General features: G+C 35.6%; 6 protein-coding genes and 1 pseudogene across 6 annotated transcripts; 2 read left to right on the top strand and 5 right to left on the bottom strand.

The window, feature by feature from the left end:
* Nucleotides 1–10,756: 10,756 nt before the first annotated feature.
* Nucleotides 10,757–11,209, bottom strand: KRTAP15-1 (keratin associated protein 15-1). Its single transcript, XM_039857920.1, has one exon. It carries the CDS (start codon nt 11,207–11,209, stop codon nt 10,757–10,759), a length of 453 nt encoding a protein of 150 aa, XP_039713854.1.
* Nucleotides 11,210–24,907: 13,698 nt separating this feature from the next.
* LOC120598735 (keratin-associated protein 13-1-like) lies at nt 24,908–25,408 on the bottom strand. The gene has a single exon (XM_039857769.1). It carries the CDS (start codon nt 25,391–25,393, stop codon nt 24,908–24,910), a length of 486 nt encoding a protein of 161 aa, XP_039713703.1. The 5' UTR covers nt 25,394–25,408.
* A 6,957-nt stretch (nt 25,409–32,365) lies between these two features.
* On the top strand, nt 32,366–32,933 carry LOC120598762 (keratin-associated protein 13-1-like). Its single transcript, XM_039857801.1, has one exon. It carries the CDS (start codon nt 32,418–32,420, stop codon nt 32,931–32,933), a length of 516 nt encoding a protein of 171 aa, XP_039713735.1. The 5' UTR covers nt 32,366–32,417.
* Nucleotides 32,934–37,167: 4,234 nt separating this feature from the next.
* Nucleotides 37,168–37,286, top strand: LOC120599102 (uncharacterized; annotated as a pseudogene).
* Nucleotides 37,287–46,456: 9,170 nt separating this feature from the next.
* LOC120598853 (keratin-associated protein 13-1-like) lies at nt 46,457–47,008 on the bottom strand. Its single transcript, XM_039857919.1, has one exon. The coding sequence runs from the start codon at nt 46,982–46,984 to the stop codon at nt 46,457–46,459; it is 528 nt and encodes a 175-aa protein (XP_039713853.1). The 5' UTR covers nt 46,985–47,008.
* A 6,984-nt stretch (nt 47,009–53,992) lies between these two features.
* On the bottom strand, nt 53,993–54,535 carry LOC120598732 (keratin-associated protein 13-1-like). Its single transcript, XM_039857765.1, has one exon. The coding sequence runs from the start codon at nt 54,506–54,508 to the stop codon at nt 53,993–53,995; it is 516 nt and encodes a 171-aa protein (XP_039713699.1). The 5' UTR covers nt 54,509–54,535.
* A 5,407-nt stretch (nt 54,536–59,942) lies between these two features.
* Nucleotides 59,943–60,519, bottom strand: LOC120598852 (keratin-associated protein 13-1-like). Its single transcript, XM_039857918.1, has one exon. It carries the CDS (start codon nt 60,498–60,500, stop codon nt 59,943–59,945), a length of 558 nt encoding a protein of 185 aa, XP_039713852.1. The 5' UTR covers nt 60,501–60,519.
* Nucleotides 60,520–72,089: the final 11,570 nt, after the last annotated feature.

Genomic DNA, 72,089 nt, shown 5'->3' with positions numbered 1-72,089 from the left:
TCATATAGTGAAATATCTTACTTTCTTACTTCACTCACAGCTAGATTACTAGATAGCTATTAAACTTGATATGTTCCTATTATAATTTGCATTTCTTTTATGCTATATTTTATTTTGAAATGATAACTAAAATAATTTGCTAAAATGATTTAAATAGCTCATATTGGATACCAGATTGCTTCCTAGGCAGACAGTAAATGAACAGTGCAAGTACAATAAATCATTAGAACTCCCAACCCAGCAGTTGTTTATACAACATAAAGAGGCCCAAACCCAAATTCTCTCCATCAGTCTACTCCAAGACTCTGTTCAGAGATCTTAGAACAGCGCTATTTAATAAGCAAGGAAGTAGTTAAAGGAAAAAATTAACAAGCCATCTTCACTATCTTTATAGTACATATAAAGTATATATACACACATATATGTATATATATATATATATGAGAGAGAGAGAGAGAGAGAGAGAGAGAGAGAGAGAGAGAGAGAGAGAACACGATTGATTTAGTTTATCTGGAGAACCCTGATAGATATACTTGCCAAACAATTACTACAGTTTCCTAAGTCGAATCAAATCACCACTTAATACTACTTAATACTTAGGGTTATGACATGTGGTATGGTTAGAACTATAAATTTATTTCCTGAGTTTTGAGAGGAAGACAGACCGTACATTAAACATAACGTCTTTCTTTCTGGCACACCAGACACAAATGTGGAGAGGAAAAAAGAAAAAAAGAAGAGAAAGGACAAATCCTGAGTAAGACATGTAGAGGACAGGCAGGCTCATGCATAGTGACACAGTGACAGACCTGGGACCCAGAGGAGATCACATGGTAAATGAAATTCTAAGAATAGATGTGGCAGGGGTGATGGGCGGAGACCAAAAAGAGATAGATGAAAAGTCGGCAAAGATCAATCTCCTTTATAAAAATTATGCTCCTAGTTGATATAAATGTGTTGCAGAAAACATCATAAAGAAGTGCCTACCTTATTCCCCCTTTGGAAAGCTCTTAAATCAGCAGTGCAGGCAAGTGGAAAACACATAGACTCTCGAGTCTGCTAACGTAAGTTAAAATTCAACTTGTGCACTTAAAAGCTGTGATAACTTTGTGTATGTTATTACTTAAGCTCTCTAAACCATCTGTAAAATGAGGGTAATAATAGTATTTACCTCACAGGATGATTGTATTAAGTGAATTAATATATTTAAAGTTCATGCTACATAATAAGTATGAATAAACACTTATTATTCTTACCGTTATTATTGCCAAGGTGGAAGATACATTTGTCCCAGGGGCTCAGCTGAAGTGCTTATACCTTTAATAGAAGTTGGTTTTGAATATGGTAGACAGATCATGACATTTACTTAAAATATCTTTTTTAGAGAAAATGCCAGAGCAGTCATGTATAATTAGTGATCCAAAATAACCTTTTGAAATACAGTTGGGATATTACCTGATGTCATGGAGTGAGTTTATGGGAATCTCAACCAGAGTCAGATAAAAGCCAAAGCCTTGAGGATGGAAAAATTACCTCCAATAGGCACCAAGTTGATTAAAGGAATACTAAATTAAAACGTTAACATGTAGAAGGCCATCTGTTGCTGGAATCAAGGGAATATTAAAAGGTTTGGGGGCTCAGATGTCATCTGAGATGTAAAGGCTGCCGGCTTTACCATCCCCGCATATGAGGATATGTAAACTCACAGTGTAGAGAGTGATGGTGGAGCTCATGTAACTCAGCTTTTATTACCCGAATGAATTCATTCCTGCAATAGAGACTAGGCTGTGGTCATTGACAATCCAGGTTTCCACTGAATCTTTGTGGTGGGTATTGTAACCTCAATGGTTTAAGTGACCGTTCTTATTTTGGCCACAAAATAAGGACTTAAGACAGGGTGAAAATAATATTTTGGCTTCCATCTGGTCATGAAAATTACATTTTCTCAGCAATCAATTTAACACCCATTAATAAGATGCTAACTTTTTGCATTCATTGAGTTAACATCATTTTTGTCCCATCACTGGGAGCTATTTTGACATTTATAAACCAGGATCTCTCAAAATGACATTATTTCCCCCCCAAAATGACTTTAGTGAGTGACTATTTCAGTATTTAATTGTTGTAAAATAAATTTCAACTCTGATACCCTACAAATTATATCGAATTCTTCTAGTCTGCTTAATTTCTACCTCAGATGTATCATGTGGAAGAAGTTTTTATGAGAAAGAAGAAATAAATTCATGAGGTGCCGTCACCCTGGAGAGGAGGTGTGATAGAGTTATTCAAAGAACATAATTCTTCTGGTAGATTCTTTGTGTGAGTTATTTCACAGTTAAATTTTTTCTAATGAGAAAACTTGATTGCTTCGGCTAGTTCTTTGTGTGTTTTTATTCTGACTGGTAGGAAATATAGAACATGATATTTAAAATCAAAATAAGCAATGTATAACTAGGATTTAGAAATAGCATAAGATGCTGGTGAAAAACTAAGTCTATAGCAATTAAAACAAGTCAGCTCAAGCAAATAATCAAACAAGTTGATTTTGCAACATGTAGAGACTTTTTTTTTTTTTAATTTTTCTCTAATATTTTTGAAGCATTAAACATTCAGTGTATGGGCCAAAAAGTCAATAATTATGACAAACAACTTAGAAAAAGAAATGGCAACCTCATCTCAATAAAGATTTAACAGCAAAAATTATCAAAATTGTGGCATCATATACAACTTATTTAACCTATTTGATTGCACCAGTTCTTCAATTTAGAAAATCAGTTTAACTGCAGTTCATTTAACTTTGTGGTCATGCTTGTGCAGTAACTTTTTAACAATTGCTTGACCTTGATTCCAATATTCAGTTTATATCATTCATGATGACCATGTGAGGCATTATTTTTCTCTTTGTTGTTTTCACATAGCATAATGATTATGAATCTACATTGAATCTACTTATTGTTGCAAAAAAACAATGATTTCTGAACATTATGCTTCTTTCATGTTGATTGGACCTTCTAAATGATTAATGATTTATTATTTTTGGTAATAATAAATATTGTTCCCATAGATATCTGATTATAATGACCGGATAGATACAATCGTTTTTCAAAGCCAATTTAAATGATGTAGTTGATATAATAATCTTTTAACTCTAACAAAACATATCTCTTTGTTCCTTTTAGAAACAGCAATAGGTAGTCTATGGTGACTTTAGTTGTGATTATCTGTGGAGTTAACTTTTTTCAACTTTTATTCCAAAGAGTAGCATAGTGCAAACATCATATATCATTTACATGTCATGCTCATATTTTGTATACTACTCTCATAGTTCACCAAACCTTACTCTCTACATTTGTAAAATAAGGGTACTATCAACGTATTTTTACAATCCATGATCTTGTTTTTGTCATTACTACTGAGTAGTTTCTTTTTGAATAGTAAAATTTTATTTAGAAAATAAGACAAAGTACCTTTTAAAACAAGTCCTTTTAGTTTAGGACAAATGGCTAAGAAGTCTTATTACTACTAAAATTATTATTATATAGTACATATGTTTTTGTATTTTTTTATCTTAAGAGAATTTCCTTAAATGATGATTACCTGTCTCTATTAATTTTCTGATTGATAGGTAAAATCTGTAAGAAAAATATTACAACTTTCAAGACAAACATATGTCTCCAGCTTTATCTGAAGTACAAAGCCATAAAAAATCCTGTTCTTCAGTGTTTATTGAAGAATCTAGTAAGTATTTAAATTCATGACTTGCAATAATTTAGGTTAACTTTTATTTTTAAGACATTTTCCCCTTCATTAACTGATAAAAATAAAACCAATGAACATATGCTTTTTGATGTGTTTGAATTATAGTGCTTAGCAATTAGTTAGTCCAGCTAGCCTCAGATTTAATCATCTGAGACTACTTTATTTGAATTTGAAAATTAAAAAAAATGTTTACCATTTAAGACTGAATAATTTGCAACAACATAGATAAACCTGGAGAACATTATGCTAAGTAAAATAAGCCAGAGACGGAAAGACAGATATTACATGATGTCACTTATATGTGGAATCTAAAAATGTCAAGCTAATAGAAAGAGAGAACAGAATGGTTATCTGGGGCTAGGGACTGGGGGAAATGAGAAGATGTTGATCAAACGATATGAACTTTTAGTTGTAAGATGAATAAGTTCTGAAGACCTAATGCATAGCATAATGATTATGATTAATAATAATGTATTGTATATTTAAAATTTGCTAAGAGAGTAAATCTCAAGTGTTCTGACCATAAAAAAGTGAGATGATGAATATATTAGCTTGATTGTGGTAATAATTTCACAATATATATGTAAATTAAATCATCACACTGTATGCTTTAAATATATGCAATGTTTGTCAATCGTATATCAGTAAAGCTGTAAAAAATTTTACCATTTAAACATGCAATTTCACACTCAACGTTCATTCTCACCACATATATATGTGTACGGAAGGGAAAGCAAGAGAACCACTCCCTTCATTAAAGTTTTTGTTCCCTCCATCACAAGACAATAGTTGTCAAAAACACTCTTGGTCTTACCGACTTTCTTTGATTTGTTCCATTTCTTTCCTCATTATGTCTGCTTGAGGTCGCTTTATCTTATCACCTTTACCTAATTTCTCATTCTTTCTTCTAATATTTCAATTAGACATGGCTTTGAGTGAACAGACAAAAAAATTCCTTTCCAACGTCTTTACCTCTTTAAATTCTTCCTATAGTATGATAAATCCTTAAATTAATGAAAAATTATTTTAAAACACAGAATCAAACATTCTTTGACAAAGTAGAAACTACAAGTATCAAAAATACTTTTAACTATATATATGTCTAACCAATGTACTATATACTTGAAACTAATTTAAATAAATAAATTTTTAAAAATCTACCTTTTTGTAACTATCAAGTATATGTTTGCATTTGAACAAATGCATATGCGTGTTTATATTTGATTTTGAATTATGTGAGGAACATCCCTTGCTGGACATTTAACTGTGAAATTTATATTAACCTTTATTTGTATCAATATTAAGAGGAATATTAAGAGGAGTTTTGGACAGCTGAAAGGTTTTTGAAAATCAAAACCGAAAGCAGGAAAACACTTTTTATAGGAATTGATAAAGTATTAAAGTCACATGTTTCGGCTTGAGTATTCATCAGCTAGAGTCACTGAAATTATAAAGACATAATTTAAACACATCCTCTTTTTGCATTTTTTTCTTTGAGTCTCTGAAGGAAGAGAATTGAGTTTGCAGAAATCAAAATGGGGACTGTGGAGAAAAGAGGAGAAATGTTTTGAAAAACTGCTTTCATTCTTGTCATACAGATGGTGAGAAACAGTATCGCAGTAAGAAGAAATGTGCTAGTTTCTCATATGTACCTGCTCACCAGTAATTAATCACCACATTCATCTCTCATCTAGTCTTTAAAAACCAGCTTCTGGTAAGTTTCATAAACTCCCATTTATATGAGTGATGTTATGAAACCGCAAAATACCCCAACTAAGGCTTGGAAACTTGTATAAATTTCTATACCTAAGAAAAATCTTATATATCCCTGCTTGTTTTTATTTAGTGCGATTCTTCCTCGCTTTGCTGTTTCATTTATTTTAAATGACTTTATTGTGGAATGACTGAAATACAAAAAGCTGTACGTGTTTAATGTATTCAACCTGATGAGTTTGGAGATAAATATATATCCATGAAACCATCACCACAATGTATGCCAGAAACATATTCATCACTTCTAAAAGTTTCCTCCCATCCTCTTGATGATAATGATGATAACACTTAACATATGATCTACCCTCTTAGCAAATTTTTAAGTAAACAATACAGTACTGATAACTATAGCTCTGTGCCATATAACAGATCTTCAGGATTTACTCATCTTGCATAGCTAAAACTGTTTACTCTTTGATTAATACCTCATTTTCCACTCATCCAGTTCCTGGCATCCAGTTCATTCTACTCTCTGTTTCTATGAGTTTGACTTTGCCAGATTCATCATTTAAGTATATCATGTAATTTTTGTCGTTCTTTACCTGGCTTATTTCATATAGCATAATGTCTTCCAGTCTCATCAGTTTTGTCACAAATGGCAAGATTTCCTTTTTTTAAGACTAATATTCCTTTTTTTTTTGTATATACCAACTTTTTTTCATCCATTTATCCGTTGGACATTTAGGTTGCTTCTATGTCTTGGTCATTGTTAATAATGCTGAAGGAACGTGGAATGCAGGTGTCACTATTTCTATTCTGAGTGAAAAGTACTGCACCGATTTATAATCCCACCGACAATTCACGAGTGTTCCCTTTTCTCCACATCTTCGCCAACACTTGTTGTTTGTTGATTTATTGATGATAGCCATCTGACATGGATGAGGTGGTAGCTCATTGATTTTGTTCTCAATTATCTTTCAGTCCAAAGTATGCAATTTTATCTTATAAAAAGTTTCCAGAAAGCTAAGAGTTCTATAAACAACTAGTGACCTATGGCTGAACCATGGTTTAATAGAAATTTTGTTGCACTTTCTGGGAGAGAGATAGTGGGCTGTTATATAAAAAGAATAGAAAATTTGGAGGATAAATTCAAGCGGGAAGACATGGAATTAGCTGCTTTAATAACTCCCATGTGGATAATATTCACAGCAAATGTGTTCAATGTGTGAGCCTTGTATGATTAGTGGGTAACAATCTATTCGCAGATGATTTTTCGTACTTCTTTTAATAAGAAATAATAGAATGAAATGGCATAAGATGGGATGAGATAAATAAAAAAATTCAGAGTCACCTCACACATGCTAGGCTCTGAAGTAAAATATGTGCCTAGTATGGATCAGGGTACCACAGATTTGAAAGCATCTATTCTACAAGAGTATTCTCTGGCACCCATTGCCCTGACTACACAGTCAAGCCTGCTGCATCAGGGAGAGTGTGGGCATTCTAGTAGTAGAGCTGTTCTCTTTCATGGGCTCACGTACATAGAAGGAGGGATAATAAAATTCCTATGCAAAGTGCCCATTTTAATCTTACAGCACTTGAAAACAATTTTCTTCTTGAGCTAGATAGAGCCTATTTCTAATGCACTTAAGTAACATGGTTTTTTTCCCCTACTACTTTTAAAAAAAAAAACTTCCATGTAAGTTGTTTGAGAGTCCGAATTATGTCTTTTCATCTTTGTAAACCCAAGGCCAGCACAGTGACTGTCACACAGTTGACATTCAGTAAATATTTGTTAACTATCCACCAAAGAAACGTCCACGTTTTAGGACATGTAAATTAAAACTAGTAAAAATAGCAGTGGGAAGGACCTAACATTTGTCAGCTGCCTTCTATTATGTAAAAAGTTTTTTTTTTTTTAAATGTAATACCTCTTTTAATCCTTAGACTAATTCCACCAAATAGATTTTATCCAATTATAAAAATGAAGAAATTGAGGCTAGGAGTTAAGTCATCAAAGGTTACCAGCTTGTATGCCAGAAAAATCACCCCATGTAAGTAAATTTAAAAGAAAAAAATAGTTAAGTAAATTTCTCAAAAAGAATAAGTGGAAATTAAGAGATAAGATCTCAAGTCATCCTACCACAACCCAGCTCAGTGGATATTCAGAATCTTTTTTTCAATATTTCCTTCTTCCCTCCCTCCTCCCTCCCTCGCGTTTGATGGGATGCATTGATTCGATCTCGATCTGATCAGCCGATTTATGTGACGCTGATCTCGATGATTGAAATAAATATTCCTGCATATTTTAATACGCAGAGCAATACGTATGAAAGAACAAAATTAAAAAGTCCCATATTTTTAATTTTCTTGCTGGTTCTTTTTGTGTTTCCTCAATAATTATGTAAAACCGAATCACTTAAGTCAACATCATAATAGTTAGAAATCTCTAATGTTGTAGTTATGAGAATGTAATAGCCAATGAGCTTATTGAGAATGCATTGTATCTTACACAAGAAAGCTTGCTTTTTACTTAGATCTGCTGAATGAACACTCTTGTCTTTGTGTAAAGTGTCAAAATTTAGGTAGAACCTCTCTTTGCATGCAATATTGTCCAATTCTCCATACTATTTCTTTTATATCATCGCTCCTCAATTTTTACTCCACTTGCTCAAATAAATATTCTTAGATACTTTATCATGTATACTGTTATATCTATTTGGAATATTTTCAGCATGCATTTTACCTTTTACTGGGCTTTAAAAAATAAATCCATAGAAATTCAAATTGTTAATGGTACACATTCCTAATAACTGAATTCTACGAGATCTTTGAAAAAGAAATTTTCAGTATTTCTTTGATGTCAAATGCTTAGAAAATGTTAATAAGGAATAGAGACACTTTATTACCCAGAAGATTGTGATGATTTGCATCATACAGGTGAGTGCTCCTTTATCTATTTATTTTTACTCCTTGCATGGGGTGATATGGTTTAAAAAAATGGTTTTAAAAATAGAATTGAATTTTCAGTATACCACTGATTAGCTGTGTGATATTGGACAAATTAAGTTCTCTGTACTGCAGATGTCTTATTTTTTAAAAACGAAACAGTGCAAAGCAAAAGATAACTGAACTAATACCCAATTCAACTCTCTGTGTTGTTTTATGGATTATAAAAATATATTGCTATAACATGCATTGTTAAAAATCAAAGCCCACACAATTTAACTACTGTTTTTTAAAATAACATAAAAGTGAATAGACTTATGATTTAAATTTTCATAACTAATTTTTATTTTGGTCTATAATGAAACTTTTTAAATATTGTGATCTTGTTTTCAGCCAACAACAAAGACCTAACAATATAATTTGGTATTAACTACAAGAGTTGAAAAATAGGATATGGTCCACAAACTATAAAATATTTCTAATACTTTTCTAGCCAAAAGTATTCCAAATGATAAAACATGAAAAAAATGAATTGCAAATATTATTACAAATAAAATATTGATGATAACAATAAAATCAAAGTTCTTATTTAAAATTCTGTCCCCTAAAAGGTATATTAAATTTGGGTGGAAGAATAAATTTCTAAAATTACTACTCAGAAATTTACATTGATCTTCTGTTTCTTATATAATGAGATTTAAACTTATAAGTATGATGTCCATGCCAAAAGTATATGCCAAAAAACCTTCCTAGTACAAACTCAGTCTAACTAAAGTCATAGTTTATAGTACTGCTGATGGTTGTGTGTCAGTTCCATTAAACTTAAACTCACATCCTCCAGGACCCAGCATAAACCCTGACACATAGCAGGGAAAAATAAATATTTGTTTAAACTCATTTTCTCATACTAGAAACATAAATCTCTTTGCGTAGGGACTAGTTAGCATGAATATTTGGTCTATGTTAGCATGAAATATTTGAAGAAGTTTATAGTCAATAAAGGTCTCTTATGATGAATTGAGATGTTAAGATATTTAGAAAGTAAAACCTGTGACATCATCTTCAAAGCTTCAAAAAAAAGAAAAAATGAAAAAATGTGGTCTATGGTCAGCTCTATCGCTGCCAATTTCATCTGTGCTCTGTTCTTGGCCAGTGATTGCTTGGAAGGAACATGAAGTCAGGCCCATCTCTGTGAGACAGGGAATTCCTTTAATGGGTGCCTAACCAAACCTTTCTTGGAGCCACCCTGAAGAAGATTATTCTAACTCAATCATCCTCCCTTCTTTCCTTTCTTCCCTCTCTCTTTTACCGAGTTTGGACCTTAACTGTGGTCTAATAGCTTCCGCCAGAACATTATAGCTACCACCCCATTTTCCCTGACAAGTATTCCCCCTCCCCGCCCCAGCAAATCTCTTTCATGTCATATCTTATTTGGCAGCTATTTCTCAAAAGACTGCAGCTAACACATTAGAACAGCAAGATTTATTTTTTATATGAAGTGATATCTTACTTTTTCTGCTGGCAATGAGTTTTACGTGATTTCCTCACACTGCTTTGAAGCCCCTGTTGTTTGTGCTCCCATTGGAACTTATGTTTTCATCCAAATACTGCACTTGCTACATGACAGTGAGTTAGAATATATGTGTGTGAACTCTGTGAAGGCAGAGAATTTGTGTCTTTGTTTAGCATAATGCCTGCTCTATAATTGAAACTCGATAAACAATTTTTTCAATGAATGCCTAACTAAAAACAAAATTTTCTGAAGCAAATATATGAACAAATGTACTTATGAGGGGATATAAATTTCTTAAGACCCATAACATATGCCATATAATTAAATTTTCCTCTAAACTTCCTATTTTCTATCTAGCAAAATAATAATGGAACATTTGAAACAAAGAAGACCAAAGAAATGTTTTCCTAGTGAAGACAGTAGAAAGTACAGGATGCATTCACTAAAACTACCATACAAATAAAAACACGAAATGCCATAATTCATTCTAGAGAAATAAGTTTATTTTAGATGCCATATCTATTTAATATACAGTTATGTGAAAGAATCCTGGGAAAAATAAGAACACAATCTTAGAAAGAAAATAAAAGAAGTGATTCTGAGGTTTAGCATAAGAGTGAAAATTTAAGATATATCTCATATATCTGATTTAGAAAAAGGCAACAGATCAAGGTTACTTTGTCCACAGTGAATCATATACTTCCAAGAGGACTGTGACGGCAAATCCTGGTCACGCAGATAGTCAGTAATTGCACATATTAGACAGGATGAATGCTAAAGTTTCATGAAATGCAGACATAGGCATGAGATAATTGAAGCTATTCAGCAAATTGATCCAAAACAGTGAGAGTTAAAGGCTGGTTGGTAACGAGTAGACTGGCAACTCCTGGAAGAAAAGTAAGTTGGGCGGCAGAAGCTGGACCTACAGCCCAGAGTCTGAAAGCCAGGGCTTCCATAACCAAAAGGCCCAAGGCCAATACTTCCACATCCTGAAGATCCAGCATAATTTGTTTGGCAGGGACTACAGAAGATGGAATTCCTTGGACGGAAGCAGGATGTCTGGTAGGATCTGGCCACAGAACAGGACGTCTGGCAGCTGGTGGGCTGACAGCAGGTCTCTTCACAGCCACTGTAAGGAGAGGAGCCCAGCTGGCAGGTGCTGGGAGAGCAGACAACATTTCTGGGGTAGCAAGAATTGTAGGAGGAAACTGGATACTGCAAGTAGCCGCCAAGAGAACGAGAGGAGAAGTTTCCAGAGCTGCAGTTGTAAGACATGTTGTCAGGAGTTCTGAGTTCAGCTGAGTTGCAGAGAAGAGTTTGTGACTGTGAATGTTCCTTTCTATACTGGACACTTTTATACCCTGGTGATGGGTGTGGTAGCATGTGCCCATTTTAATAAGAATGCCTAATTAGGCTCCAATAAAAAATGAAATACATTAACCTTCAAAGACCTTTTTTATGAATGCAGACTTTTAAAGGAAAGAATTTCATTAGTTTTTCAAAGCAATTGTTCACAAAGCATAAATGTCATTTCTCATTCATCTAGCTTGGGTTGATGAATGTAATTGTACCATAATTGTACCTAAAAGATTGGTGTTTTATTCATCCTGTCTTTGAATATATCGTATCAAATGCATAACACAGTGATAATTTTGTTGTGTTTAAAGCTTTAAAAATCCTTTGTAGTCTGGAGAGGGCATTTATTTTGTTCCAGTTTAGGAAACCAATCAAGAGCAGGAAAAAAATCCTCAATATCTGTTCCGTCTTCCAAATCTTGTGGACCTTATAGAAAAAAGAACCCACTAAGAACCCTTCATTGGTAGAAATACTAAATGAGTGTCAAACACATTTGATAGTTTTCTTATAGCACAAGTACCCCAGCCACCTTTGTGTGCATGAATTTTTGATGTGAAAATAAAGGGTCCAATATTTTTAGGAGTGCTTTGAAAATTACATTGTAAAGATACGTAAGTCAAGGATTCCTTGATTTGAACTTTACTTGCTTCTTGATAGAAGTTACCAATAAATTAAATTATCAGAAATTCTCCATCCCCATAAATTTTAAGTAATTTCTGGTGGTGTTGATGCTATTGAGAACTAAATAATCAGCACTATACATAAAAAATAGGCCTTTATACCCTTAGCTTCCTCTCACGGGGTGGGATTTTTACTACAGAAGGTAAAGAAAATTAAGAAATTAGGTATTTACTCCATGTAGACTTCATTGAAAGATCAAGTATTTGAAGAATTCATAATTACAAATCACCTTTATAAATTGAAATGGCGAGGGTTTCAAAACAGATGCTGGTGTGAAATAGAGAATGAATGTATTTGGGAAGATCTCATATGTGGTACATGTATCAAGTCACATGTATGTTCTGCCTAGAGGGCTAATACTACATAAGTATTTTTCTAGGCTCTTTCATAAAGTTCATCATCGCTAACTGTAAATGGGGTAGTTCAGGAAATGGCTTAAAATAACCTGTGGGAATAGGCAAATCTCTTAAGACATCAATCTTCAGTAGCCGATATGTCGTTCAATGGAAATGAGCTGAGACTCATTCACTGAGGAATAGAAATTACTAGGTGGAAGTGTTAAGGGAAGATTCAGCTAAAAATCTAAAAGGAGCTACTTTTGTAGGTAATGAGATTTCATTTTGAGGGCTCTGGGAAGATCCGAACAGAAAATTGTAAATGGTGTTCCAATCAGGGGAGGACTGCAGATAATTGCTAAATACTCTCCCAAAGTAGACTTTATGAGTCTGAACATTTTGAATAGACAAATTGCTCTTCAATCATGTTTCATTTATTAGGGAACATAGTTTGTCCTCTGTTTATAAAAAAATAATTTTTACTTATTAGGCTCTTTTATTATGAATAGGAAAAAAACATTCTAGTAGATTCAAAACCTTCTCGTTTTAATTGTCAATAAAATATTGAACATCAAAACATCCAGATAAATATTTAACTCACCTAAACTCAATTTGCTTGTTCGCTTCAATGTCATCCTCTCTTATGTAAGCTATTTCTGTGGAAGAATATTCTATGAGATCGGATATTAAATAATGTTGAACTTAATATCTTTTCTCAACAAAACGGAGGTTTTTGCACCCAAACACTTTTGTTGAGAAGTGGAAATTATTTTATATTAAATGAACACATCAGACAGTACAGAAGCCACAGCAAGACAAGCCTTCTCAATCTCTCTCCTTCCTCGAGGTCTCAATCTTCCTTACCCTACTACACACGGGTAGAATACAAGTAAATAGAACAAGAAAAAATATAACCATTATTTTAGAAATGTCGTAATACTTGTCGGGAACACCTGAAAACAATTTAATTCAAAGTGATGTACATGCCTTTCTGAAGCAAAGTAAGAATCTCTTTAAGATGACTCCGTTGGTCCGATACTTCGAGGCAATTAACTACTTTACAAACTTTCTTTAGAACAAGAACAGTGTCCAGATTCTGGGGAATTCTTTTAGTGGTAAATACTGCCTTGGATTAGAGATAAAAATGCATAGGGCGTTTTTGCCACATGTTTTGTGCTTATTTTAAACAATTTTTCAGCATTTTAGATGAGTAGCTCTAACATTACAAAATTGAATAAAATAATTTATAATATTTAACTCATATCACAGTAAACACGAAAGAAAAACAAGCTAAGATTGACTCTTCTGAGTCTGAATACAGTTTTAAGTAGGAGCATGGGAAATAAAGGAATGTCACAGTTAATATTTCACTAAAGCCATTCAAATTGAGATCCAATTGAAAAAAAGATCCTCATATATCTTGCATAATACCATTGCTGCTTCCTGATGACACTGTTTGTTAAGTAACTTTGCCACTTCCTGGCAACAATCAATGCATGTTTTTGTTTAAAAGAAATGACTGTGAATAGATCAGTTAGTTAGTAATTTTGCTATCCAGATGGCAACAATTTTGAGACAGATTGTGAAAGGGGTATCAATTATTTTTAATTTTAGCCAGCTTCTCTCAGCTCAGACACTGTCTACCTCTAACGCAGTTCTCTGAGTGATCTGCGGGGTGACCTTTGGTAGAGGAAGATGACTAACAGCTTTGAAGATTCAACACTATCATCCGACTTCCAAGACGCAAACATTCTGCACTTTCTAGTTGTAAAACCACCAAACTACATATGCATGACTGTAATGATCTTTTCAATTCAATTAAAAGCAGAAGGTAACATGTTTTTATGTGCTATGTGAATGACACACCCAGTGATAAGGGTATATAAATGTCCCATTCAGGGAGTGACATTCAAAATCAGAACCTTCTCATTGTAGGTCGCATCTGTCAAAAAGTTCTACAACTGCTATTCTGGGAACTTCTCCTCCCGCTCCCTTGGGGTCTATGTGTGCAAACCCAGCAACCTGGTCTACAGCACTGGTCTCTGCTCTCCCAGTACCGGCCAGCAGGGCTCCCCTCTCTACAGTGGCTGTCAGGACACCTGCTGTGAGCCCACCAGCTGCCAGACGTACTGCGTGGTGCCCAGACCTTGCCAGACATCCTGCTACCGCCAAAGGACCTCCATGCTCTGAAGACCCTGACGGACAACTTACTCTGGGTCTCTGGGGTTTGGCTCCACTGGTTTTCAATCAGTGAGTTGTGGTTCCAGTGCTTTTTCCTACCTAAGTCGTAGATCCAGCTTTTCCCATCCAATTAATTTCTCTTCTGGAAGTTGCCAGTCTACTTCTTACCAATCAGACTGTGGATCTGGCTTCTACTAATCTTAGGTTTAAATACAGTATCTACTATGTAGAGATTTTAACACAGTACCTACTATATCAAGATCCATACTATCTATTGATCTCCTGTCCTATCGTTAGCTTATAAATTTGACTTTTACTGTTATCTACTATAAATTAAGAATAATTTGAATTCCAGTAACTGGAAAATATATTCATTGAATAAAGATGCTAAAACTGTTTCTTTTGTAGTTATACAGACATGCAATACTGAAGCATATTTTTTTCTTAATATCTCCCCTTAGTGCATTTGTTTCACATTTTACCAAGTGGAAAAATGTTGTAAGTTTAAATAAAAATGTTATAGTACATCCACATGTTTGCTTTAATATTATTTGTTTACTCTGTCTTCAAAGCTACTTCCAAATGTCTGGATAGATATTTCTGTATCTACTATTTATCATGTAAAAAGTTTTTACCTTAAAAAGTAAAATTGCTCAATGTCCTTTTGGTATATAAGAAATTATTGTACCTTTTGTGTTTACTCCATCTGTTAATACCTTTATATGATAAAATCTAGGAACACATTTTTAAGACTACAAACAAGCTAAGAACTGGCCTTTTATTCTGTAGGGAGTTGAAGACTTTGATATTTTTAGACAAAATAATTACATATTGTAATGAATATTAAATTGACCGAATATATCCTAAAAATGTTGACAAATTGGAATTAGGCTATTCATTAAGAAGTTAGCCGTTAGTTAGATTTGGTGAAGGCTTCAGTGCCTCCAGCTTCACTGCCATATAAGAAATCAAGTCTCTCAATGAAATATCCTAACACATTCCAACATTTATTAGCAAGCAGTCTCAAAACTTTGTGTTATCAGTTCTATAAGTTTGATAAAGTCCAAATTTGCTTCTATTTTTTAGTTATTTTATTGATAGCATTTTATCGAAAACAAACAAACAAACGAAAAACCTCCTTCAAAACCAATGCAAATATTCTCTTGTTACAGAATTTAACTAAATATCCAGGCAGCTGATAACCCCCTGAACCAGCAACTATGTCTCAAATATATATCCATTAAGTGAAAGACAACATTACTAAAGGTATCTAGCTTCTTCCCAGGAGAGTAACCATGTGTCTTGGTTCATTTCGTTTATCTCAGCTTTGAGCCCTATTTGATAATTACCTTAGATGTTTCACTTTTTATTTATAATCAATAACAATTGAATTAGCAAACATGATGATTGGTTTAGGGACCCTCCACTTTGCTTTTGCCCCGGTTTCAGTTAGTAAAACTTAAAGTGCAAGTACAGAAATCAGAGTTTAATCATCGTTAAATCAGAAAGAAGACAAGCCATATCCTATCTTCCCTTTGCTCACCTTTCCTGAATAAAAAAGAACTGTCACTTGTCTCTCAAAGAGAGTATGTAGAGGGATCACTGAAAAACAAATTACACTCAGATGCAAATGACACGTTCAAATTTGGTGGAGGGTCATCTGTTGCTCTAACCTAGCCCACACTGTTATGGTTCTTTCCACAACCTGCAAGATGAAATAATATACATCAAGCTACCAGTAGGTGGAGTTAGTGGAAAATTTGAGAATTACTGATTTGGTGTACGGTAGTGTTGCTTTGCAACCTCCCTGGAAACTTCCCAGCCCTATACACAGAGAGGGGAGAGACCTAGGCAAAAAGGGCAGAACACTACAGATTGGGAGGTAGCAGATCCAATAAGCATAGGAACTTAGTTATGAGGATTGTCTTGGGAGATTGATTGCAGGAATAGTAGTTTTCCCCACACACTATCGGATCTTAAGTTTATAAAAGTCCTAACGGGGGTCAGTTCTGTACCCAGTCACGTACCCAATCCAGATGATCTCAACACCACATTTCCAGGCTGTGTCCTTGGGCAGTGTCTAGCATGAGAAGGCAAGCAAAGCATACACCTCAAGCATGGGCGAGGGAGTGGGAAACATTCAATTGCTGAGGTCCAGCTCGGGGGTCAATCACGTCTTCTTGATGACCTTCCCTAACTCTCTACCCTAATGACTGGCTCTTACAATCCCACATATCCTCTTTTTCGTAATGTGCCCTGAGGGCGAGCAACGGGTTCACTAGCACAGAGTTGGATTGTTTGGTAACTATCTGGCTGCATTGGAGGCAGAGACCACAGTATAGGCACATGTAAGAGAAAACACAGAGTAAGATAATATTTCCTAAAATATTTCCTTGGTGGTCTTTTCCACCAAGACACCTATGATCAAAACTGTTAATTTATTAAGTCCCCTAGGCTGAGGATTGGATCACCCGGGGTATTTACTTGTGTCCTCACGTGATTTAATAAAGGTAACACATTAGCAGACTTATCAGGTATGAACACAGAGAATTCAGTAATGTCCAAGGCCATCTATTCTAGAAGAGAGCATTTTTTTGCTAGAGACATTTCAGAGTTCAGTAAGGATAGGCTTTGCTGACTATCATTCAAGGCTTGCTGGTTGAATTTAGTAAGGGTAGTTCTGTATGTGCTATAATGTCCTCCAGACGAATGCAGGGAGCAAAGATAGTAGCCAAAAGAATGAACTAATAGGGAACAGAATGTGCTCACCTGGCCTTGAGGAGACAGAGGTTGACTGCTTTAGGAACTTGACTTGGTTGCGCATACCACATATGTTGGCTGGAGGAGGCAGCACATAAGGAGATAAACTGGGGGAGGACGGGAGCTAGGTGGAGACAGAGTAGTTCCCCCTCGTCCAGGGGTGCAAAGAAACTCACCCATCCCGGTGGGACATCCCATTGCAAATTCCAGTAGATAATTTATTTTGCAGGGGTGATGGGGTTTGCTGTTCTCAGCAGCATAACGTGTTGGTCCACAGTGAGAGTGAGGGCAGTGGCTGTTTCCTGCTACTTCCATAACTTTCACAATATTGGGTATCTCAGTAGGGTCCCCAGTCTGACATATGGGCCAACAGATCCTACTGGTGGATCATTCAAATGTATTAAAGTCTGGGACAGTAGTTCAGTCCACCAGGTCAAGGTGATTTTGCTTGTTAGTAAATTAATCTGCTGCTTTGATATTTCATTTTTCCTTCTTTTTGGCCAGCCCTGCTGCTTGTGGGATATAAGGGGGATGGAACCTCCATTTGATGTCACGCTTGTTTTCCTGATCTTGCCTATCGTGACCTTTGAAACATGACCTCAATCACTGTCCAGTCGATAAGGATATCTATACGTAACACTCAACTTCTCTAATCCCTTAGTGGTGGCAGCCTGGTTTGTGTGGAGACAGGAGAATGTGGATTAGGCCAGCTGCAGTGTCCTCACAAACCAGAGAGTGTTTGGAACACTTACTTGCAGGGAGAGGGCCATTACCATCAATTTGCTAATCCATCACGGGTTGGAAACTCTAGTGGATGGCTCCAGACTCTTCTGGCAGTTGCCTTGGATGCTGTTTAGAACATGCATGACATGCTGCTATTGCACAAACCAAGTCATCATATTTCAATCCAGCATCCTTGGCAATATGTTATTTCACTCAGACACTGCTGTGGCCACCTTTTCTATAATCTGCTATATCTGCTAAAGGATCAGTTGCTGGAGCTTGTACTAAAGCTAAGGCAACGGCTTCTTGATTGTCAGGGAGTGCCAGGGGATTCAGAACACAGTGAGGATTACTGTCCTTGCAGGCAAACCCTAATATCCCTCCACATATCCTGGCCCCACAAGGGCCCGCTCATGAATCATCCACCCTTGCCTTCCCATTGTCCAAGCGATAGGATTAAGCTCTTTAGGACAGAGCAACTGTTATGCAAAGAGTTTATGGCCAGGGGTTATGAGTGGTCACCGGTCAAACTGTTTTGAGTTCAGCCCACTGGCTGCTATGGTTCTTTTTTTTCCTGAGAGGCTCCCCCTGGAGGAGCACTGGGTACATTGCTAGGAACTGCTGCTCCGTGGGAGTATATCAGGTTTCTGCCCCCTTCCAGAGCTGGGATCAAAATTCTAAGGGCACGCGCTCTCCTTCTGTTGTCTCTGCCACAGTTCCTGACCCCTACCTGCTGGAGTCACAGACACATCTAGCTCAAATCATTGCCCCGCTTGGGAGGTGCCCAGAGCTCTAATCTGCTTCACTAGTATTTTTGACTTCTCAAAGGCAGCTTGCTGCTCTGATCCCCGGTCCCACATGTGCCTATTTTTTTAATTTTTTTTTTTTTAACCAAGTAGCATAAGAAATGGAAACAATGGGCCAGGTGGGGAATAAAAATCCTCTAAAACCCCAAAACCCCTATAACGGCTTGCATTTATTTGACATTCTTAAGGGTTGGAGAGCTTTGCATTTCATCAAACAGCTTCTGGGACGACACTTGTCTCACTTGTCCAAAGGACTCCCCAAACCTATAGTGGTGCTAGACCTTGAATTTTCTATGGGTTCATCACCCATCCTCTCCAGCAAAGCCTGCAGAGTGTCCTGCTGCAGAGGCAAGCCTTCACATGCTCACATTATGTCACCAATGTAATGGGCCATTTTACTCATCTGGGAAAAAAGGAAAGGGCCAGGTCTCGGGTTACCATCCAGTGACATACTGTGGGGCTATGCACGTATCCTTGGGGAAGCACTTGAAAGTTTCATTATTTTCCTTCCAACATGAAGGCAAATTGATCTTCGTTATCAGAAAACCGTACTTGTCAGAGTCTGTCTATGAATCTCTTTGAAGATGAAGCACCTTGGCAGGGCACCTTTGCAAAAGCAAGAGAGTAAAACAACTGTATGCAAATGGCAAAAGACTTAAAAATGGCCATGGTTAAAGGTCTGATGAGAGTTCACATACACACACACACAAAAGATGACTTGTAAAGACAACATAAAGCACAGGAAATATTTTCATAAGATACAGGATTTTCCCCCCGCCCTCCAAGGCAGATTATGTTAAAGGTAAAAAAAAAAAAAAAGAAAGAAACTTTTGCTTACAATTTGTTATTAAGGGAAGACCAATAATCTAAAACTTTGTCTCTTTAACAAAGAGAAAACCAAATTCTAATTTTGTACCAGTGTCCTTTTGATATTAAAATTCCTCCCCCCTTTTTTAAATTTTAAATTAAATAAACTGTTACCTCTAGGGTGATGTGAAATCCAGAGTCACCCCAGTGTATGGAGACAGAGAGGGATAATGGCCGCAAAGTATAGTTAGCATTTTTCCTCGGTTCTTCCTCATTGACACAGGTCAGTGAGATTTAGAAAAGATTTATTAAAAGTATATTTATAAAGACAAAGCGTGCTCCAGGAAGGCACGTGGTTTTAGCGATGAGAGCTGTAACGGAGCGCTGTAACAGCGACCACATCAACAACAAAAACCCGAAAGAACCCAGAAGTGGGAATGTCTGCATTATGCTTGGGCCGTGATGGGTGGTTCCAAAGGCGTTCCTAGGTGACTGGCAAGGTCATTTTGATTGACACTTGGCTGCTGTATAACTCTTTGCCTACTGCACATGTGCCTACCCAGAATTCTACTGTCATCGAGGTGTTCTTTGGATGGTTTCTAGGTTGGGCCCTATTCCTTTGTTCCCCCTGTTACTCATGTCTGATTAGCTACCTAACAGAACCATTCAAATGTTAGCTTGACTATAAAATTCCTTCCTCAGAATTTGTTTTCCGCATGCCTTCTGCAAGTTTCATGTACTTTTCAGCTTTTGTCCTTTTTCTTTTTTTTTTATTTTTGAACAATCATTTTACTTGAGGACAAAATTACTTTCTCTTTTTCCTTTACACACACAAAAAAAGTGTTTTACATCTTTACTTATCTAAAAAACACATTCTGTTTTCCTTTCCCTCAGCAAAATTCATCTCCCTTTTTCAAAACTTTTACCAAAAACATATCTTACTCTTCTTATGCAGTCATTTTCTTTCATCCTTGTTATTTTCTAATAGTTTTGTAAAAATCTTAGCTCTATGACAAATGGATTTTGGCAAGGGAACTTCTCTAGCACTCTGGCTTTTATGAGAGACCTCCTTTTTTCCTCCAGTCTGTGGGTCATGTTTACATTTCAAAGACATGATAAGATTTTTAACTTCAAGGAAAGAAAGAATGTAAATTTTCTCCTAGGTGGTTTGGCGTAATTGCTATTTAAAATTTTCCTTTGTATTAGAGATCTGACTTCCTGAGGCACTCTGTCCTCTTCATCGCCAATCACCATAATATCCTCCCCTTTGCTCTCCTCATTTTCCCAGAGACTCTACCTCTTAGCATTCCAATCAGGCTTTCTCACAAGTGCTGGGGAAGTTTGCATCCTCCTTGCTTTGCAAAAAGACACACTACTATCTCTCTAATTTATCATCCTGTTCTCCCTCCTTTTCCACCAGCCCCGCAAACAGCAGGGTAGTGGACAACTACATATCTTTCTCTATTCTCAGCTCTTCTACCAACTTTTTAACCTGATTTTCAGCCTCACAACCCTGAGCATCAGTGTCCAGGTGAACTGGACACAGCAGAGGCCGGCCCACGGCACTAGCCATTTGTTTCTCTTCTTTGCCACAGTATGTTATACTCAGTTTCTCAAACAAATGCATTGTGAGGGAGAAAGAAACCTTCCTCTACCCTTCTAAGTTTTTTTTGGCTGATTAGATAGTCAAATAGACATGAGACCGGTTAACAAGAGAAAATGACCAAATTTAATTACATATGTGTATATGGGAACCCCACACAGATGAAAGAGTCAGAGACCACACATGCAGGAGACGTTCAGAGACAGAAAAGGAAAATGAGGTATATATGGCATTTTGAGCTAAGGATGAGGTAAGGCACCTTGGAGCTTCAGAGGAGAAGAATAAGAGCAGATGTTCAGTGATTAGAAATTTGCCCTGCCCTATAGATAGGCCTTCAATTGTTGTTTCTGGTGATAATTCTTATGGCAATATCCCTAAGTTAAATTATTTAAGGTAAAGGTAAAAAATTCTTCATGAGCCCACAAAGTCTCCATTGCTTTCACTCAAAATAATTTACATACCAATGAGACACATCTTGAAGACGCCTTTAGCATTAAAGCAGCCACTGTTTTCCAGGCGTCCCTGTGCTCCCATGGCAGTCCACAAGCATCTGACATAGGAGCCGCCCCTCCCCACAGAAAAGTTGATGACCAACTCGGGACTTCTTTCTCAAATGCCTCTTTCCCAAAACCCATTTCTTAAGTCTCCTGGCTGGCTCACCGGTTGGTGCTTCAAAACTTTCTCAGGAATTTCCCAGATATAATGAAACTGGTCCTCTTACACAATTGTACAACAATTTGACAACATTTACTATGGGGGTCAGTGATATTGCTGGCCACATGAAAAATAAAAGAGACAATTATTCTGAAGAAATATCAGTTTACATTTCAAAAGAGAGTGGACATTTTAAGACAATTGCTTCCAAAGATAATTATTTATCATTAGCAGTTGCAAAAGATGTGTACTGTATCTCACTCTGATGCATACATTTTCATTTAGGTCAAATAACTGTTCTAAATCATTTTCGCTCCTGTTCAATTCTAAGTTTTATTGTGCATGTTAAAAAAAACAAAAGAAGCAAGAGCTGATGATGTGTTTCTACATTAGCAGAAGAAAAACTTGTCTAAGGATTAGATGAAGCCAGTTTTATATCAGTATCATCAAATGTTTCAAAGAGAGAATGAATTAATTCCAAGAATGGTTTGATTTCTTCATCTAGTCCAAAAAATTCAAGTAAAGCCATCAAAACTTCATGCTAATGTAAAATCATTAAAAAAGTTCAACATTGAAGTTAAAATTATGGGTTGTCTCACTAATAATAAAAAACAAATTTTGCTGAAAAACATCATGGTAAAAACAATAAAGTAAGATTCTTATGGAGAAGAAATACCCTTTAATTGTTGGAAACACATAATTCAATCCAAACCAACTGATGAGTATTCTGCTCATCAAATGGAAACTGTAGTTTTAAGACTTTAAACACATTTTTGTGTGTACTCAGAGTAAGTTGTTTTGGCAATGAATGTTTTTTCTTATCTCATCAACCGCCTCTGCTATCTCTGTTGTATTATTATTATCACCTTCGTGCCTTTAAATTATTGGTTTTTAGATCATTAGAATTTTACATAACAAAGTGCATGCCAGGCATTTTCTTCTGTTTCTTGCTCAGCTTGGGCTATCTACTCTTCCATGCTAGATCCTCAATTTTCCTTCCATACTTTGTGTTACTTCTGCATCTTACAGCACTACTTTCCTCTGCTCAAGGACAGTCCCATGATTGGACCCTGAAGGCCTCTACAACTCCTCAAGCTGATCTATCAAAATGAAAATTTCGATAAAGTTTGCAGTGTTAGGGAGATGTCACAAGAGTTGGGCCATTTAATTTTTTTAAATTCGATTTTCAAAGAAAAGCTTCTAGGAGTGACAGAGTGTGTTGGGGAATCGAAAGGAAGATAAAAAAAAATCTGTCAAGTTACATAACAATCATTTTTATCTTCTTGTTCATTATAAAATTTTTAACAAGAAGCTTATCATCTTCAGTGTTTGGTTTTTTTTTTTTTGGTTGCTGGTATTGAATTTGTGTACGTGTGGGTGTGAGAGAGTATTTTTTTTAACTGTTTTCATTTATAGTGTTAGGTATGGAGGAAGGTATTATTACGATGTGACACTAATAATAATAATAAAAGTTAATAATACACGATTTGTCATAGCACTCAAAATTTCTAGCAATATCTCTCTGAGAGGTAATCAGATATTTCTCTATGTCTATTGATATGTATTATTCTTAATGCAACTGTTTTCAAAAGAAATTAGCTAATTCTTAGTGATCTTCTAAACTGTAAATTTAGTTTCATTCTTATTCTTTATTATGGATACTACTCATGATTCTAATGAAACGAAAACCAGAAAGAGCTGAAGCCTATTCAGGAAAATTTCTGTAGTACCAGAAGTACTCAGTGCTCTTTGCTTAAACAAGATGCTGCACGTTGAAAAAAATAATTCGAGAAAGAACAACAAAAATTTGATTCAAGAGATCAGATTCTACTAGATCTTTGATTTATAAACTTTAGCAAGCTCCTAATCCTTTTTGAGTTTTCATTACCTCCTGTCTGGAAAGGTACATGGGATATAATGTTTGTCTTTCTTACAGGAATGTTTGAGTATTAAATGAAAGCGATGCATCTGATACCCCTTGTGCATCCCTTTATACCCTCATGCTCTCACCTGTGATCTCCAAGCATGGTTATGGTGCATAATTTCGTGCCAACTGTAATCCTCTTTGCACAGGCATCTCCCCTTGAGCATGTACAATGTTTCTTTATCTTTCTACCTGGGCTTCTCAGAAGTCACAGCTAGGAAAACAAAAGGAGACTGCTGTGAATCCTTTGTTCAGTTAAGAAGTTCCAGGAAGTTAACACACATCTGAAACATTCAGCCAATGAAAGACAGAAGCCAATGGATAAACGCTTCTCTCTGTTAATCAGATCTTGGGGTGGACAATCCCAAGAGTATTCCACATGTTCCTGCAAAGGCCTTGAAGGATTGAGTCTCAGTCGCCCACTGTAAAATCAAAAGTATGTCCTTTATGAGATTTTCCCATTTGATTCTTTCAACTTCCATGGTTTCCCAAACCCGCTTCCTGGAATCTTGTGCCAAATAAAATGTAAAACCTCACCTTGTACATTAGGTCATATTCTTATTGTTCATATTTTCAGTTCATGCACCGATTTCTTTGATCTCCTTTATCAGTAGAAGTTCATGTCTGCTGTTCTCAGGCAATGCCCCTGACATTGAAACATGTAAAATATGGACCTCTTGGAAATGACTACTTCTAATAGGAAACATATCAAATGTTAACAGAAATTTGCTAAAATTTATCAATTGTATTATGCCCAAATCCAGTTTCAAAGTCATATCGATCTTTACTTAAATCATCCAAGTCCTTGAATACAAAAATTATAAGCAAAAAAGAGAGAAAATAGTAATAATAATGAGATAAGACTTTAATTTTGTTCCAGAGTACATAAATTTATTAAAGTTTTCATTTTCAATTGCTCTTTGATGGAAATGCAATAGTCTAAATTTTATCAATAGTATAGATATTAGGATTTAATTTTGAATTACTCATTAATTTCAGAATCTGCCAAAAATTGGCGATGCAAGACACTGATGATTTAAGAATAAAAGAATAGTGTTAACTATTGACAACGAAAATTATAGCTTTACTGAGTAAAAACTTTGACCTCAATACTTAGAATAATTTGGACATTTTATAAATTAATCAGTAGAAGCCAGATCCACAGGTTGGTCTGTAACATGATGATTGGCAGCTCCTGGAGGCATAGTAGGTTGGACAGTAGAATCCAGACCCATAACGCAGGAAAGGGACGCCACAGACCCCAGAATCCAGGGGTCTGAAGCTCCTAGAACCACAGCCCAGGGAGTAGCAGCTTCTGGATCCATAGCTCAGGGAGCAGCTGCTTCTGGATCCAGAACCCAGAGACGTGGTGTAAGTCGAGCGGCAGGGACTGCAGAGAATGGAGGTCCTTGGGCGGTAGCAGGATGTCTGGCAGGTGATGGGCTCACAGCAGGTTTCCTGACAGCCACGGTAGAGAGAGGAGCCCAGCTGGCAGGTGCTGGGAGAGCGGAGGTCAGTGCTGCAGACCAGGTTGCTGGGGTAGGAAGAGCCACAGGAGGAGCGGGGAGAGCGCAGGTAGCTCCCAAGGGAGCGGGAGGAGAAGTTTCCAGAGCAGCAGTTGTAGGACATGTTGACAGGAGATGTGAGTTCGGCTGAGTTACAGGGAGAAGATTCTGAGTTTGAATGTCTGGGACTGTGGCATTTATATACTCCCAGTGATGGGTGTGATACACAATGTGATCATGGTTCCTACAGTGGATTTGCTCTTTTGCATATGTGTAACTCAATAATCTTCTCTGTAACTGCAGTTACATTTGAATAGTTTCCCACACATTATATTTATGAGTGCTGTAATTTTGTTGTTACAGCCAAAGCCAGTGAACCACTCCTATGTCAGTAACGCTATGACTGTTTCACACTAATGCGCATCCCATCCCAACCAGGAAAGCATCATGGCCAATAAAATGTTTCCTCTAGCTTATGCTGCCCGCATCTGCTGCCCGATTATGTGCATCTGGTTTGACCTGTGGATACTTCCTTCCAAGGGGAAAATGAAGTAACATCAATTTTCTTCTAGTATGATTCATCAGAGGCATAATTTCCATTGGGATGGGAGCCTTCCTGAGAATGATCCATTGTGTTACCATTTACACCCTTTCTTCAAACAGAAAAGGGTTCCCTTGAAACAGTCCCAGAGAAGATCAATGTGGGCCCATTTCTAAAAAGCCAAGAGGACACTAGCCTGATGAGGGAAGGAGACAATAGAGAGAAAGACGCAGAGAAGGCTCAGGAATTTCAGCCTTTTTTCCTACTGCCCTCTTAAATTATGGTCTGTTTCATCCCGATATTTTTGTAGTTAAAACTTTTCAAAATTAATATAGTTTATAAATGTCGATATATTTTCCTATTCATCATCTACATACATAAATATCTAGGGCTTCTATTCTTTTAGACCATCTCTAGTTTCTCACTCCACAGGCTTTGAATGACTTTCTGGCATTTTCAGAGCCAGGTACCACTCTGCATTTTCCTGGCTAAATTTGAAGTTTCTTTTCCAGTTCTCTTCTTCTTTTCAGATTATATGAATGTTTCTCTTTCTCTCTCTCTTTCTCTCTCTCTCTATCTCTCTCCTACCACCATTTTTCTTTTCTGTTTTTTCAGTGTTTAAGTTTGATTTTCTTTTTTTGTTCATTTGTTTTATTTTTTTGCCTCTGCTTAACTATAGATTTAAAGTTCAAAAAAGTTTGATAGATTTATCATATTCTTAGAGTATAACCTTCCACTTTCTTAGTTCACTCACAAAATATTCGATGTTAAAAATATGCTCTATACTGAAGGAAATGTATTATCATGGTTGATGGCAATATTTTCTTATAAAACTGTAATAAACTTACAGTAATAAATTTAAATAAGTAAAATTTTCTCAATAAAATCTATAGCAACTTAAAAAGTAGCATAATCTAGAAGGAAGAGGACTAAGGAAAAAAGTAAATGCACCCAATTCGAATAGCTACTTGGTGAGTCCTTTACTTTCTGTTCTTCAAGACCAGAATTCCTCTTCACTTTGTGCCTCAGCAAGTAGGTAAAGTGTCCTGTTCATACAGCACTGAAATGCCGAGAACACTGTTCTTTGCCTATTTTTTTCTGTTTTCAAACACAATTCTTTAAAATTGTCTTGATGTTGGTCAAAGTGTATACAATTTCAATTACACAGAATGAATAAATCTGGAGATCCAATTTATAGTAGGGTAACTATAGTTAAAAATACTATTAATACTATCTTGTGTACTTGAAATTTGCTAAGAAGGATGATCTTAAGTGTTCTCACCACATGCACTCACACAGAAAAAACAAAAAACTGCAACCATGGGAAATGATGAATATGTTAATTAGTTTGATTTTGGTAATTTTTTCACAATGTTTACCTATATCAGAACATCATATTGTACAGCTCAAATATATGCAACTTTTATTTGTCACTTATACCTCAATAAAGTATAAAAAAAAGAAAATAACCTTGAAGTTAAAACCTTAAGAGTTAAACAGGGAGGATACATTTATTAGACCAAACTGGAGAATGTAGTGAATTTGTCTTCAGTTACTCATCTCCTTGTTTAAGGATTTTTCTCTGATAAGATATAATCTTCCCTTTGCCTCTAAATCTAAAAACTTCATCTACATTAAGTTAATATAAACTTAAGAAGAATTTGCAAACTCCCCAATGTGGGAGTAAATTAAGCAGAGATATATTGTTTGTTTTATATAACATAGACCTCCCCCACTTTTTTTTTTAACTGAGTTATCAATGATTAAAAATTGAGCTATTTCACTTAAAACTTATCAATCTGGGCTGTTCATCCAGTGGCTTCTTATCTTGCAATTACAGAGTACTGTCACTAGTAATAAACAAAATTATTTTGATGTTTGAAGTGTGTTTCCAACAGAATCTCATCTATAATCGAAAGTTATAACTTTTGGCACCTATCTACTGATCTTTCCAAATTACCAGTCAACCTGTCACTCACATGCTGGGGATCTTGCATTTATTAGTCATCTTGAGTAGAAGCTCAATAAAAAAAGCCAATATTTTTTATATAAACATTTTCTTTAATCACTATGTATTAATATTTATTAGCCACAAAATATGTTTTATTATTATTATGCAACAGAGATTAAAAGGCTTTGAATTCTGTATTCTTAAACATACATTTATTGGACAAAGTTATCATGGCTGCTTTTCTTAAATATGCTACATGCGATACTAAAGATATTTTTCACTGTAATATATTCTCAGTATTTTTCCCTAGGGTCTTTTTAATTAAAATTCTATAAAGTGAAGAATATTGAAGATTTCTCAATAAACGTATTAATGAGGCATCCAATATGTTTTTTTTTTTCCTGTATATTATCTAGAAACAATAGTTGAGAACATGACCTCAAATGCAAGTTGTTCATTTGGAAGGTGATCCTAATAAATATCTGTTGAGGAGTGGGACAATGTGACAAGAAATGGAAGGAAGGCAATACTGGTGCATTACAAGCTAGGCACCACTGTAGAAACTGGAGCTCGATTCTCACAGAGAATTCCCTGCCCAGGAGCTCAGTGCACCCTTGTGAAATGAACAAGTTCTTAGGCAGAGTTCCACAGATGTCCCTAGCAATCAGTCTTCAGAGTTGAACAGATGATTACCCAGGGGAATATGGGCAGAGTGTTGACAGCTTCTTTTGGGGATGGGGCATCCCTTAGAAAAGCAAACATACAATAAATATGAAAAGATAAAGATCTGGAAAGATGTGAAAAGCAGAAAGGTACGAAGGCTCCTGATGAGTTCAGGCCATATCGAAACATAGTATCAGGCACATGTGTGTGGTATGGAAATGGGAGAAGTGGGAAGGAAAAGTGGGTACCCACGATGGCAGCGCTGGAATTTCCTCAGTTTCGGTGTCATCTACTACCATTTAAACAACTGTAGCAGACTTTGCAATGGTCACTTTCACTGCAGCTACTCACTTATTTGAATCATTCCTATGTGTTATAAAGATAAATAAATCCTCAAAATTACATAAAATTAGCAAAGTAACATTGCTGAAAATATTAATTTCTCTTCGAAAACTTCAGAGAAATACCAAAGCATTCCATTATTGGGCTCCTATATGGGCCAGAACTGAAGCTAAAAAAAATGAGCCTGCAGATCTGGAGTTGCTATTCCCTAAAAATTACATGTTGATTTTAAAAGTAATGACTAAGAGGATGGGAGAATTTTTGTAAACTCGCAGAGCTAGAGAAGCAAAATTGGAATTCAGGGCCCACCTGTGGTTGTCAGGCCTGGCTGGCCCAAGGTCTGGCTGTGATCCAAGGTCTGGCCTTTATCCAAGGCCTGGCTGATCCAAGGCCTGACTGGCTCGAGGTCTGGCTGGTCCAAGGTCTGGCTGTGATCCAGGCCTGTGGCTAGGAATAGGACTCCAGACTTAGAAAATGTGTAAACATACTTCAGCTTATTGTATCACGCAAGTGTGGCTGAATGCCACTTTTGTACTCTGCTATGTGAGGAGCCATGTGGTGCCCTGGAGAGGAGAAGGGGAGAGCAGAAGGAGGAGAAGGAGAGAGCAGAAGGGGAGCACAAGAAAGGGTAGCAGAAGTGCGTGCAAGACTGCAGTGCCCCAGGCAATAGACTGCACTCCCCAATAGAACTGCTCTTCCCATCAGAAGTGAGCTCCACACAATAAAGTTGGTGCCAGCCGTTTCATCCTCACGTCTGCCTCTTGGGCATTCTTCCAGCTGGGCGTCTCACCATCGAACCTTCCCTTCTCGGTCAGCAATACCCCTGACACTTGGCAGAGCCGACGTGATCCATTAAGTTCTGACACCATCAAAGACCTGAGACCATGGAAAATACCCCAGACCTTAGAGAGCCAATTCCAAGATGTAACTTTGAATTGCTAATAGATAGATTCTCATAAGGGCTGATGCCCTGGTTTGAATGATCTCAATTCTTGATTGAATTAAAATGATCAAGGATGTCGGTTGCCAGAAACATAAGAAATCCTCTCTGGAGGAAGATAAAATCATGCAGATACAAACATACAAATAATAAACAAACAAATAAATTTATTTATTTATTACTCGAATATTTATTAGTCTCTCAAAATATAGCAGGAGTATGAGAAAATAAGATTGAAACATAAGAGAACACCAGAAAATAGAATCAGAAGGACACAGTCCACATAAAGGACATGTCAAAGCAGACATTAAAATACCTACGCTAAGAATTTAACAATATGAAATAGGAAAGTATTGTTATTAATAAATAATTATGTTTAAAAAATTAAAGACAAGATTGAGAATTTTCATAGAAAATTGAAAACCACACAATAGAACCTAATTGAAATTATAGAAATTTGCATTATAATAACATTTAAAAATCTTGATGTGCTTTATCAGGAGATTAAACATAACTGAACAGGCAGTGGGTGAACTGAGAAATGAGATGGATGGAAATTCTCAGACTAAAGCATAAAAAGACAAAAAAGATTAAAAACAGAAAAAAGTATAAGGCATACATTACATAGTTTAATAGTGTACTTCATGTATAATTGGAATCTCAGTAAAGGGAAGATAAGAATAAGACAAGCAATATTTGAAGAGACTACGACTGAGAATTTACCCAAACTGTTGAAAGTTATCACCGCACCTGTGGAACAGTGTTGGGAAAAATGTCTAGAGCTGGGCTAAGGTGGAAATGGCTGAAAGATGAGCATTAGCATACATTACCCAGAGAGTCTGCAACATATTCTCCAAAGCTAAACTCCCAATTTTTTTTTTTATCATTAAATGACTGAAATAATTTTCTTTGTTAACTAATTGGCATGCCAAGTCTGAGTTATTTACTATCTGCCCACAAATTAGTTTAATTCCAAAAAAGTATAAACAAGATTCAATATACTCTGATTTCCTGCATTTTTCTCTCTTCAGAACCTCTCCTTTGTATTATAAATTTTATCTCGCTTTTGATTCCTAACTTCAAAGTTTAAGGACTGTCTCTCTCGCATTTAAGTAAGCATTTAGAATGTTTAACATGCACAACAAAGAAGTGCATCTGGATATCCTTCAACACGCAGATTAAGGAAGCATCACAAATTCCAAACAAGATAAAAACAAAGAAAAACATGCTGATCAGCCCTACCGCCAGACCAGGAGGAAATCTGCAGAACAAAGGAAGATTTCTGCTGGGATTGCTAATGAACCATTTCCCCACACCATGAGGGGAAAATAGGAAAACAGAGTCTTTTTAAATGGTGCCCTATGCAAAATAAAATCATTCATTCCTTGTGGCTAAAAATATAGGGAACCTATGGATCAAAGGCTGGGAACTACCAGCAGACTTTTTGTGCTACCTGTTTTTACCTTTTCTTGCTACATACTCTTATCCTTCCTTACTGTATGCCTATATTAAAGGAAAATAGGTAGACAAAATCTTTAAACTGTATGTAATTCACAGAACCTAAGAATGATATATCAGCTAAATTCCCTGACACTTGTGGTTTTTTCTTTTTCTTGTCTTGGCCTTTTTTCTTTGCTTTCTCTTGTCTTTGCCTTTTCCCTTCTCTAATAAACTTTGCTTTTGACTCTAAATTTGGCGTGTACTTGAATTCTTTCTTGCACTTAGCAAAGAACTCTTGGGTGAATTTGCCTCGTCCTGCATCACTGTCTTGGCTGTGCTCCGTCATTGCCTGAGAGCAGTCCCTGGGAAGGCAGGCTTTCGTGCTCATGCAATGTTAGATTTTGGACCACATCCTTGGCCAGTGAAGGCTCTTGTAGTTGAAGGTCTGAGAAGTAAATTCTCAGGGTTGCTACACATATGGATGCAAACCAGTGAGGACTATAGGCCTCACATCATATACACTGAATCCCAAACTCAATTGTTTCCTTCTTTCGTCTCAATATTGCTTAGCTCTTTGATAATCTTCATTAGGGCCCAAATTGGTCTCTATTTGTGACCGTCTTTGTTCTGTCCCTTGCTGTCGCCATGTCTCCAAATAATTGTCCAGGTGTCTCTCTGGCTCTAGCCTTCAGTAATATTTGATTTCTCTTGGCCGACACCTTTCTCTCCACTGCATCTGTGGCATACTGTGTAACAGAATGTAACGGATGGACAATAATTTTGGAGAATTAGAAAACGTAGTGACAAAAAAGGGTAGTATTTAGTAGGTTCCTCATTAAAGCTAAAGTTTGGCCTCTGCAACATGGTCAGTGAAGAAAAATAATTTTATCTCGTTTTCTACCATTTACTCATTACCAGAAACAAGACCTATGAAGCTGACGAGATGAAAAGGAGGGGCTTTCCTGACGACTGTAGGATAAGCGTTAGCATAAAACAGTCACAGCATTTCTGACCTAGGAGTAGTTCATTGTTCTTGGCTACAACACCAAAATTATAGCGCCCATAAATGCAATATGTGGAAAACTATTCAACCGCAATTACAGAGATTACTGAGTTACACATATGTAAATGAGGAGAACAAATATGTCAAGGATGACCCCGTAGGTTACCACGCCTATTGCTGAGTATATAAATGCTCCTGTCTAGAAGGTGACATTCACACTCAGAACTTTCTCACTGTAACTCAGCTGAAACTCACATCTTCCGCCGACATGTCCTACAACTGCTGCTCTGGAAACTTCTCCTCCCGCTCCCTTGGGAGCTACCTGCGCTCTCCCCGCTCTTCCTGTGGCTCTTCCTACCCCAGAAACCTGGTCTACAGCACTGGCCTCTGCTCTCCCAGCACCTGCCAGCTGGGCTCCTCTCTCTACCGTGGCTGTCAGGAGACCTGCTGTGAACCCACCGGATGCCAGACGTCCTATGTGGTGTCCAGCCCCTGCCAGATGTCCTGCTACCGCCCAAGGACCTCCACATTCAGCAGCCCCTGCCGGTCAGCTCACACCACATCTGTGGGCTCTGGGTCCAGCAGCAGCTGCTCCCTGGGCTATGGATCCAGAAGCTGCTACTCCCTGGGCTGTGGTTCCCGTGTCTTCAGACCCCTGGGTTATGGCCTCTGTGGTTTCCCTTCCCTAAGTTATGGATCTGGAGTCTGCCGCCCAACTTACTTTCCTTCCAGAAGTTTCCTTTCATCTTGTTACCGGCCATTCTGTAGATCTGGCTTTTATTAATTAATCTGTAGAAAAGTCAAATCTATTTGAGAAATGCAGTTTCTGTATTGAGAATATCTATTGTCTGAATTTCCTTCATTCGAAAGTATTCTGATATTCCTTGATCAGCAACAACTCTTTACCTCTTCAGCCCTCAGACATTGACTGATAGACTAACTCTGTTGGATTACAAAATTAATGAGTAGCTCAAATTACATTGTTGATAGAATTTGTGGTTTTGCATTTCTCATCAAAATAGAAAAATCAAATAATTTTATTTTAATAAACTCTTCATTCTGCTATTCGAATATGCTGTTAATGTTGTTATTTATGATCAGATATCAACTAGGATCTCTGTCATCATTGCTTCTGTTAATGGGATTTGCAAAGCTCAGATTTCAGTGGCTGTGCACTAATTTTAGTTGGGCTTAAGTATTTCCCTTCTCCAAGCAGGCATTTTCCCTGGATGCCCACGTTTCTACGTATAGCCTTTCTCTTCATGCTGATTTTAAGAGACTTGAATATCCTTGTTCACACAAATCCGGATCATGCATCTCTAAAGACATTATGTATCAGAGAGGTTAAAGAATGTAGAAACAAAATATAGATATATGTGATGAGGCCTGCGTATGAAGGATATTGAAATGGAAGACTAGTGTGTGGGTGTAAAGTTTCAGAAAAAGTCCACCCTTAGATTTAAGTAATCACAGTGCAGGAAATGTCTTATATTTTTTTAATTGGCTAAATACCTGTACCTCAATTACTATTTTTAATCTGCTCAAATTGTCTTCATTTGTGTAAGAAGGCAGGGAACAAACTTAGATGAGAAGGAACGAGGCTCAGCAGGTAGGAAGTTGCACCTGGGTTCATTGCGAACATGTAAACTAAATCTAACAGCAAATGAGAAACTAATATCATCAAAAACAACTGTCTCAGTTGTATATTGAAATAAAACTGGATATCTTTTGTTTATACCAATCTTCTCTCTTATGTCCGAGTGTTATAAAAAATAAGGTACTAACATAGGTAGTATAATAACTGGAGATATAATCTTTAAATGGAACAAAAACTGTTAAAAAATTTTTTTTTTTTAAATAAGATACAGAAACATCCCTGAAATTAGGAAGTGGATTGCAGAGTATGAGAAGGTTGGCAAAAAAACAAAGAAAAAAAACAAAATAGTCATAAATATATGTCAATCATCTCATGCTCTTTACTTCCTCCTTTACTACAAACATAATAAAAGGTGAAATATAGAAGAAACTGTAGACCATCAATTCAACCTACTTATTCTACAGAGGTGGATATTGAAACATAGTAGAATTAGTGTTTTACCACTTTACACAGAAAGTTATTGTAGAGTTAAAAGTAGAACTACTTTATTCGATCTAAAAGTCCCATTCTCTCATCTCCTCTTTCCTCATGTGCCCCCTCTCTTCTGCTTTTTCATGTCCATCCTTCTTTTCTTCTACCATCTTTAGGAAACAGTCACAGTCCTTTATATATAGGAAAAAATAAGAGTAAAAAAAAAAATTGGGGAAAGAAGTTCATCAGCCATTGCATTATAAAATTTAAAATGGTAAATAGTAAACTCTGTAAATAGTTCAGCTCATGAAGTTTAATGACCCAGGTTGGTCTCAGACTCATAATCTCTACCCAAGAGAAAGAATGAAATTTTGCACCCAAACTGCAAGCCGATGGCAGAGCAGTAATAGGCAACAGCTGTAGCTTTTTGGCTAAGCCAAGTGCTTCGCTGTTAATGTCTTCAGATTTCAGATGCAGGAATGGAAACTTTTCTTTCAGGAATATACTAGTACCTTAGTTTTCTATTACTCTATAAGCAAATTACATCAAAGTTAGTGGATCTTATAATTCTGTGGGTCAAAAGTCACACACAGTCTCACTGGGTTTAACTCAAGATGCTGGCAGGCTGCATTCCTTTTCAGAGGCTCTGGAAGAAAATCTATCTCCTTGCCTTTATTAGTTTCTAGAGGACAAGGCCACCTGCATTCCCTAGCCCATGCCCAGCTTTCTTTGTCTTCAAAGTCACCAATGATAGGCGAAATCATTCTTGCGTTACCTCAGTCTGACCTACTTGTATGCCTTTCTCTTCCATTTTTAAGGATGCTTATAATTATACTGGGTCCTCCTGGTAATCTCCCTATTTTAAGGTCAACTGATTATCAACTTTAATTTCATCTGCTACCTTAATTATCTTCTCCACGTAAGGTAACACATTCACAAGTGCCATGGATATCTTTGCATGTGGATATCTTTGAGAGGCCATTATTCTGTCTACCAACACTAGTAAACAAAACTAGTAAATTTATAAAAGCAAATCACAGATTGATTGGGCATAAATAGACAGCAGTGTGATGAATGTTCACAAACAGTAAAATTCAATGGTGGGGACAATGAACATGTAATACCACAATTACACCTGCAGTTATATATAATACTCTATTTCAGGGTGATAATCAAGGTAAGAAAAATGTGTTATTTTATAAAAAGAAAATCATAACTCCTGAACTGATGTCTTGCCATTACCTCTCAGGAAACTGTACTCTCCTTCATTCTGAGTCTCTGGCACATTTTAAAATTCCAAGATTACAGATTCTACTTTTTTTTTAATATATATATATATATTTCAACAATTAATTATAGTATAATGAATGGTGCTCTTTCAGAGTTCACCACATTAACCCCACTCTACACAATTAATGGGAAACCAGCTAGCACTAATCTGGCTTATATTGTTGTTTCCGGTTTTCCAGTTTCCTCCTGCTGCACACTTTGACAGATGCAGAATATCACGAATTTTAAACCCTGGGGTTTAGGTCTCAAGCTTCTGTGCACAAATAACTATAATTCCAAAAGCTGTGGATGGTCTACTAACTGGTTTCCAAAACTAAATAGAACCAGTTTTCACAAAATTCTCTCACGAATCATTTCTAAGCATTTGATTTCAACAATTTCTATTTATTAATGTTCATCTCACCTGTGAGAGCAGCTTTATCCTCCCCAATTTTCTGCCCCCATTAAAAAAAAAATGTTTTAGTCATGCCTCAGAATATACTGTCAAACATTCTGTCAATACCACTGTTTTTCTCAATATTTTCATTGAGCCTTTACCATGACCCCAAATCTGTACTGTGGAAATATATTATTGAACATATTTTTTAAAAATAAGATGACATTTGTGTGTTACTGCAAAATGAAAACTATATTAAGACTGTGGTCTAACAAGACTGAAGGTCTAACAGAGAAAACAAGGCTAAATAAATAATTACATATTTCCAATAATAATGAGCTGTGAATGAATTCTCGATGTTAAAATAATGGAGAAAGATCTGACTTTGGGCGGTGAACCCAGAATGCAGTATACAGATGTTATGTTATGGAATTGTATACTTGAAATCTACATAACTTCATTAACCAATGTCACCCCAATAAATTTGATTAAAAATAACATACATTAAAGGAAGCTTACCTAATCTTAGAAGGCAAGAAAAGTTTCTGAGGGGAATATCATTTGAAATAGGTATAAAGAACAGGTAGGGGATAGACAGGCGGGGCTCAGAGAAGTGCTGTAAGGACCAAAGTCTTGAGATGTGCATTAGAAAACTAAAAGTCATTTTGGCTGGTCATTGAGGGAAAATAAAATAATGACTTGGAATTAGGCCAGAAAGATTTTGGGGCCATTTTCTTCAGGACTGCACTTTCTGATCTAATTCAGGACTGCACTTTCTTCTAAAAGCAGTAAGAGCCACTGAGTGGTTTTAAGCAGAAGTGTAAGATTTTCTGACTTGTTAGTTTAAAGACTCTTTTTGTTCAATTAGTATTTACATAAGATGAAATGAACAGATATTAAGGATAGTTTGATGCTTTTGACAAATATATACACCTATGTTCCAACCACCTGATCAAGATATAGAGGGTTCTTCCATCCCAGGAAGTACCTTTCTCCTTTTCAATCAACTCCACGCCTCCCTGCCTCCTAGAGCCAACTACTGTAATGATTTATATCACCGTTGAATAATTTTGCCTGTTTTAGAACTTCATAAAATTAGATCATACACTGTTTTTATGTATATCCAGCTTTTTCACTCAACATAACATTCTTAAGATTCTTCGTGTTGCTTATGTTTTATCCATTTTATTTCTCTCTAGTGTTTCCATGTGTGAATAAATCACAATGTGTTTATCTCTTCACCTGTGATGGACATTAAATTGTTTCAAGATTAGAAAAACAAATTACTACAGCCATGCCACACTGAACAGGCCCGATCCCATCTGATCTCAAAAGCTAAGCAGGGTGGAGCATGGTTAGTATTTGGATGGGAGACCACCTGGGAAGACCAGGTGCTGTAGGCATAAAAAATAAAAAAAGAAGGGATTGTAAGCTGACAAGGTCCTTGCAATCAGTGAGGTCAACCAAAGGTTGCTTCGCCTAAAAACAAAACAAAACAAATTAATAATCAATAAAACTGCAATGAACATTTATCGTTTCAGTCTTTTTGTGAACATATCGTTTTAGTTTTCATTGGAGAAAAACCTCCAAATGGAATTTCTGGCCTATAGAGTGAGTATATAAGTAACTTTATTAGAAATTGCCAATCAGTTCTCCAAAGTTAGTTTTATCACTTAACTCTCCCAGCAGCAATGCCCTCGAGTTTTAGGAGCTCCACATTCTCATTGACATTTGGTAATATAACCTTTCTTTTAGCCATTGGATGGATGTCAGTGGTATCTCATGTGATTTTAAGTTATATTTATTGGTGAGTAATAATTTTCTGCGCCTTTTCTTGTGTTTATTAGCTATCCTCATATCTTCTTTTTCGTAGTGTTTATGTTTTTCCACATTTTAAAAGAGGTTATTTTCTTTTTACTGATATGTTGAAATTCTTTACCTACTCTGGAAATCTCTACAAATAAGTTTATTGTTAGACTTACATATTGCTAATGATTTCGTATTTGTGACTCCTTGCACTGTTAATGAGAACTTGTGATAAGCAAAAACGTTCATTTCATATTGATGAAATCAAAATAAAATTTATCAGTTATTTTTATTTTATAGTACGTTTTCATATTTTCTAAAAAAATCTTGCTTATCATGAGGTTTAAAATATATATTTTTATGTTTTCTTCCAGAAGCTTTAACATTTCGGCTTTTATATATAATTTTATGACATACGCCAACATATTTTCTTTCCTTTTGTTGTTTTGTTTTGTTATACATGTATTCAGTGATTCTAAGATTCTAAAAACATTTGTTGAAACAACATTTTTTCCCATTTGAATTTGACATTTTTGTAAAAAAAAAAAGGCAATACACCTGAGTCTACTCCAGTACTCTATTCTATTCCATTGAGTTATCATCTTTATGTATGGCAGTATCATAACGCTATTTCTCTCATCCCCAGTAAGCCTGAGAAACTCCATTTTCGAACTCTTCTTAGTTCAGGAAATGAGATCTTTACACATAGCAATTTACTAATCAAATTACTCAGTTTTCTAATTCAAGATATCCATGCTCACAATACCATATCGTTCCTATCACCTCACTCTGTAAATTTCACTGTAACTCAGCTTAGCCCCAGTATCATAAGATTGAAAAAAACTTTTATTTGGTGGTGGGAGCATTAAAAATGAAGCGACGTTTAAAAGTAAATCTAAAAGTTGCAATTATCTTAATTTACCAAAAACATGAGACCTATGAGAACAGATAAGGGTAAGTATAAAAAGATAAGTCAGATGACTGAAGCAGATAAAAAATGTACTTTTTATTCAAGGAAGAATGAAAGTTCAGTGTTTTACAGTAAAAGGAATTAAAGTTCAGTTGTTTTACAGTAAAAGGAAAGTTTATATAGAAACAGAAGACAAAGATAACAATATAGGATGGCTACCTGTGGATATCCTATTAATCGGAAGTTATTATTCTCATGCAAACAAGTGCAATTATCTAATTGGATAAGTTTACTCCAGTCTACACAATTAAGCTATTTTTATTCACTTTCTACACTCAGCTTGTAAAATAATTTCTCTGGGAAGCTTTGTTGACTTCTAAAGTAGTTAAGATCTTATAGTTAAATTGTACTTATATAATTTAAAGCTTGTATACAGCTTTAATCATTGTTGTAATTAAATAGTTATTTGGTTAACCTTGCTGGTGGTAAGTTAGAGAAACAGGAGCCACATTTTTAAAACTTGTTTTTAAATTTTCTCATCACAGAGTAACATATGAATGAATGCATTCTACTTGAAAAAAAAAAAATCGTAATAGAACATTTGTTCATGATGCATTCCCTAAGAGCAGAACCGAATGAATGTTATTTGAGAACTGACTGATACCGACAAGATGTTTGACGATGTACTAGTAAGGCATGACTAATAAAAAATATAAGAGTTAAGGTTCGGAAGAAACAAAGCTGTTATCTGTAATCACTAATGTGATGAGAAGAAATAATAGAAATTGGTGAAATAAATTGCATAGAAATGACTCCTGATGAGTTTCCTGGGAACTGAATATATTAATTCCTAGAAGTCAGAACCACATGCTGGCTGGTAAAAAGTTGACTGGAAATTTCTGGAAATAGAGAAGCTTGGGTAGCAAGAGCTTGACACCTGAACCCCTGCATTTACAGAACCAGTGAGTGTAACAGGTGGGCAGGGGCTGCATCAGGCGGAAGCTGGAAGTCTGGTAGGGACGGGACCTGTAAGAGACCTAATGGGAACTTGGTAGGGAGTGGGGATGTCTTTGTAGGGGACTGGAGACCTGGGATCGCTGTTGTTAAGTTGCTGGCATATAGGGAGAACCTCATCTTGTCCTGGTAAAATCAGAATGTTTTAGAAGAATTAGGAATATGAGCTGGCTGTTTCTGAGTAGCTTTGTATGAAATTGGATAAAGTTTCTTGAGATATAATGATAAAGTTTTTATACTTTGAAACTTATACCCTTAAATGAGACATTATTATATTTAACTTCGGCACCAGTTGTGATGTTCCAAATTTATAGTCTCCAACATTGTAATTACTCCTTTTGTATGGGTATTTCATTCTATTGCTGTGTAATTACTGTTGAATTTATCCCTGATTTATTTTTAAAAGGAAGTTTACTTTTTAACTAAAGTATTTCCAGGATCCAAAGAATCACTTTCACAGCTGAAATATGCAGATAATTTTTCAACAATTAGAGATAGCCACAACTTAGCCAAAAAGATTTCCTCCTCATTAATGCAATTTTTTTTCTATGTTTGCGGCCTCTAAGATAACAGTGACTCACAAGTGGGAGTTTGCATGGGGGGAGGGCTTGGATTGCTGCATTTTCAAAAATCGTGAAACTTATAAACTAAATAAGATTGAGTTCACAGGGGAGCATTCAACATTGCCATTTCAAATTTTGTCAGGAAAAGCCAAAAAGATTTCTATATTTTCTCTCACTGTTTCAATCCCTTTAGGTTTCCCAGTAACACTCTGGAAACTAAGATTGTTTTCCAAGCAATCTGATGGTGATTATGATGGTGGTGATAATGGGGAGCAGGAGAAGAAGGAAGAAGGCAATTGAAAAGGAAAGAAGATGAGATCACATGGTACAATTAAAAGTGTTTCAAAATGAAATGGAGGGACCAGGGATTCTATCCTTATCTTTATCACTAACTTGCAGCCTGACCTAGAAACTAGGTAGGTTTCAAGTTCCTTTAGGTTTCAAGTTCCACATCTATACAATAAGAAAAGCTTAACTATTTATACGGTCACTTATATCTCTCATATTTAATGCATTTAGGAAGAGAGTGGGACATTTCATTTCCTCGAAGGAATGGCACCTTTGGCAATTCCATTAATCCCGTGCACCTCTATTTTGTCACTGACTTCAAGGGCCTTAGAATATAATACGTAAATTCCTCACAGGTCTGCTTGAGGGTAAATGAAATTATATTTAGGAAATTTCTTTAAAGATTTCTTTCCTCTACACAAAGATACCAGTTTGTTTTTATGTTTGGCTCATTTACAACAAGCTATATTTTTATCAATTTATTTTCTGAAGTAATATATTTATAAAGGCTTAGAAGGTAATCATAAAAAAGTCACCAATTTCCTGATGAGATTCAACTGAACCAGACATACAGACTGCTCTTGAAGCTCATTTTCAGCTACATTGAACTTGAGCCTTGAGAAGGCACCAGGATGGAACCTAGACCCTTACACCTGGTTCATCGATAACTTCCTTACACACATTTAGACAAACGAATCAGACTAGAAGCTGGTTGTTAGAATGCAAAATTCAGATGCTATTGCTAACCAAAGTGGGGTGAATTCAGTTCTAGTTACTAAAAGATCATAGACTTTCTTTTCTAAATTTTACGAACATTTACTAGTTCTCCATTTCATTTTTATCATAAAGCCATAAGAACCAAACCATACAAAACCATATAAAAAATCTTTGCTTTCTATATTCCTGGTGTATATGTTAACTTCTTAATTTTCTCTTGCCAGCACAGAAATATGTTCAAGCGAGCTCTGAGTGAATTCAATTCTCCTCTGCTCCTGAGATTTACAGAGATAAATGCACCTTCAATCTATGAACTTTCAGAAAATACCACTTTAGAAGAGTTAAAATTCTAAAGATATTAGTTAGGATCTGGCACACACTTAGGCTTTCACAGCTTATTTACAGTGGAATATTCATCTTATATTTTTATTCCACAAATAAACAACAAAAAAATTAAAAATAAAGATAACAAACCACTGCATGATTTTTGGATTAACTTTATTACATTCAGATCATGTAAATTTTATTTTGTGGATAAAATCTATGGAAATAAATTCTACCACAAATTCTGGCTTTAGACTTTAAATTTGGGTGATTGTTTATTTAGTGCTGGAAATAGTTTTTAGAAGCTTAAAATGAGTAGATATGATAGAAATGAATTATACATTTTTAACTTAAAAACATCATATTATAGTCAATTAATACTATTCATAATCATCCAAACTTAAAAAAAAAGAGTGTAAATTGGGAAATAATTTGAAATGCATGATAATGATGATACAATCTAGTAAAATTTGAGTGATACAGCTGTTTAGAAGGAAAATATTAGATCTTAATGTATATGTGAAAATACGAGAAAGCTTGAAATCAAATTTTTAGTACCCTATATGAGGAAACTAGAAATGTTAGCAATTTAAACCAAAAGAGAACTTAAGATAGGACATTATAAAGATATGAACAGAAATCAATAAAATTGAAGTCAAACATGAAACAAAACCAACTAGGTCAAAATTTGGGTTTTGTGAAAAATCAATTCTTTTAATTTTTAAAAGAAACATCATATAGGAAAAAAAGTGACTAATAGCTGCACACAATTTAAATAAGTATTTGAAAAAAAATATTTTTTTTATATTCCAAACCAGAATTAATTTTTTCTTCATTTCCTTTAACAAGTAAGGTAAGTCTCTTACCCTTCCTTATTCTTCCTGTTTTGCAAACACTTATTCAAAATAGCCTTCATGGAAAACTTAAGAGTAACCACATTAGACAAATGTGGAAAGTTAATAAATTTGTTTTCAGAGTATAGAATCTTAGTTCATACCCTCGGCACCAATCAGAGAGGCTTGTAACCTCATTCTCTTCTAGTCTATATTTATCTCTAATTCTACATGTGCATAATGGCAAATAATGATGGGTATTAGTTGAAGGAGACTTTCCATGCACTCAGATCCTGGTCAACCAAGCCCCAACCTCCCAACCTTGTACTGGTTAGGGGTAGTTTTGTTTTATTTTATTTGTTTGTTTGTTTTTTAGAAAAAATGAATTACTCATCATTATTACACAACTGGGCACTTTTAAGATATGTGTGTTCTTTACTGTGGAAATAGTGACTTGTGATATTTCCATTTGTAGGTCTCTATTCCTGAGATATGGATCCAATTGTTTCTGATCAGAGAAATATTATCCATTGATTATGGTACTGACTTTTTCAATTGTACCCACTTCTAGAAATTGATAACCAAATCATCGAGCATCAAATTAATTAATTTTATAGTTAATTTTTAAAGATACAAATTTTATAATTTATTTTCAACCTTTTAAATATTTCATTCCACTTACTTCTGGCCATAAGAAAGTCAGCTGCATTTCTTGTTACTATTCCCTCATATGTAATATCTCTTTTTTTCTCTGGCTACTTTTAAGGTTTTCTTTTGTCTTTACTTTTTATTAGTTTACTATAATGTGCCAAAAGCTGGATTTTTTAATTTATTTTAAGTCAAAATAAATTTATCCTAAGATTCTTGGATTTGTGAGTTGAAAGTGTTTGTTTGTTTGTTTGTTTGTTTCATGATGGCTTTTTTTGTCAAACGTACAAAATTTTTTACTACAGTTTTTCTGTTTCTTCCCCCGGGACTTTTGTTATATAGTTTTTGGATTGCTTGAAATTGTTTCAACAGGTTTTCAATCTTTACTCTGTTTTACTTTGCTTTTTTTCCCCTGTTCTTTGTTTCTCTATGTAGCTTAGATTAGATAATATTGTGTTTTTAAATTCATCTTCAAGTTCACTTATCCTTACTTCTGTCTTGTAAAATATTCTCTTAATACTATTTTTATTTTAAATCTTCAACTTTCTGTTTGAGAATACCAATTTTTAAAATTATTTCCATATTTTTAAATTCCCCATATATTTATCAATTATATTCATCTTTCTCTTAAATTATTCACATATGCATTAGAGCCATTTTAAAATCCTTTCCAACTAATTCTAATATTTATGATAAATGTGATTTGTTTCTATTGATCGATTTTCTTTAGATTAGGGTAACATTTACATGTTCTCTGAAATTTTTTGTAAGGTTTTTATTGCATTACAGGTATTCTATATAAAAAAAACAGTGGATTGTGAAATATAAATATTTATATTTATATACCCATATGACAGTATTTACGCACACATATTATTATATGATTAATACACGTACGTGCACAAACATGCACCTCCAGTTTCCTTAAACTCCAGTCAGACATGCTTCCACTCTGATCTGAGTTCATTATCACATTCTATATTTTAGCTGGGAGGGAAGTTGTTTCATATTTTCAGACCGTGTCAGTTTGCCTTTGAATTAATTTGAGTTTTGTTAGTTTTAATTATTCTATTTTACAGTTTTAGCATTTTCATGTTCATTTTTATATATTCTAGCACTCTGTCAAAATTGTTTTTTTATTTCTTAAGAATAATAACCACGATTATTTTTCTGTATATTTCTAACATGTCCATTACCTAGATCTCTTGTAGGTTTGTTTATACACTGTTGTCTCTTGGTATGGTCTTTCTTTCTTTCTTTCTTTTTTTCTTTTCTTTCCTTCCTTCCTTCCTTCCTTCCTTCCTTCCTTCCTTCCTTCCTTCCTTCCTTCCTTCCTTCCTTCCTTCCTTCCTTCCTTCCTTTCTTTCTTTCTTTTTTTGGTAGGACTGGTAATTTTTAATCAATTATCATAGATAATTTGAGGCTCTAAATGGGTATATCTGCAGTGGAATTTACTTTGGATGTACCAAGCTGGGGTAAGATTACTAACACTCTCCTATTATCAAGACTGATGCAATTCAAAGGTTGGCTTTAGTTCCCGTACATCATATCCTACGTTTTCTTATCTTTAAAATTCTAGTAGAGTCTTTAAAATCTTAGAACATTTCAAAAGCCTAGAATGTTTACCTGTATTCCCAGCTATTTAGAAAGCCCTGGAATCCAATTTTGTTCATTCACACCGTGAGCTCGTTAACATTATTGGAATCGATGAACAACTCTAGGAAGAAAATGGTCAAAACACCAACATTTTTTTGATTTAGAACCTCTCGTAATTTTGATCTAGCAGTTTTTAACCTGATGGTGCTCTAGTGTTTGTGCTCAGATTATTTTATCTAGTTTTTATTAGGGTTCTTATTGCTGGAATGATTTAAATTACTCAGTTTAATGCTGTCAAACATTATATTTGGTAAATAATATCATGTTAAACTTCCTCATATAAGGGTGGTTGGTAAAAATGTTTATTTTATGATATATGCAGAATTATTTAGAATGGACAAAAAATCTGGAGCAAGAATTTTCACCAGAAATGTGCAGCTATTATAAATATCTAGCCAAATAATGTTTACCAAATAAACCTTTGACTCATTGTAAATCAATGCCCAAACATTCCCTAAACATACCAGGTAACTTTATACCTCTTGTCTTTGATCATTCCATTTTATCTTCTCAAACTACTTCTATTTTATCCTATACTACTTAGACTGCTTTTCATAGTAGACTCTATTCTTCAAGAAATTATGAGCATTAATTTCTCTTTAAGGCTGGGATCTTTGGCCAGACCTTGACTCACTTTAAGCTTCCATTGTCTCATGTTTAAAAAAACAACAACAAAGCACCATAAAATTTATCTTCTTTGAGCACCATTTGAGATTTTAAAGAAATAATGACTTGAAAATCTCTTGGAACGTTGATCTAGCTCAACATAAAGGTAATGCTTTTTTTATTATTAGATTTGTCTCCAAATCAAATGGTATCTGACATTGCAGTGTCTTGTTTTCTGGAATAAGTGGCCTATAAAATATTAACAGGTGACTATGAAAAAATAAAAATAAAGGATCTCCCTATTTTGCTGACATAAAGGCTGTGGTTCTTAACAGAATGTAGTTTGAGCCATTGGAGAGCATGGAAGTAAAAGCCCACACATCCTAAAGCAAAATCTTTACACCAAGAATAATTGGCTTCCTCCTTATATAATGTAAATAAATAAATTTAATGGAAAAGGACTCAGAGATTCAGAGATTTGGTCACTTTGCAAACCAATATCAGATGAACTTAATACAAGTTATTCAAGCTTTATATTTAGTATTTTCTGAAAATATACAGACACAAGTTAGATTTATATTCAATTATTTCATGTGCAAACCCAGCAGTTTTTATAAATTTTATTCTTCCTCTTTACATTCCATATACAACCACAAACTTTTGTGCTTTTCTTCTCCTGTGAAGAGAAATACAAGAATTCACATGATTTGAAGAATAAAGCTTTCTAAGCTCTTGATTTGTTTATTTATATAAAGTTTATATTAAAATGCAAACAAAATCTAAAGATCAAAAATTTTATTCCAAATCTCTTAACCCCTAGAAATCTAAAGCTTGTTTTTAAAGCAAATTAATCTCTTACATATATAAACCCAATAAATACTGAAAGGAATTCCTGGTCAATAAATAAGAAAGAAATAATAACAACAACATATATGGCTGCCAGAATAAATATGTTTATTTACTTAAGACAAATAGATTTTCTTAATTGTTAAAGGATATCTAATCACTGGATGACTTCCATCACCAATGAAACTATAATTTAAAGTTCAGTTTGTTACTTAGTTTTACATTTTGCAAGAACCAATCTGTAAGCTAGGCTGAGTGGTCATAGAGTAGATGAGCAGTGTTTGGAGACCATGAAGAAAGTTATTGCTTCTGAGAATAAAATAGTTGACATTCTACAAAAATTTGAAACAAGTTGAAAACATTCAGCAAGTTAACCTGTAAAAGCGAGATCCACAGACTGGCTGGTAGCAAAATGGATGGAGCTTCCAAAAACCAAAATAGGTTGGATGGCAGAATCTGGATCCATAGCCCAAGGTAGGGAAATCAGAGATTCTATAACCCAGGGGTCCAAAGCCCCTGGAACCACAGCCCAGTGAGTAGCAGCTTCTGGATCCATAGCCCAGGGAGCAGCCTCTGTGAGACCCAGAGCCCAGAGACACACTGTAAGTTGACTGACAGGGCTTGAAGAGTGTGGAGGTCCTCGGAGGGTAGCAAGAGGTCCTTGGGCAGTAACTGGACACCACACAAGACTCCTGACAGCTGGTGGGCTTACACCAGGACTTGTGGCAGCCATGGTAGAGAGAGGAGCTCAGCTGGCAGGTGCTTGGAGAGCAGAGACCAGTGCTATAGACCAGGTTGCTGGGGTAGGAAGAGCCACAGGAGGAGCCTGAGGAGCCCAGGTAGCCCCCACAGGAGAGGGAGAAGTTTCCAGAACAGCAGTTGTAGGACATGTTGACCGGAGATGTGAGTTTAGCTGAGTTCCAGTAAGAAGGTTTTGAGGTTCATTTCTACCTCCTGGACTGTGGCATTTATATACTCTCAGCAATGGTGTTGAAAGCTACGAGGGCATCATTCCTACATTTGTACTCTCTCATTTGCATATTATTAACTCAACCATCATTTCTGTAATTGCAACTGCATAATTTCCTGCATATTGTATTTATGGTGCTATAATAATAAAACACAAAGCCAATAAACTACTCTTGTGTCAGAAATGCTATGACCGTTTTACATTAATGACCATCCCATCATGGCCAGGAATGTCTCTCCTTTACTTACTGGTATATGCTGCTTGTGTGTCTGATTCTGGCTATGCTGGGGTATGCATTCCTTCTAAGGGAGGAGGTTAAAAAGACATCACTTTTCTTTTATTCTTTTATTTGTTTAGATGCATAGCTTTGGGCTTGACAAAAAGTCTTCTAAAGATTGAACCTATTTGTGATCACTTATTCTTATTCTCAAAATATCTACCGAGTATTAAATATTAATGTAGAGTATCTCATATCCAATGGAGAAGGCTCAACAATGTTACAAATAGAATTGAGGAATTGAGGAAGGCTAGGAACAGAAGGAAACCTGGATAAACATTTGGAAGCAAGACACAACTAACTATGTACACCTAAATGTTATCCTTGTTCATGAAATTTTCAATGTTTCTGTCAAGTTCAGAGTTACACTGCCTTTCTCCACATAGATAAAGTTCCTGTTCTTTGAAGGAATGAATTACATACTGATTCTGAGACTTTCATTCATGAATCTTTAAAACTACAAAATGTGGATGTCTAGTAACTAAAGTTTGAATAAGAAAAGTATTCATAGTCCAAAGAAATTAGATCAAATTCACAACTTTCTAAGCTTCCAAAGTTTACTTTCAGATGCATATTGTATAAACAATAACATAAAAATATTTCAATGCCAGAATGAATTAGTGTATTGGATTATAATCATTTAACTCTTTATCCATTTTTGGCAGAAAATAAATTAGCACAAACTTCATCAGTGATGCTGATTTTATGATTAAGTCATTAGAATTAGAGGATTTAGGAAACCATCTGCTAGTAGGTGTTTAATGGAAAGAGACTGGTTAAGGAGCCGGTGGATCAAAGAGTAAAAAGATAGTTGCCACTGAAAATAATGAGCATGATGGATCTTCTAGTAGACATTTTGATGACTTTGCTCTAAAAGTACCATAACTTAACAAGTTGATCAGTAGAATCCAGATAGATAAGTCATTGGTAACAAGATGGCTGGAGTCTCCTAAAAGCAAAATAGATTTTTCCTGAGTTATGAATCCAGGCATAAACTGGATTCATAGCTCAAGAAAGGGAAGCCAAAGACTTCATAATCCAAGGGTGAGAAGACATGGCATCCATAGCCCAGTGAGTAAAACTTCTGGATCCATAGCCAGTGGAGTAGCAACTTCTGGATCCAGAACCCAGAGACCCAATGTAATTTGACCAGTTGGAACTGCAGAGTGTGGAGGTCCTTGAGTGGTAGCAGGATGTCTGGCAAGGTCTGGGCACCACACAGGACACCTGGCAGCTGGTGGACTCACAGCAGTTCTCCTGACAGCCACGGTAGAGAGAGGAGCCCAGTTGGCAGGTGCTGGGAGAGCAGAGGTCAATGCTGTAGACCAGGTTGCTGGGGTGGGAAGAGCCACAGGAGGAACCTGGGCACAGGTAGCCCCCACAATGCAGGAGGAGAAATTTCCAGAGCAATAGTTCTGAGACATGTTGATGGGAGATGTGAGTTCAGATTAATCACAGTGAGAAGATTCTGCGCTTTATGGTCATCTTATAGACTGGGTAATTTATATAATATTAATTGGAATGACACAGGACAGGTATAAGCTCACATTTGCATACCCTCTTCTGCATATATGTAATTCATTAATTTTCTCTGTACTTGCAGTTGACTAGCTTCCTACCTATTGTATTTATAGGTGCTATAATTTTTTATTACAGCCCAGGCCAATGATCATTCCTAAATCAGAATTTCTAGGATTTTTTTTTTGTCAGTAATCCTCCTCCTATTATGGCCAGGAAAGCCCCTTCTTTTCTCCCTGGCCGTGATCCCATGTATATGTATTCCTGCTTTGCTCTAGGGTTCTCTCTGTCACTTTTCTACTATGTCAAGTGATCAGTGGCATAGCTTTTTTTTTTTTAAGGATGCTTCTAATGATTGATTCTACTTGTCACCGCTGATTCACATTTTCCAAATTTATTTTCCATCTATCACGTATTATTATACAGTGCTTCTCACATCCAGCAGAGGGAAGAAAAATAACATATAATGAGAAATGGCTAGAAACAGAAAGAAACCAGGCAAACATTTAAAGACAAAATGACTCAACTGAGATGGAGTCGCCAGGAGAGTTTGATTTGAGCCACCTGGAGAGGGACTGGGACTAATGATGATAATGTGGGAAATTGCGAAAGGGAATGAAGGAACGGAGATTTTAAGTATCTTTTCTGCTTTCTTTTAGCCTATAGAGCTTTTAATATAAATGCTATTTAAATATATTGTGTGAAAAGAAATATGGTTTATGTATTTCACATGTGTTCATTCACATCATCCAAATTTTAAAAGAATCTGGGGTCTGCATCCTCAGGCTTTTCGCTGCTTAGACTATCAATGAGTTTTGTGCATTTTCGAAGTCAGTCCCTTTCTGAAACGTTCTTCAAAAATATGAAATATTCTTTTATTACCCCTATTCATTTTATTTTTCCTTTGAATAATACAATAACTGAATGTTAATTTTCAATGGGTTCACTAGGTCAGATAATCCTGCACTGAAATAAAAACTAACAGAAATTTTTGAGCCTGAAGGAAAACAATCTTAGAAGAAAATATTAAATTTCAAGAAAGAATAGAGAGTATATTTGCTAGTTGGATTCTCCAGGAAGCAGGCACTGAGACACGGGTAGAAGAACAAAAAACATTTGGAAGAGTAGCATCTGTGAAAGAAAGAAAAAGCCATTCTACCACCTTGTTTTGCTATTGATCAGGAGTTGCCACAAAAAAGTAAAACCAAAAAACTTGACCTTGGCTTAAAATTTCAAGCAGCCCTTAAGGAAACCAAAGAAGAAGGATGTTAGCTAACATCACTTGTCACAGACATCTATTCCTTTTTTGAAGTGATGTGAGTCCCAGTACACATCTGTACCTGACATAGTCCACCACTTGCACCGTGAGGGGCAGCTTGTCAGGCGAGTGGTTCTCCATGGTTCTGGTAGGCCTCTCTTCCTAAGGAGAAATGCTAAAGTGTAAGATCAGTGGGATGAAACACAGTTCCTTCATTGCATTTGATCTTGGAGCTACAGTTGGTGATCATCCTCCTCTTCCTTCACTCTTCCTTATAACTGTGCTTCACCCTCAGTTACCACCTCTATTGGTCTTGAATTTTTTGGTAGTGTTACCCAAGCCCTTATTCCTGAGACCTATGCACCCTTTTTTCTTGCTAGAGTTTCTGCCTTTGACAAATCACATCCACAATTGGACAGACAGTTCCAAGAGCCATCCGAGTAAATCAACTGAGCTCCACATATACTCTCCCTACCCTTACTGTGTAAGAGTAACCCTGCCTCTTTCTACTACTCAGGGTCATATACCCTTGGATGGAAGATAACTCTTTTTTATGCCTGCTGGTCTCTGAAAACAAGGAGCACAAAGTGCTTAGGCAGCTGCTGTAGCTGTACTGTAGTTCAGTGAGACCTTTGATATGTCCCTTAGCAAGTCAGCCTTTGGGACCTGGGCAACTATCCTTGAAAATTCCAGTTGCAGAAATAGGAAGCACAAAGTACTTAAATAGGACATTGGGAGTGACAGTAAGTGAATATTTGCTGCCCAATCTTTTAAAGGAGTTGCCTCCATGCTAATACTTCAGCTTTGCTGTCAGTAGGCCAGTCTAATGCACCATCAGACATATAGCTTCAGAGCGATGTTTTTAATAAAACCTGTGGATCTCACTTGACACTATCTCTACTATAATGAACCCACTTCACGCTATCTCTACTGTGAAGTGGATTTTCTGTGCGGATGCTACATCATGAGGAATTCCGTGCTGGTGGATCAAGCTTTTGATCAACTCCTGACTAGCGGTGCTGATGAGGTAAGCATGAAAAGTAGGCTCCCACTCTGAATAGGTGTCTATGTGTTTGAGAGTGAACCACACTGATCCTTCCAGGGCAGAAGCGGGCCTTGTTCAAGTTGCAACCAAGTAGGTAGATGGTCTCCTTGAGGAATAGTGGGAATTTAGCATTAGCCTTTGTTGCTGACAGATTGGACATTCACAGGTGGCATTAAATATTTATAACGGCTTTGTAAGTAGAAGCTCATGCTGTTGAGCTCATGCATAGCTGCTGTGGTCACTTTGTTCGCTTGCTCATCTTGCCAGTATGGTGGCAGAAGCATTTTGGCTACTGAGTGTTTAGGTCCTCTTCCATGGTGGATGCATTCTAGCGGGCACTAAGAAGAAATACAAAGATCTTCACATTTTGAACTCATTTGCATATATCTGTCCACATGTCTCTACCCTACATTTCCTGTATCAATATTCTAAGAGTCTCCCTTCTAGGTCCTTAACTACTGGTCAGGTTAATTGCCACTGTCCAAGAATCTAGATGTATCATCAACTGTGGCTACTCTTTTTCCCCTTTTATACAAATTGGATAATCAGGTGCTGGCCATAAAGTTCTGCCCATAGAGAAAATATTTTTTTCTCCCCACAGTGATTAAAGACATCACATAATGAGACAATCTATCTGCAAACCTAACTTGAGCTTTTCTCTTCTTTTTTTGGCTGGTCACTTGAGGTACTGTACATGTCATCTGGGAAAGAGTGGTGGTGCAATCCTGGCTGGTGACATGGGAGTCTGGACTCTTGCTCATGCAGCCTGTTTTCTTGTTTTGTTTATGTTTTATCCTGTATTATCTATTTCCTTCTTGCAATAGATTGCTACTGGGTCTGCCTTCTTTTATGACTTGAAGAGTTCAACAGGACCCAGCTCCTGATGGACAGCTACAGATGCATGATCACTTGTCCCATAGTCAAGTTTTGTATCTTTACCAGGCCCATGTAGTATCCAAGGAGATGATTTTCCAAAGGTATATTAATTCTTTACTGCAAATTACAACGTCTTGCTCTATAATTTTATTTGCCTGTGTTGTGATTCTCACACTAGGGCTTGCCATAAACTCTACAATGCATTTTTTTTTGTACCACAAATACCACCAACACCATATGGTCTGCCATATTGTGTATTTAACATGAATATATATATTTATATACAATAAGTATATATAACAATACATTATTTTATAAAACATTGGACAAAAGCCTTATTTTATAAAATATTTAAGAATGTTTAAACAGGTAGAAAATAGAGTGAAAGTAACAAAGCAGAAAGCTATTTTAACAGTATAAGAGAAGGCAAATTCTAAGATTAATGTGATCCCAAACTCAAGATATCCAACTAGTGAAGTTATAGATACCTATTATACATCTCTAGTCAGATTTTTCATTGTTACGTCATACAAATTATATCTTGATTTCCAATAACTTCTTTAACAGAAGTACCATTAAACCTTTCTGTTTAGTTCATTTTATTTTATCTTCTCAAAATTCTCCTTATTCTCTCCCATACTTGTGTCTTTACTTCTTATATTAGTCCCCATCTGTCATGAAATCTTGGATTGCAGTTTCTTTATAAGACTGGGACCTATTGTGAAACCTTGAACCACTTCAAATCTTCATTTCCTTAAGTATAAAATAACTGTAGTTCCTAAAATGCGTGTTTTTCATAATTCTCATAGCAATCTAAACATTAATGAATAGCAAAATTCTTTGAACATTGCTTTTTATCTCTGTGTAAAGATAATGTTTTTGTTATTAGCTTTAGCTTTACTTATCTTAGCATTTTATTATTTTCTGAAATATTTGGCCTATAAAATATCAGAATGACAACATAAAATATAAAAACAAGGGACCTGCAAAAATATGTTGAGATATGAATGAAAATAATTTCCAATGATATAAAAGAATCCCGCCCCCCACCCCCGGTCATGTTTAGTTTGAGTTTTGGATACAAGAAAGTGAAACTCCACAACTCATGAACATAATTAATTCTCACCAAAGATAATTAACTTCCTCCTTACACTTGTGTAAAAGTTAATTACATACAAAAGTACTCAGTGAGTTGAAGGGATATCATTATTTCTGCTATCCAACGTTGACTCAATCAAAGAAAGCTATTTAGACTAAAGTACAAATCTTCCCATATAGCCTAATTTTTTCCCCACTTTTTTCAAGTTTTATGGGGGTTTTTTCCTATGGTTAACAACCATTAAGGCCCACATCCTTTGAAATAAATGTGGTCTGTACTGCCTCTGAGATAATTATCCAGATAAACTCTATGCATGCAATATAAGTATTCCTGAACACAGCAGTTTTGAAGAAGGAAATGTTTAAAGCCTAAAATAAATTATTTCAAATTTACCAATCTACTAGATTTCCAAAGTTTGCATAGTAAACTTCAATCTAAATAGCCCTCCCCAAATAAAAGCAAAAACAAAACAAAAACAAACAGAAAACAAAACTCAGCTGATTAAAACTAACAATAAAAATTAGTAGCATATTAGAAGTCAGAATGAATGTTTATTAGATTATATTAATTTGGATTTTCATCTATTTTGAGAATAAAATGCATAAATGAAAATCCTATTAACTCATTAACATTAATTCATTGTTTATTAAAATAAATTCCATTAATTGATCTAGTAATATATTTCATTAATTCTACTATAGAATTAATTCATTAAATAGAATTAATCATTAAGTTCCGTATAATGTTAGTGATAATTTTTTGGTCAGAGAGTTTTTCCTGAACATCATGAAGATGATAGATGCTCTGTTTAAAGGTTGGCTATTGCTCAAAATGTCTGAACCCTCAGCAGGTTGATTAATAGAAGCCAGATCCACATGTTGGTCTGTAACACAATGATTGGCAGCTCCTGGAGGCAAAGTAAGTTGGGCGGCAGAATCCAAATCCATAGCCCAGAGACGGGAAACCACAGAGGCCATAATCCAGGGGTCGGAAGCTCCTGGAACCACAACCCAGGGAGTAGCGACTTCTGGATCGGTAGCCCACGGAGCAGCTGCTGCTGGACCCAGAGCCCACAGATGTGGTGTAAGCTGACCGGCAGGGACTACAGAGTGCGGAGGTCCTTGGGCGGTAGCAGGAAGTCTGGCAAGGGCTGGACACCACACAGGACGTCTGGCAGCTGGTGGGTTCATAGTAGGTGTCCTGACAGCCACGGTAGAGAGAGGAGCCCAGCTGGCAGGTGCTGGGAGAGCAGAGGCTAGTGCTGTAGACCAGGTTTCTGGGGTAGGAAGAGCCACAGGAGGAGCCTGGGGAGCAAAGATAGCCCCCAAGACAGTGGGAGGAGAAGTTTCTAGAGCAGCAGTTGTAGGACATGTTGAGGGGAAATGAGAGTTCAGATAAGTCACACAGAAGCTTCTGAGGTTTAATGTCACCTCCTGGACTGGGGCATTTTTATACTCTCAGCTGTGGGTGTGGCATTCTTCACAGTCATGGATTCCATACTTGGAATTTCTTATTTGTGCAATTCAGTAATATTTTCTGTAATTGTAGATGAATAATTCCTTTCATCTCATATTTATGGGTAAATTCATCATGTTGTTATATCACTAAGTGAACGAACCATTCCAATGTCAAAATTCTATGACTACATGGTATTAATGCCATCCACTCACATCCAGGAAAGCCCCTACTCATATCCTTAGCCCAGAATCATTGTGTATTTGCCTGTATATTGGCTGGAAGAGGCTTAGTGCTAAGGGCAGGGATGGTGATGAAGTCACATTTTTCTGTCAGTGGAATAAAGACACCCTGTTTGTTACTCATATTTTCCTTTCCCTCAATTTAATTCATTCCCTAAAATTATTTCCCATGTATTTTATTATATGATATGTTGTTTCTCAAATCCATTGGAAAAAGGAAAGTAGATAAGATAAATTGAATGAGAAACATGGTGGGTCACAGAGATAAATCAGCACAAGTATTTAGAGTCAAAATGACTAAAAAAAGACTAATTTGAATCTAAGACTCAGTGGATAGCAACCTGTGCACCTGTGAAAAGAGTCAAGAAGTCAAATATTCTTGAGGCGAGAGGAGATAACTAATGACTATGGGTTTTTCCATCTCTGTGTAATTTAAATAAAAAGTTCCATATCAATATGGTTTGTGGCTTTTCATATGTACCTTGCCTTTCTTGTCATTTATATTTACAATTTGTCTGGAGACCCTTCTCTTCCAGAACAACTCCCATCACATAGTACATTTTGGACAATTTCCCCTTTAGATCCTTTCAGATAATTTTCTCCTTCATTGTAAAAAATGCTTTTTTCCTATTGTAATTTTAAAATAATAAAATGGCATTTTATTATTTTAAAAAATTAAAATATCCAACTATCATTTTTATAGAGCTCTCTGTGTCAGGAAAAACTGAGCTAAAATGAATGCTGAAGGATTCTCTCCAGTTAGACAATAAACTCGGAGGGAAATTAGGGATTGCAGAAGAGAAAAAGACGAGTGAAATATAAGTGAATTATGTCTAAATACTCATTGTGTACAACACTAATTAAAAGATGTGTGGTTCTTAATATACAGGGAGAAATAAACAGTCATAAATTAAGAATGATCATAAAAATCTCTTAAATTGCTTAAAAATTAAGCTTGGAAAAAAACCTTAAAAATGTAATATTATAGCGTTAACCTATTTATCACCTCTGAAAGCATGAAGGTAGATTAAAAAGAAACAAGATAAATCACATGACAACAAAACAGTAAATATGTAGGTAGAAATCTGAATGTTTCAATAATTAAATTAAATATGACTAAATAACCTATGTAAAAGACAGAATATTAGACTGGGCTAAAAATCATAACTGTTTTCTATTTCAAATAGATTTTTTTAAATATAAGGAAACAAAAGAAAAAAGTAAAAATATATAGCAGGCAAAAGAAATAAACAAAAATTGATAATTCTGCTTTATTAATCTCCAAGTTTGCTATATGATAAGAAATTTGTCAGCTATAAAACAAGATATTTCTTAACAATCATCCTGTCAGCCTTCTAGGATGATACACATTATTTTATTTTTCATTTAGAGGGTACTCTAAAGCCATACCATCAAATAGAGTAGATACTAACCACATAGTATTGAGTTTAATTTACATTTATTAAATTAAATTAAATTAAATTAAAATTCAATTTTTCAGTCATAATCACCACATTTCAAGTGCACAGCAGATACATGTGGTTAATGGATACCAAATTTTGGAAACTACAGATAAAAATATTTTCAGCATCACTGAATGTTTTATTAGACAGTGCTGCTTTTGAGAACACAGCATGTAGTTTTGATTTACTAATATAAATTAATATTTTTACTATTTCCTGTACAGTATAAGAATGTTAGAAATCTTAAGACCATTTATTCTTATTCCAGTTTACGTATTACTGTGCTAGGAATGTGTTTTAATTTCATGTATGTTTATTTATGTTAATATATATGTCCATGTTTTTATAAGCAACATTTACTTAAATTTATCTAATATATATCTTTTGTTTACTCTTCATTCCTTCCTACATCTTTTTGCTCTATTCTGGAATTACTTTGCTTTTCACTATGTATAAATTTTATTACGTTTTAGTGCTGGAAGGTTATTGACAAATTATCTAAGTTCTTGATTATCTAAAAATGTCGATATGTCCCCTTCATTTGTGAAACAGATACTCAAAGTAAGTATTCTAAAATTTTTTTCCTTCTGAAATTAGAGGGTATCTAATTGCTTTTCTACTTTTTTTACTGTTAAAATTCAGTTGTCAATCTTATTGTTACCTTTTTAAAGGTAACTTGTATTTGTCCCCATCTGGTTGATTTAAATTTTTCTCTCTTATTTTCTTGTTCATCAGTTTGACTCCAGTAAAGCCTAGATGTGGATCTTTCTTCATATTTATTGTGCATGGGATTTATAAGAGTTCTTAAATTTGTGAATTAATGTTGTTCTATTTGGAAAATTCTCTCTGAATCTCTTTCTATTACATGTTAATTTTCTTAAACCTGGTAATATCCTGACTTGTCAATAGCTGTTAATTTTTCATTGAATAACTATCTATCTATCTATCTATCTATCTATCTATCTATCTATCTATCTATCTATCTATCATCTATCATCTCTCTATCATCTATGTATCTATGTATCTATCATATCTATCATTTATCTATCTATCTATCATCTATCTATCCATTGTCTATCTATCATCTATCTTAGCATGCATATGCATACATAAATGAACAATCTTGTTTTAGGATCCCAATTGAAATTATTTTAGACCTTTCCATATTCTCTGAAGCTCCACTCATTTTTTTTTTTTTTAGTTCAAATATCTCTTAGGGAACAATCACTAGTTGTCTCTCCAACTGTATCTAATTTCTTTTTAATCCATTCAACAATTTCACATTTATTTTTTTTCAATTTTAAAATTTCTACTTGGTTATTTTAATGTTTCAGTGGTCTGAGAAATTTCCAATCTACTCTTTGATTTTCTAAATATAAAATACTTATATTAATAGCTATGTCTAATATTTTCATTTACTAAATCTCTCACAAGTGTGTCTACTATATAACATATATTTTAGATTTAGTCATTTCTTAACTTCTTGATGCCTGGTAAAGTTTTCTTGAGTATCAGATTATCTCTATATCTATCTCTATATCATCTCTATATTCATTTATATCTATAGCTATATATTCACATATATCTACGTAAAGTATATCTACAATTATATATACATAAATCTATATTTACACTTACATTTATATCATATCTATGTAAAGATATAATTTAAGGCTCATTCCTGTTATTTATCTAAGTATTGAAATGATTTGGAACTGAACTTCCGTTCATAGGAAAGGATAAATATTTATAGTTCAATCTAATTCTAAGGTGTTTTCCAAAGTCCTGGATAATTTTGGCCAAAAATCGTTGGAAATTTCTACCCTTCAATTTTTTGTTACCCAAGCTTATAAGTTTCATCAACCTCTTTCTTGGACTGAACAACATCCTTCATCTAAAAGTCGTCACAGATTCTTTGACTTGTCCTTATGAAAACCTTTCTCACGTGTTGGTCCTGATTATTTCTGGACATTTTCACATATATTTTCTTTGTCTAGAGTTTCTAGAAAAAAAGACAGTCTAAATAATTTTTTTTCATTTGTAAACATGTCAATTTTTACCTTATTCTCCTTGAAGAACAAACTTGAAATTTATACCTAATCATTGGATGGAATATTTATTTTATAATATATGAAAGGGTGATTGGAATATGAGAGAAATGGGAGTAAGAGTGTTCAATCACAAATCTATTTTATTGGTTTGAATGGAAGGGGATGAAGACAAGAAATAGTGCGATTTAAAGTATAATACTTCTAAATGATGGAGTGATGGTTACTAATCAACTCACACCATATAGAATCTCCTTAAGTTGTAAGTTAACTAAGTTTCCAATTTTTCCCGGAATATACAAGGCTTTTTCAGTTTTTTATGCTTTGCTTATTCCATTTCATCTTCCCAGATTTCTCCTTTGCCCCTTTCCAATACTCCCACGTCTTTGCAATTCAAAATACACTTCATCTTTTAAATTATCATGACAGGTTTCTCTTATAAATTCCTTATTTTCTTTGTGTCTCAATTTTTTAAATTTAATATAAAAATTTATAATGTGTATCTTTCTCTAAGGGTTGTTATACATCCTGAAGCAATAAGGGATACGGATATTTATTGAACATGTTTTTGAACTCATTTTTTCTCAGTTTTAGGTTTCTTTTAAAAGCTATTTATCATTTCACTTTACCATGTGCAGATGTAATTCTTCCCTTTTTTTGTTGTTGAGATCCACATTAAATCATCACTTTTGATAACATCAAAAACACTTATTATTTTTTGGCTTGAAACATGAGTAAAAACTAAGGTGGAATATTAACCTTATGATTATAGCTTCTTCCTTTAAATTTCATGGTATTGTTCATTACACATGTGTAGATAAAAAGATCATATTGAATACTCATCAGTGAGATGCAGGTTCTTGATCACTTTTACCAACAAATAATAGGTAATTTCAGTAAAATTATTTAAAATTCATACATAATCATTTTCGTTTGTTCTATTCAACTTTCCTTTTATGCATAACCCTAATCATATAAATCAAAATATTATTTTTATCCTCTGTATTTTTTTCTATAACTATCACCTAGTCGGCTATCTTATACCTGTTGGTGTACACATGAAGATCCATATCTCATGAAGAGATTGATGTAATTCCTGATTCTGAGATTCTAATTCAAGCAAGAGTCTTCAACTGCTGATAGCTTGAGTAAGAAAAATGTCCGAGGTCCCTCAAAATTAGTTCAAATCCCCAATTTAGGATTTCCAAACCTATTTACATGCTCATATAAATCTTTTAATAATGTCCATTTTATCTATCAAAATCAAAACCCTAGCCAAAAAACAATTAACAATAAATATAGCTGTGTCTCAGAACCAATCAATTTATTAGAATATAATTATTTGACTTCGCATACAATTTTGGAATAAAATCAAACGACATGAATTCCATCTCTGGAGCAGAATTTACACTTTATTTTGATTTAGTACATTAAATATAGAATTTTTCAAATAAAGCCCGTCAGCCATATTAGAGGCCAGAGACAAAGTTAGAACTTGATAATCAGAGAATAAGAGGATGATTTTTCCTGTAGATGATGAAGATTATGAAAGTTATGAATCCAGGCATTGATGGTAGCAGACAATGGGATTAGAAATTTAATAAGATGAGCAATAGACATTAGAGCCACAAGGTGATCTGTAATAAGAAGACGAGATGGTCCTAGAAATCAAGGAGGATGGACAGCAGAATTGACACCCGTGGCTCAGAAAAGGGAAACCACGGATTCCGCAAGTCAGGGATCTGAAGTCACTGGAACCACAGTCCAATGAGTAGGAGCTTCTGGATCCATAGCCCAGGGAGCAGCTGCCGCTGGACCCAGAGTCCAGAGACACGCTAGAAGTCGCGTGGCAGGGACTACAGAGTGTGGAGGTCCTCGGGCAGTAGCAGGACGTCTGGCAGGGGCTAAACACCACACAGGATGTCTGGCTGCTGGTGGGCTCACAGCAGGTCTCCTGACCGCCACGGTAGAGAGAGGAGCCCAGCTGGCAGGTGCTGGGAGAGCAGAGGTCAGTGCTGTAGACCAGGTTTCTGGGGTAGGAAGAGCCACGGGAGAAGCGAAGGGAGTGTGGGTAGCCCCTAAGGGAGAGGGAAGAGAAGTTTCCAGAGCAGCAGTTGTAGGACATGTTGACGGGAGGTGTGAGTTTCGGCTGCATTACAGGGAGATTCTGCGTTTGAATGCTACTCCTGGACTGTGGTATTTAATATTCCCAGCAATGGGTATGGCACCTTACAGTATCATCTTTTCTGTATTTGAAGTCTCTCCTTTAAATACATGTAACTCAGTAATCCTCTTTGTAATTGCAGTTAACTAATTCTTTTTATCTTATACTTATTTGTGAACTCGTTTTTATAGCATTACGTCAATAATTACATCTGTTACAAATGCTACGACGGTATGTAATTAATGCCTACTCCATCATGGCCGGGAAAGTCCCTCTTATTTTATTTGTTGATGACTACTTGTACATCCGCTCCTATTTTGGCTGGAGAAGATTTCATTTCTAGAATGGGGCTTGCAATGCTGCAGCCATCTCCCTTTTGTGTCAATGGCCAGGAAGCAGAAATGTGATATTGATTAATGACCTTCTAAAGATTGTCCTTACATTGAACCAATGATTCACCTGCCTATTATAATTTTCCATCTATTATTTACTATTAGCAATCCTTACTATGTCCGGTCTAGAGGGCCAATATAAAAATAAACCAAAGGGACTGAGAAAGATGACTTAGAATAAACATAATTCTGAACATTTTTTTAAATTTAGTGTTTAGAAAAATGAAATCAAATCTAAAGCGTGGAGAGACCAATGTGGACACATGTGAAGAAAAACAGAGTGGGAGACATTATTGAGATTATGGGAAGAAACAAGGAGCAGTGGTAGAGAGAGGTATGAAAATTTTCTTCTACCTCACTGGGCAGCCTATGGATATCTATGTCTTAATTTAATCAAATCAAAATAGTTTCAAAATGAAATTGATTAATGGCTTTTGTATTATATATTTATATTTGGAAAATGTCCTGGCATCTACCCTCATACAATATCTGTTAATTCCTACCTCAAAATTTTGAATGCCTTTTGAGCATTTCTAAGGTCATGACAAATTTTGTGTTTTTCTCCCTACTTGTGGTACATGATTCTGTCTCAGCTTTCTAACGAGAGGTGGATCCATGATTTGAGTTTTAAAGTTTATAATTTCGGGGGTCCTCTTTAAGAAAAATAATACAATAGTAGATATAACTATAGATGTTAATTTAGAATAAAAATAACATTAACAAACAAAAACTTACAGGTTGATAAAAACCACATATATCACAAAATCAAACAATAATATGATATCATAATCATTACTATCATCTGTAACTTTTCCCCTGTATTTTTTGCTGCATAGTCTTTGATTACTTCTACATACGACAATGATTTTGTTAACATGACATTCTGTAGAAAGTATAGAAACATCATTCAGTTTTTTTTCCTCCAGAACTGTATGTTAAACAAATACTTTTAAATTATTTTTGATGACATGGAAAAGTTTCTTTTAACATTGCCATTTGTTATTAGTAATGCCTCATCTGTTACAACCTCTGTCCTTTCTTCTCAGTCAATGCTTCAAGTCTGGGGTTCTGTTTATCTTAGCCAGGTGTCCCTGATTCATCTCCCCATCCTAGTCTGCTGGCCCTGGGGTTGGGGACTTGTGTGAGGATCAGCTACAAATGGCTGTGGACCTTGAGTTTTAGTGGCTTCCTAGCAGGTAGCAGGGAAGTGTCTTGGTTTAAACCCTTCTTGAAATCAAATCTCCCTGAAGTTCTGAGATTTATCAGGTTGATTCTGGGGGCTGGACGTAGTATAGACAGATCTCTGGATCCATCCCCAGCCCCAAACTACTACAAGGACAAAGAAGTGACTCTCAGGCTACAGCAGCACAGCTGGAACACTGGGGTCCTCCAAGACTTCCTGGAGGAGTGCCAACAGAGGCTTGGAAAATGTCAGGCAAATGAACCCTCACGAGGACCCTCACTTTTAAACTTCATTAAATCTGTCTCTGCCTTTACCTTAGATGCACTTCCCAAGATGTCTGCACACATGCTCGTGCCATTCTGCTTGAGATTCCAGGGTCCTCCATGCGGTGCCCACGTCTCCTTTCAAGAAACCTTCCACACAATGTCTCTCTCCGAGCTCCAAACTAACTTTTGATAATTACGTTGCTGTATTTCGTTATTTGTCTTTTGTCTTCTTTAACTCCAAAATTTTTTTAAAATATGAAAATATCTGACAGATTTATCACATTCTTTGAATACATAACTTGGTTTCCCGACAATTTTAAGACAAATACACTGAGATAGTGTACACCAAAGGTCAAATATATGATATCAGGAATTTGAGAAGTGTAACGCTGTGGCTTATGACACTGAGTTGCCATTCTAATAAAAATACAATAAAAGTATATTATGTATGGTAAATTGTCTACTTTTCTTTAATATAAAAGCATGCTTAATTGCAATTTTAAAGAAAGGAAGCACCATATATGACTTTTATAGGTCAAAGGAATAAATGAAGTAGCTGCATTCACATCAAACAGCTACTTTTAAAAAGTTTATCTTATGATCTTTTAAAATCCTAAATTTTTTTCTATGGGCTTCTAGCCACTGGGATAGAAGTCCTAGTCCATGCAATGATGTGAAGACCAAGCCTTGCTCAAGTCTCTGTTTTCAAAGAATTTCTTGGTCCCTATATTTCCCCACAATTCTAAGCACTACTCTTTATTTTTATTTTTATTTTTTTATCCAGCTCTGAGGCTCAATTTCAGTTACTATTAGTTATCAAACCTGCAATATTATTTTGTTGTGTTATTTAATGACTCTCACAAATGGAAGAATGAGAGATAAATTGAGAGTCTTTGGGTTTTAAGACAATTTGTGAAAACAAACTCCTTTGTACACTTGAAGGATAGTCTTCCACATTTAATTGAAAAAATGCCATTATTTTGTGTTGATGGATTAGAATATAAAACATCAGTCATGAAACAAATCATAGATCAACTAGGCTACCTCACTTATGTTGATGATCCTCTGACTTAAATTACTTTATACAACAAAAGAATTTGGATTGGCTTTTATGTGGTGGGCGAAGGCTTAAATCAGTGGTATCTTAGTTCTTAATAGGCCACAGAATTGATAATGGGTCATTTTAGAACATACAAACCAACCAGAAAATAAATAAACAGTTAAAAAAAATGATTGAACTCATCCTCAGGCCACTGCTCCACGTGTGACTCTTATGTACCACCATTGTTGGAAATCACTCCCTTAAATTAAGGGTTAACATCTAGCCCAAATCTCAGGAGAGATGCTCAGAGCCCCATAAAATCGTACCACATTCCTGACAACTGTAACCACGTCTGCACAGCGAGTGTTTTTCCAAGAATATGAAGTACAACATTAAAGAGAGGAAAAAGGAAATCTATTTTCTGTTTATAACACTATAATTCTATTGTAATGGGCAGCCTTGCTAATAATAAGCTGCACCCTCTCTTCATGCCATCATACAGACATGATAGCTGTTAGGAATGCTGCTGTTCGAGAATGTTGAAGATGGATTTTGTAGCATTAATATCTATTCTGCAAGAGACAGCATCTTAGGGTTTAAACAAAGGCCACGTGTCACTACCCAGTGACAGTGTGCAGATGGTCTCATGATGACTAGTAATGACTCATTATAAAATTGGGAGAGGAGAAGAGCAATTTCGATAGATTATGATAGCTAAAATTGAGAGGCAGAATAGTAAAAAAAAAGCTTTTGCATTAGAGATCAGATGAATGGTATTGTTGAATATATGAGTGCAACTGAAACTGTCTGTGACATAGAGCAGATACTCCATAGGTATATGTTGATTGAATGAAAAGGAAAGTTAGATAGCAGATGTCTTAAATGAAATAGGCCTATAAGAAGATTGTACACATATTAACTATTTTTTTATTTGTCTTTTCTTTGGCTGGGTAGCTGAATGCAGGTCCACTCTATCTATAAACAGATTTGGAAGCTTTTCTGCTCAGAAGTCATAGGTTAGAGAAGAACCATGGGCTTAAATTTTCCCAGCTGGTATCAAGTCCTGGCCTAGTGGAAAGGAGTGACTAAAGAGGAAAGAGCCCCTGCTAGCAGACGTCTGTATGTATGAGTAGCTTTGAGGTGCTCTGGCCTGACACTTTGAGGATGTTTGACCCTGGGGTGTCTCCATTCCCTGCTTCTTCCTTCTTTCCAATGTCTTTGCTGGCTGAAGACATGGTAAGTGTCTCATGGAAGGCAACTCCATATTTACTCAGCATTTATTCATCTAACCTCCAGAAAGCAATGTAGGATTGAGTGTGCTCTCTGTTTACAAAGCACCTCCATCTCCAGAGGGGGGTTAGGGAAGAAGAACATGAGCAGGGATGGTGTGGAGAGGCAAGCAGGGAAAAGGAAGCTGAAGAGGAAGAGGTTATTCCATGGTGCTTCTGGATTTTCAGAGGCTGAAAAGTAGAAAATACTTGAGATTTCTTTGTTTCCTAGGCCTGTTAGCCCTGTAATTAGGATGGAGCCCTTGCCAGGAATAGAGCCCAACTGTCTTTGGAGTAGACTTCGTTTCATGTCGCTCGTTTGGCTGAGCACTGCGGTGGGTGGTTGGCAGGAGGCACATGCAAAGCAGTGCCCATTGAAGACAGCTGGACAGAGCTTCAGCATTTGGGAAACCTGTAGTTTAAAGTTCTTGTTTTGGTTTTTTTTGGTAACAACAATGCAAACCAGCAGTGTGAACTCGGTTTGCTCTGTTTCCTGTTTCAGTGCTCAAATTCTATGATATTAAAATTTGGTTCTGGCAGCATCACTGGTACCCGGACAGTAATTCCCCTGCAAGTCCTGTTCTGTTCAAAGTAGACCAAGGTTTTGATGAGAGTGATTGAAGAGCTGTAAAACCCAGATTAGTCCATTCATTCCTAGGGAAGTGTTATGCACAGGGTTCTTTCTTCTTTCTTGATATTGACTTTTTAAAATTAAATTTATTGGGGTGACATTGGTTAATACAATTATATGTTTCAAGTGTATGATTCAATGATACATCATGCGTATATTGCATTGTATGCTCACCACCCTGAGTTCAATTTCCTTTTGTGATCATATGTTTGACTCTCTTTACCTTTATCGGCCTACCCCTTCCCTCTGGTAACCACTAAACTGTTGTCTGTGTCCACGAGTCCCTATCTGTTTGTCTTCTTTGTTTGTTGCTTTCAGTTTTATATCCCACATATGAGTGAAATCATATGGTTCTCAACATTTTCGTCTGACTTATTTCTCTTAGCATGATAATCTCAAGATCCATCCACATTGTCACAAATGGCAATATTAATCCTTTCTTATGGCTGAGTCATAACTTATCCTAATACCAAGATCTGATTTATTTTTCAAGACTTGCAATTTAAGACAAACAAGTTAGGTAAATCTCAGGGCATTGTGGAACGGAGTATGTTTGATCACTCAGGATATTAACTCTGCTGAGTTTCAGTAATGCCTGTTAAAACGAGATGTGAGAATCTCACCAGGCCAGTGAGTAGCTCTGGAAAGGGGGTGCACCATCACAACTGAGAGACAATGTAACACAGAGGCTAAAATCATGGGATGCTTGTTGTCAGAACTCCAGTGAGGCAAAGCTATTGACGTGAGCCTTTCATGCCCCACTTTTCTCATCTGTGGCCTGGGGACAATAGTATCTCTCTCATTGGGTTATGAGAATTAATGAGGTGATAGATGTGAAATACTCAGAGCAGTGCCTGACAATTAGCAAGAAATATGTGTAAATCTTTGCTCAAACAAAGAAAACACTTCCCAAGTGATTCTGAGGTAGCGAACTTGAGAATCACTAATGTAAATATCTTAAGTATATTTTTTATTGTTTGAGTCACTCTTTGTTAAAAAAGCAAAACGTTTATAATTAAATGAGAAACTTAGTATTTCAAAAATTACTTTTGTTTAAAAATAAGAACAGAGCAACTGCAACCCCATCTAGATAGCACCGTTTTGAACCTTTATGGGACTAAATCAGCATTTCAAAACCAGTGATAAATGACCTCCTGACTTAATGACGTATAATGTTGTACTGTTATGCTGTGTTACTCTTTTTCTTTTTCTTTCTCTCCTTTCCCTGCTTCTTTATGCTTGTTTCATGTGCCATTCCTCTTAACTTTCTAAACTAATAACACTCTCAAAGAAAAGAAGCCTTTCTATTTGTTTCATTGATCGAATAAAGTTGATTCTCCTCTTTGCTTATTTGCAAAAACAGTTAAGCATTTCTATTCATTTCTCTTAAAATTTAAATTGAGTTTTACTGGTATTTCAGATTAGAAATTATTGAATGAAAATTTTCCAACTCCTATTCTAAATTTTGAACTTTCAGGGTTATAACACCTTTCTAATAGAATATTCCCAAAGGCTAACAATTTCAAGATGATTTGCGACTGTGGCTCTGATGAAACTTTGTTCACAATTGTACATATCTGGCCTCCGTGGCTCTTAGTCTGTTGTTCCTACAGAGTGCTTTAGGAAGCCCCACTTTGTACATTTCTTCTTTCTTAAATGAAAAGACCTAGGTGAAAGGGGTGACATTGTTTTCTCAGTTTCTGGCTCTTAATGGACTTTTAGTAATTTTTACTAAAAAGATGAGTGTAGCCATTCTTAGTATTGACTTTATTATTTTTGCTTGTTGACAACTGGAAATGTGTCATTATTGTTTCATGAACTGAGATTTTGTGTCCTGGTTCCCTAGGGAACAGAAATAAAAGAACGTGGTACCTGTCAGTGTGAGATGGCAGAGAGCGGGAGGTAGCAGGAGGCCCCGCTGTGCTGCATGGTGATTACTGGATTATTGGCCATGAAAATAGCCTCTTTTATCCTATAAATGAGAAAGGAATAATCTGTGTGAATGAATAAAACATATTCAGCCATGTCTGTGCAGGGGAAAATCAATTTCATTTTGATTAGAGAACTGATTAGTGAGGCCCCAGAGGACTCTACCAGGATGTATTCTTTCCATATAACACACCCAGTGGTAAGGGTTTATAAAGTTCACTCTAATTCCTCATTACACCCAAGGAAACCTAAAATTGGGAAACCATATCTAATCAACTTTCTAAAGTGCCTCTTTTTCTACTTTTAATGACTACTTGTCTTCTGTTAAGAATTGAAAGGTGTCCCCTAAAATTCGTATGTTGAAGCTCTACACATTAGCACCTCAGAATGTGCCCTTATTGGGAGGTATGGTCTTTACAAAGGTAATCAAGTTATAGGGGGGTCATTACGATGGGCTCTACTGTGATATAACTGGTGTCATAAAAAGGGGAAAATTTGGACACAGAGATGTAAATCTATAGAGGGAAAGAGATATGAGAGACGAAGGAAAAGTTGGCTTTCCACAAGCCAAGGAGAGCCGCCCAGAGCAGATCCTTCCATCACAACCCTCAGCAGAAACCAGCCATACCAGTACTTTACCTGAGACTTCCAGTTTCCAGAACTGTGAGACAGGGCATTTCTATCGTTTAAGCCACCCAGTCTTAAAAGTGGTACTTTGTCATGGCAGCCCTAGCAAATTAACACATCATCCTCTGTCAAAAGAAAGTCTTTTTATCCCAGGAATCGAGTTGCCCCAGTGACTCCCTTTGCTCAGTGTTTATCAAGTTTCTGTTAGCCTCCTCCTAGACATCTTGTTCCCCTTCCTCATCAGTCTATCTAGGGGATAGTACCGGTACTGTTAGCTTGGGCTACAGACTCTGTGGTTTTCAGTCTCTGGGCTGTGGATCCGAGACCTCCCCCACCCCTGGCGATGGATTGGGCTTCTTGGACACTTCTGCTGTTTCTCCAGGAGAGGTCACTCACTTTATTTCCAATCTATTTGTGCTCAGAGGTCTATAGATCATTGTGTTGCATTTCTAGGATCTCAAAAATCTAATTTTTAAAAACTTTATTACTAAAGAAACTCTCGATCTGCTAACTCAAGAGCTGCCTATCAATTTCTAAGAAATGAGACCTTCAAAAGGCATCTTCCAGCACTAACTTAGCTTTTTGGTCCACCAGTAACATATGCTACAAAAGAAATCTGCAAGTTGCTACTTCTGAATCTCTCTCTCCCTCCCTCCTTCTCTCTCTCTCTCCCTCTCTCCCCCTGCCCCTTTCTCCCTTCCACCCTCCCTCTCCCTTTCTTATAACACATTTTATGTTCTTTACTTTCTGGATCATCTCTTCCCAGTTTATCACAAAGGACTAGAAACATGTCAGCTGATTTTACTATAATTTGCTTAACATAGAAGTCAAGCTCACGTTTCTACTTACTTCAATGCATTTTGTTTGTGCCTTTAGTCACTTTTCTTTGGCATGAAAATGCATCAGTCCTCCTTTCCCTGAGGAACACCATTTAACTGCAAGGTATAGAGTTTCTGGAGCATATATGCCAGCCAGATGCCCCAGATATTGAAATCACTCCTATAGGTAGACTCCTAATTATCTCTCTCTGTTTTTACTTTTTTTCTTCTCTTGGTCTCTATCTAAACCTGGAGCCCCAAACAAAATGGTTTTTTTTGCAAAGTCCAAACAATAATTAGCTTCTTCCCATCTCTTGTGAGATATGGAAAAGTATATAAGTTAAGAAATGTGCTGAGAAAAGATGTTTCTTTTATGCTAGCTGTTCCATTTGAGACCTAAATGTTATCTCAAAGAAGCAGAATCCAAATTTAAGCAAAGATCAGAATATAGTTCCTGTCACGCAGAAATATATTTCCGGATCCTAACAGAGTCAGAGTTTGGGAGAATTTGGGAATGGATTTGGTACTAATAACTCAGATTATTGTGACTTCATAGACTTTATTCATTTGCTCATTCATATATATATCTATACATGAATAAGAATAAGATTTGGAGTAAGATAAACCTGAACTTGACTCTTAAATCCAAGAGAAATCTGAATTTGACTCTTAAATACTTATAAGAAATGACCTTACATCATTTCTTAAATTTTGTTTGCCTCCCCTCTGCAGCTGGTAACTGTGAATGACAGTGGCATATATTTTTTCGAAAAATAAATTAGTTTGTATATGTAACATTCCTGGCATAGTGTTTTTTTTTCTTTTTTAATACATATTGATCCTTCTACTTTCCTTTTTACCTAACTTCTATGTTACTCCATGTCCCTTTGTTTTGATCTCTCTTTATCCAGAAAATCTCTTTATTTAGGAAAACTCTCTTGACTTCTTAGAATTCACGTCTATGCTTCCTTCTATATGAGCTTGCTTTTGATTATTAGTAGTCCTGAACTTGTCTTTTTATGGCTTTGTATGCTCATAATTTATGGCATGTGAATTAGAAATTAAAGTGAACTAATTTTTGGTATTGATTCACAGAAAAGTGTAAAGTTGATGAATATATTTGAACCAAAGAGATCTTGTCAGAGAAAAGCTATAAAAGCCTTCATGGAAACCATTATTTGAGGTGGACCTAAAGTCCAACTCTTGGGAGTACAGTTAAATTAAACGAAGAGAGAGATATTCAGGAAAGGTCAAAGGATTTGTAAAAGGTTAGAGAATCAGGGTGGGAAATTTTGTTTTTTCTTTGAGGGGATTGTTGGTGTCATTGAAGTCTACCATAGTGGTGTAAAATTGTGGTAGATCTTAGATATTAATTTTCCTGGTTTGGGTTAATCATGCATAGACAATAGTCTAATTAAAATTTATTTCAACAGAATTGAATAACTGGGGCCAAAAACTGAGCACAAGCCAATCCTAATTATTCCAGTATTTCTCACTTTGTTGTCCTAATATTTTTTTATTCCTTATCATGCATCCAATCTTTTATTCTCTGTTCTTGTGAACACCATTATTCACCTTTCTTGTTACTGAGCCAGTATGGTGAAGAGTGTAGACTCAGTTAAAGCTATGATAGTATATATCTGCTACATCACAGCTCATCTATAAGAGGATGGAGATTATTGTAGAACTCCTGTGAGTTGAATAGAATAACTTATGTATTACTTATAATGCTTAAAACAATGTTTGTCCCATATAAAATACTTATTAAATATTATCAACTTATTATTTTATTAAGAGAGAAAATTATTATTTTATTAAGATCCTACATTATGTTAAAAAATTAATCATTAGACTCTATTTTATTTGCAATTTTTTAAGGAATGCTTTAGATACGTTTCTAATTCCTAAGGTCTCTCCAGGGCTTCCACTGCCCATGGGAGTTAAGGATAATTAATTCAGTGATATCACAGTTAAGATATTGATAATTACAGTAGAGAGAGTGAAAATTCTACATCCTATAGCAAATGGCAAACATAGTTTATGAGTTTAAGTGAATAAATACATCTTAACGAGTGTGACTTCTTCTAACAAAGATTCGTAGTCTCATGTTTCAAAGTCAAGAGTTCTTAAAAATACTATAATAAACATTTCAATATTATAGGAAATCAATTTGTACATTTTGGTAAATAACTACATAAAACCTCATCTTTATGATGAAATATAGAGTACATATAGATTTAGTTTACATTAATAGCACTGGTTTGTGAATATTTTTAAACGTTCTTACTTATGTGTATAAATAAGACTGATGTCTTCCCCAGATGGTGCTTACCTTTTAAAAACACTTGTGTCAAGAATTTTTTATTTTTTTCTTTGAGTGCTGTTGAGATTTTAAAGCTTGTGACTTTAAATATAACTTAATTCAAGATGGCTTAAAGATACTGAGATTTCTACAAGTTCCTTATCATTAATAGCATTGAAACACAGGAAATAAATCAACAAAAATAATGAGTAGTAGAGTATCAAATAATTATATTTTTCTGATGAAAGAATTGTTTGCTTACACTGTGTGATGTCTGATAATACCTGATTTGCTCATATTTTTAATGTCTTAATAACTAATCATAATGACTAACTTCAATATTTCCACTTGGCTAGGCTCTGGTGTCCAGTTAGTCATCAAACATCAATCTAGATGTTGCCGCAATTAAGATATTTTGAGTAAAACAAATTCCATAATGTGGGTGAGCCGCATAATTAGTTAAAGGCCTCAAGAGCAAAAACCATGGTTTCTAGGAGAAGGAATCCTCAGAACAGCAACATGAGAACCTTGCCTATACACACACACATATCACATATTATATACATACAAACACTATTGGTTTTGTTTCTCTGGAAAACTCTAATACACTCTCCAAGAAATAGGTAATTTTCTTAATGTTTTACATCAATATCCTCTCTAACCAAATTGATCATGTGCTTCTTGAATCTCGCTTGAATTTCACTAAGAAGGAATATAGCTTTTTCTTCACGATCAGCCCAAAACCAAAAACTAAACAACAAAATGTAATCATTAGAAACTCCTTATGGAGACCGAATGATCAGAACATGGTTTTTAACTTAGAGTCATAAAATTGTATAATTACTAGGACTTTCAGTGGCCACAAAATCCTGCCTGTGATGTATGTAATGGCCTAAAGTAAACTGCTATAATTCAGTGTTGTTTCCATCATAATAAACTAAAACTCATCTTATTTAGTGTAAGAAATCAGACACTGTATGTAACCCATGGTTTGACACACTAGCATTTCCTTGGTAGGTTTAGTAATATCTAATTCTGTAAAATACTTTTGTGCTTTGCTCAATTCCTCTTTAGGTTCTATTTCTGTTTTGTCTACAGCACTGAATTCAAACAAATAAAACA

This window comes from Pteropus medius, unplaced genomic scaffold, assembly GCF_902729225.1.
Source record: "Pteropus medius unplaced genomic scaffold, Ma_sr-lr_union100, whole genome shotgun sequence".
NCBI lineage: Eukaryota > Metazoa > Chordata > Mammalia > Chiroptera > Pteropodidae > Pteropus > Pteropus medius.
The sequence above is the reverse complement of the archived record's forward strand: the minus strand, read 5'-3'. Positions and strand labels throughout refer to the sequence as shown.

Coding starts and splice junctions, on each gene's coding strand:
- KRTAP15-1 (XM_039857920.1), bottom strand. CDS start 11,209: ATGTCTTACAACTGCAGCTCTGGAAACTTCTCCTCTCGTTCTCTTGGC.
- LOC120598735 (XM_039857769.1), bottom strand. CDS start 25,393: ATGTCCTACAACTGCTGCTCTGGAAACTTCTCCTCCCGCTCCCTTGGG.
- LOC120598762 (XM_039857801.1), top strand. CDS start 32,418: ATGTCCTACAACTGCTGCTCTGGAAACTTCTCCTCCCGCTCCCTTGGG.
- LOC120598853 (XM_039857919.1), bottom strand. CDS start 46,984: ATGTCCTACAACTGCTGTTCTGGAAACTTCTCCCTCTCCTGTGGGGGC.
- LOC120598732 (XM_039857765.1), bottom strand. CDS start 54,508: ATGTCCTACAACTGCTGCTCTAGAAACTTCTCCTCCCACTGTCTTGGG.
- LOC120598852 (XM_039857918.1), bottom strand. CDS start 60,500: ATGCAGCCGAAACTCACACCTCCCGTCAACATGTCCTACAACTGCTGC.